General features: G+C 29.4%; 1 protein-coding gene and 1 long non-coding RNA gene across 3 annotated transcripts; one reads left to right on the top strand and one right to left on the bottom strand.

The window, feature by feature from the left end:
- Positions 1–261: 261 nt before the first annotated feature.
- On the bottom strand, positions 262–4,838 carry LOC148234247 (uncharacterized). The gene is made up of 2 exons (XR_015809994.1): positions 4,670–4,838; positions 262–1,293 (listed from the first exon to the last, which is right to left on the bottom strand). It is a non-coding gene; the product is annotated as an uncharacterized LOC148234247 (long non-coding RNA).
- A 1,444-nt stretch (positions 4,839–6,282) lies between these two features.
- On the top strand, positions 6,283–38,363 carry cu (NADP/NADPH phosphatase nocturnin). Of its 2 annotated transcripts, XM_088187648.1 has the most exons (8): positions 6,292–6,413; positions 18,553–18,809; positions 34,635–34,801; positions 34,871–34,930; positions 36,071–36,192; positions 36,261–36,467; positions 36,795–37,032; positions 37,137–38,363. In XM_088187648.1, the coding sequence occupies exons 2-8, from the start codon at positions 18,556–18,558 to the stop codon at positions 37,430–37,432; spliced, it is 1,344 nt and encodes a 447-aa protein (XP_088043774.1). In that variant the 5' UTR covers positions 6,292–6,413; positions 18,553–18,555; the 3' UTR covers positions 37,433–38,363. The 2 variants fall into 2 exon arrangements, with proteins under 2 accessions (XP_088043775.1, XP_088043774.1); XM_088187649.1 differs by lacking the exon at positions 18,553–18,809 and having other exon boundaries at positions 6,283–6,413.
- The last annotated feature ends 33,726 nt before the right edge of the window (positions 38,364–72,089 follow it).

Below are 72,089 nucleotides of genomic sequence, written 5' to 3' on the forward strand. Positions count from 1 at the left end.
ATTTTTAAAATATAAATAACTTTACAGATATATCATTTATATACAATGCATGTTATTGGTTTATAACTATTTTCATGTTTACAATTTGTTATTAGCTACAATTTTATATAAAAATAACGTTGGTGGTTCTAATTTAAGGAAAAAATCTAAAATAATTTATGTGTTCAGTATTTTCTGCAATTCATTATTATTTAAAACGTTCGTAAAATTATCAATTTTGTCAAGACTGTTGATTCAATTTATGATTTTGTTATTAAATAATTTTTCGAAATACTCTAAGCATAAAAAATATTATTAGCTGGGTTCTCAATTTTTCCGATAAATAACCTTTACCCATAAGATTTGAAATCAATATTGATTGGAAACCTTCAGCGATACTAACATGTATGTATGTGGTGAAAACTCGCTGTTAAGCAACATATTTTTGCGATAGTTTGTTGTAAAGCTATGATGAAATTTAACTTAACAATTTTGTTTGTTTATCGATTTTATACCTATTTTATTTTTTATGACAAAATGCTAATTGAAATACGTTATTTTACTTAGTAAAGTTTGTGTAAAGCACAAAACTGTTATTTTGTTACGAACTTTATTGTTTATTAAATAGCAAACTATAAACATTTTAAGTTTCTAATTGGATACATCTATATCTTTTGGTGTTTGCAACATATATCAGTGATTATTAGTTGAATGTTGAAGGAGGAACATTACATATTTTAACATCCATTGATTATGGTCAAACTACAATTGAATTACACTAGTGACGTTGTCACTCTTAATTATTCTTGCATGGGTTCAATCAATAACGAATGACATTACTAATTTATAATTTCTATGCTGATTTCTTGACAATAAACAATCTATGGACCCTTTTTTTTTAATAGTTTATTGCGAGCTATAAAAATATGTTACAGGATTATGGTTTATATCCATTTTCAAGTGTGTATTTATTTATAAATTAAAAATTTAAATCACACCAAACACGTGTGTAAGATTTGACATCTAGAAATGTTCATGAACCATTTCGTTTTGTTATAGTTTGGTGATCCCGCAATATTTTAAATGCCACATACACGCGTTGTATATTTAAAATATTGTTCACAATATAATGAACTTTGATGTAACGTATACATTAAACGAAAATAGGATCACACTTCACCTCCGTGCTTTTTTCCGTCATCAGTTTGACGCACATTACATATCGGAAAAATCCACATCTTGCGAGGCGAAGGCTTACAGGTCAACCACTGTATTATTTTGTATTGTTATATTTTCAGTGACGAAGGCCAAGATCTGAAAAAGACACAATGTTAAAAAGTCGCGAATAGCATAAAGGAATAGAAAATGTATTGAATAACAAGCAAAAATTCGTAACAAATTGTGCAAACCTCTAAAAATACTAAATTTATTAGACAGATTAACATTGTGTTTTAAAAAGTAATCTAAAATGTTAATATAATATTGGCTAATGGGTTTTGGTGGATTTCTTTGTGCTACTGTATGCAATGGTTATCTAATTTCTTAATTGCCCACCCAAATCCTCAAATCTTATGGCTCCAGACGTTTGTTTATGGGTTTTTTAAAGTCCCATACTTATTTCAACAATTCTCATAAACTTAAGGATTCAAAAAATGAACACTATAGAATATAATTGTGCAACACATAATGAACGTTTTCAGGTCATTATGAATTACTTTTGCTGATGTATGCATAAATGTATCCTATGCAGCAGTGCCTACTCAGGTAATGTCATGTTTAAAAGTTAGATACACCCATACCTCGCTTTACGGCCTAGATACGTTCCACGAAACTTGGCGGGAAAGCGAAAAGCCATATAAGGAATCAATTATTCTAATACAAATTCAATGGTATCGGTTCCAAATTTGTTCATGTTACATAAAATATGTGTATGTATACATACATATTTTTTTTTAAATGGCTTTAATCTGAAGACGATGAAGAAATGGTAACCTGCAGATCACTGTCATCATTTTTCGCTAGTAAGGATGGGCCTGGCTTAAAAAAGTGTCCAATGTTGTTTGTCTTGCCTTCTTGTCTATTTCGTTCTTCAGTGATTTATAACAGCTAATGGCCGAGTTAATTCCTCGAGAAACTTAAGCGCTATATTCGACGTCAGGATCGTTTTCAAGGAGGATGTTTATTCCTTGTTCGAAATAGAAAAATGCTTTCGACAATTTTTTTGATGTTAGCTGTTTGGATACAACAGGCTCTGTCTCTTCATCAAATGCCGGTTCTGCTTGCAACTGAATGAGTTCCTCATATAAAAGGGGTTCTCTATCAAGTAGATCAAGCACATCACGTTCATTCAAACTTTCAAAGCCGAGATCATGTGCTAGATCCAAAATGTTTTGCCTAATTTCAGGAAGGCAATTAACTTCTGCATCAGTACTTTTTACACAATCTGGCCATATTTTTTTCCAAACATGGTTCATTGTTGTTAATTTTAATTACTTCCATGATTCACTGATGCTGTCAACAGCATCCTTGATGTTATAGTTTTTCCAAAATGTTTTAATTGAAGATTTACCATCGGTTTCCCTTATAAGTTGTCGGAAAGTTCAGCGTAGGTAATATGCCTTAAAAGTGAATATTGCACCCTGATCCATTGGTTGGATCAGAGCTGTTGTATTTTTCGGAAGGTACTCAATCATGACATCTTCAGATAGTTCGGATAAATTAATAGGATGCCCTGGTGCATTATCCAAAATTAGCAAAGCCTTGTTGCTTAAGTTATTGTCTCGCAAATATTTTTTCACTTCTGTACAAGTGTTTTTTGAACCAATCCTCAAATGTAGCTTTAGTCATCCAAGCTTTCTTGTTGGATCTCCATATGACGGGTAATTGATTTTTATTTAGTCCTTTAAGAGGCCTTGGATTTTCGGACAATTATATTAAAAGTGGTTTTAGCTAAAAATCACCGCGGCATTTGCACCAAGTAGCAAAGTTGATCGTTCTTTAGACACCTTATAACCAGACGCAGATTTTTCGGTTTTTGAAATATACGTGCGATCAGGCATTCGCTTCCAATAAAGCCCTGTTTTGTCTACGTTAAACACTTGTTCAGGTTTATAACCTCCTCTTTCAATAATTCCCTTTAAAATGTTGGGATATTCCTTAGATGCGGCTTCATCGGCGCTAGCTGCTTCACTTTTCATTTTAAAAATATGCAAATTAAATCTATTTATAAATTTTTTTAAAAATTGACATCGAAAAGAAGTTTTTTTTGCCGTTATAGCGAAACATTTTAGGCCGTAAATCGAAAATGTGCTGTGCCATATAGCGAGGTATGGGTGTATATGTATATGTATTTAATAAATGCACATATCACTTATGTTTTACTTGACAAAATTAAATCCTATGTTTTCCTTAGACAAGGAGTTCGAAAAGATTGCAAAATTATCCAATAAGCTGATAAACAACCCGCTAACTTAAATAGGTGCAGTGTGTATAACGTGTGTATAACTGTACTTAATTAATTAATTTAACTTTTAAATTGTAAATATTCCTTATTTGAAGAAGTAAAGTAATTTTATTAACACTAGTAGTTCTTATTTGTTAAATTGGCAAATGGTAATCCACAGAACGGGTAGAATCTAGCTTTTTTGACCTGTGATTTTTAATGACAGGTTCTATAGTATCTATCCGGGAAAACCAAAGCTTATTGTGCTGCCATGTATGAAATGAATATTTGTACAACATAAAAAAATATTGCTTTATATTTTCCCTCGAATAGAGATCAGTGTATTTATGAAAACACACTGAGACGGAAAATTACAAGGTAACTTTTTTCGGCGTGCCTGTCATAAATCAAGAGTTTCCAACCAGACGATCACCAAGAAAAATTTGGTCGATTCCAATTACAATTGTGAAAATAAATTTGCAGCCATGGATGAAAAAATATTCCGGTCGTAGAACAAATTTGGTTTTGCTAGATTCGTTCTTATTTGTTATTGAAACAGTTAAATGGGCAAAGTAAAGGACCCTTTTTTATGATCCCGTTGTTTATTTTTTGACAACGGTTCTTAGGTAATTTTGCTAGTTTTTGAAAACATGTCAATGAATTTCTTGGAAGTTTTAAACATCGGCTTTATTACATTACACTTTGACATTGCTAAAGACACAGTATGTGTTTCAGTGATAAACTACAGTAGATAGGGAACGTGTACTCGGGGACTAGAAAATACAAAATGGGATACATATGTTTTTTCTTACGGATATGTACAAAATGACCAAAAGTAAAGTTTAAAGAAAAAAATAAAATAAAATCACTAACTTGTACAATTTTTTGCAATAGATAGGTAAGAATGCATATACTAGTGGTATTGAGTGTGGGGATTAAACGTTTTTAGGTGATCAGAATTTGAAAATATCAAAGCAGGACAACAAAAAAAGCGCAATGCAGAAATTCTTGTTTGAGGACAATCCACTTAAAGGGAGAATGTCTGGCTACCTTAGTAAAATAAAATTCAAACGATTTTTTAAAAATTATTAGCTATTTTTTTACTTTGAATTCTTAAAAAAGTGTACTGGTTACATATTACGACATGGTAGGTCGGTTGACCAAAAAGCAGTACTATACCGGTAAATCCAGGTCATCTTAGTTTATTACCAATTGTTCTTTTTAAGATTATATAAATGGAGCGCTTACTCATTATCTTTGCGCACAATCATCACTGTTTTATCACAACAAAGTTGCAAATGAGTCTTTGTGATGAGGAAGAATGTATAAACAACCGCGCTAGCTCAAAGACGACATCCTTGAACTGCCGGCCATCTGTCAAATACAATCGGCGGCGGCCATAACTCATACTTTTCTGGACAGGTCGATGAACGGAAAATAATTTAATAATTATATTTATATATACTATACTGGTAAATATATATATTAATATATTGTAATTAAATATTAAGAACCTCTCACTGTTCTATATTAACAAAACGGGCTTCAAAAACATCTGTTTGAATTTTCCTTGAAAGCAAATACGAAATTTAATTTTGCCTTGCAATATTAATTTGATTGCAAATACAAAAAATAACACTAAATAACACACGACGACACTGATAAACAGTTAATTACGATTTTTGACCTAATTTTTGGGGAATAAACACGCGCACGGCGATAAAAAACCAAGTTCTAAATTTTAAAGTGTATTTATGTTAGAAATCGATGCTAGCTGCTTTTGTAGCTGATAGAACATTTTTTCATCGTATATAATTTGCAAATATGTGTTGGATTAAAAAAATATTTAATTTTTAAATGAAATATCATTTTTTATTTGCGATTATAAGATTTCATTAATAATATTTTTGTATTACATTAAAAAGTTTATTAAATACTTCAATAACTGGTCCCAATAATTAATTCATATTTATAATCTAGAAAGGTAAAATGATCTAAAAAACAATTTTTAATTAGGCGGCATTCATAAATTATGTCACAGGTTATTCTGTAAAATTTTAACCTACCTCGCTCACTATATCATACGACCTATTTTCATAGACTGTCACAGCTCGACTGATTTCCACCTCCTGAACCTGGAACATATTTTATTAAAGCTGCTTTAGCAGATAATTTTTAAGGGCACACATATTATATTAAACAATAAACAAACGACCTACTAATTAATAGGAAAAAAATAAAAAAAACGATTGTTCTCCTTGCAATAAAACATAAAAACTGCATTTTTACTGATAGGTTTCGTTTATATATAAAATGCACGATTTTACGGCCAATATTTGAATTTTGCTTATTAGACTATTTAATAAATACTGTGATTTCCTGTAACATTTTGATTTCCTAAGGTCTTACCATGATATTGTTAGATATAAATAGAGTTTTGTATACATTATTTAAAATATCACTAAATTTTAGGATAGACTTAAAAAATGCAAAATTGTTCTCATTACGTGTATAATTATTTCCTAAAGTTTTAAAATTAGCGTAATTCAAAGTGGGGGTTGAATTTAGAGTTCCGTTAGTATCAGACCAATATCACTAATTTTAGAAGCATGTCACCCGTGGTGGCTAAAAGTTTGCTTACCTCTTATTTAAAAGAATGATGTAGACCTAGATTTCAGTAAATACAAATAAATAAATTTTATGAAAAAACATTTTTAAGTATTTTTCAAAGATTAATTAAAGCTTATTCTCTATATATTCTTTATCTTAACCACAAGTAAATCTCTTGGTTTTGTACTCTTTTTGCCAAAAAATATTTAATAAAAAATCGTCTTGATTTTTTAAAAATAGCAACACTGAGGTCCAAATGTCATATTTCGTGGTTACTTGAAGAGGCTGACATTTCAAAAGTTTTATCAATCTATAATATCAACATGGCTGTAGAAAATTTTAAATATATCGCTGCGCAGTTACTTAGTGCGATATTCTCAAGGTATTTATCAGTTTACTAGTAACTTTTGAATTGTTTTTTTCGTAGAAAATAATTGCTGATTATAACGATCCTAGTTGAGCCTTAATACATTTTACGATTTTAATATTCGTGTCTACCTTGCAAATTCGTTTTATTAAAAGATAATATATCAAGCACGTTCAATAAATGATTATAATTAAGACATATACTAGTGTATAATTATAACTAGCATTTTGTAGACATTGTGCAAAGGTTACGTTTATTTTTATAATAAATTCTGGGAGGCGTTTGCTGATTAATCATATACAGCTTGTATAAATGGTTAATATATCCATTACTTATTTTTTGCCCATATTACAATTCTAAAGTTTAGCAAATTTGTCTTATATTAGAAATTTTGCTTAAAAAATATATAGTAATATAAATTACTATACAAACTTAACAATGTTTCCCATAAAAAAATATTTTTAACATTTATTCATCATTAATATGGTGAAAATAAAAGAAATACTATTCTAAATCCTATTATAATTTTTAAATAGTTGGTAAAGTTCGCTGATATCATTTTTGTACATAATAATTTTATGTTAGAACTAAGGTAACCTTATTTTTATTTTCATTTTTAACGTGTTAACAAAAAAATTGGGGTCAAAAACTAATTCGATATATATAATTTTTACTTTAGTCAAACGATAGTCATTCGAATATTATGATTTAACCCCATCAGAATAACCAAATAAACAATTGACAACTGAAATGAATCTTCTCAGTCAAATCCTAGTTAAGATACTCAAAATATTTACATTGTGCAGCATGATGCAGATTGTTTTTTTAAGATATTAATATTCAGCCTATGAGTTTTAAAATAATATTTTTGTGAAATTCTAAAAATTTCGCACTTCCTGTTTCTTTTAAAGAAAGAAGTGTAAATTTAAATAATTAAGAATTCTGATTTCGGTGTGAAAAATATGTCTCTTGCTTTTACGAGTAATTTGTCAACTTCTTAATTACAACTTTATTTTATACATATACTATATTCTCAATGAGCTGAAATAACTTATTATCAGATAATTTTTAAACCTAATATGTATGACCAAGTTCGATTCGAATTAATCGTCTCAATAATTATCCGTGAGATGAGGAAAATCTAAATAAATCTAATATGTGATGATCGATCAGAATTATAATTATATAATAATCACTAGCTCTGATCTTCCAGATACGATACAAATTGAAAAAAACGAAGGTTGATATGGGATTCGAGTCTTTCGGGTAGTAGTCACTGACTATACCACTGGTCTAATTTTAACTGTAAAGCACGATTTTATCTCTTACGGAGACAAAATAAACTAAAATATTTTTTTTTAGATTTTTGGATAACTTAAAAAATATCAACGTAAACGTTAGATATACTATTTAAAATACCCTTAACATTTAGGCCAGCCTCGACTGCAACTTAAATATTCCCATTTCTGAGTATAAAAACATAAAAAATACACGTTATTTTTATTGAAATGAAATTAAAAAGCATAGGTGCAAAATTTATTGTGAAAAGTTTATAATTTTTATATTATACTGTTATTAAAAACACTGTCCTAAAGTGCTCGCCAATTATAAAGTACCTGCGCTGAAGAAGACATTCAGTGGTCTGACAAAGATTGAAAGAAACCATGGCGTCAGGTTAAATAAATAAGAACTGCGCTGTTCCCTTTGCTTTACCTTCGTGGCTTAAAACTGTTCCAATCCTTGATGACTGGCGAATGGAGTGAGTTTCTCTGAAGCTCTCAGGTACGCGTCATAAGCCAACGAGTACTTTTTCGAATGACTTTTGCACCTATTAGTTTTTCTTAACAAAATAACGATGGGTTCCTTATTTATGATCATGAGTCTTCTAATGACTTAAAATATTACAAATTGCGACACATGTAATCTATAATACCAATAAAAAAAATCTTTAACAAAAATTAAAATAAATTCTGTAAGCGAAACCTAACAGATTTATAAATAAAAATAATGTATAGATTTGTATAACTATAAAATAATTTTACTTCTGCAGCATGTCTTGTGTTTTTATAAGATTGAAATTGTACAAAATCTCTTAGTAAGTCACAGAAACAGATGGGTTCATCATCACTGTCGTCGTTTTCGCATGTTTGTCTTTTTGATTTAACGACTTCAAAAAATTCATCCACGCAGTCTTAATTTTTATAGTAACATTACAATATGTATTTATTGTCCCAATTAAATGGAATTGTGTTCTAAATAAATTACTGTTAGTTCCTTTATTTGATTTCTGTTTCTTGAGATTTGGTCCAAATAAGTGGCTGCCCTAATTAATCGGTGACTCCATTAATTAGGTGGAATCGTCTGTATTATGAATTCCATAAAATTTGCCTTAATGTTAAAAAAAAATAATAATCTGTGCGGGAAATGTTAATTTATATAATAAAATATAGTAATATGTGAATTTAGATTTCTAAATGGCGTAGTTCTTGTATCGACCAATTCGTTAACTATTTATTTATTTGTCCTAAATCGTTAAATATTTATTTATTTGTCGTTCTAGTACTTAATAAAATTTTGAGCAACTACAAAACTTTTAACGGTTGTTGGTAAATTAGTTTTTGCAATGACTCAATTTTTCTTCGTTTACAATAAATGGAGGTCTTTATTGGGGTTAAATTTTCAGGTAAATGTCACACGTATACATTTTTTGATCTGACTAGTAAGTAGTATTCTCTCCAAAATCCATATTGATAAATTTGTGTTTTCTGTTGCGTTGTTTCAAATCGAACTCGTACAAAAACGATTAATAAATATTTTGTTGACACAAAAAATAAGCAACAACATTTACTACAAATCAGAAAAAAAACAACCTTGTAAGTTATAAATATCAATCTTGTTTTATTCGAATTATTAAATTGGCAACTTCATACAGAATATCATAACAATACGCGACCCAATAGGTCGCGAAAATGCTCGTACATGAACCGCCGATACAATCAATATATTATTTGCGAAGCGGATATTCAACATGTATTTGGATCATCTGCTTCATTGTGATTCTGCGTCTTTTCTTCTGATTCCGGGACCTTTGGCCACCTTTGTCCCCGTGTAACTTTTAGTTTTGTTAAAATACAATCATATTAACAAAACCGAATAAGTCGTAGTTTTGTGTTTTTGACATTATGTAAATGTTTATTATATCTTAAGGAACGGAAATGAGAACGAGGTTATTTAGATGAAGTAAGCTGCGATTGTTAAACGGGAGGTTTATAGCTCTATTAGAGTTATTGTTAATATTATTTGCAACTAAATGTTATAATAAACATTTTCTTCGAATGCTAGAGATGTATTGCTAAAGTATAAGATAAAACCATGTGATTAAACTAGTAAATGCAGAAATGACACAATGGGTTTTATTATGAAGACACTGGATTAGTTTTAATGTATGAAATACTTAAATTCTGCCCTTCGTATAAATACATATATTGTTAAAAAGTGAATAGTAAATTACGCGTATTGATTACAAAAGAATTGACTATTCATATTGGAAACATTGCTGTCTATCGCTGTAAGTTCAATGAAATATTTTCCTTTTCGTGGAACTTTAATCAGAAACCTAATGACAAATGCTTTTGTCTTCTTTTGAGGATTTGGCGAAAATCTGACTGCACTGCTAAAGCCTTACTTCTCCACCGTTTCCTGCATTTTACAGATATCCCAAATTTCATTCGAAGTGAGGAATTTTCAGCCTCTTTCTCCTATGTAGCCTAGTGTTGTTGCTCGCGATGCAGATCTATTAGTTCTTCGGGGGTCAGGTCTTGGCCATGTTTGTCCACCAACTTTGGAATATCGTCATCATTCACCTCTCGTTATTCACCAAGGAAACAATTAGTAACTCCCGTTCATGAAAAAACCCGACAAAGCAATTGGGCCACTCTTTTCTCAAAGCAGAATTGCGGGTTCTCTTGGTAATCCGACTCCTTGCTTTATCGATGAGGCAGCTCACGTGATAATGATTTTCCCAAAAGTCTCTGAGGGTAGGATTTGTTCCTCTTGTTACGTCAAAGTATTTTGAAGTTGGATCCGACCTACTGATCAGTTGGCTGGAATAATGGAGTGGTGTTGGAAGAAAGGAACTTGGTCTTAATGAACTCGATTTTCTATAGTAAGTGGTCTTCAAGGTCTGGAGGATGAGCAGATGTATTATCCATAATCAACAAGACTGAGAGGCAAATTCTTTTCCAAAAGGTAGTTGCTGGGGAGAAAGTGGCTCAATACGTACTGCTCGAATTGCAAGATATCGCTCGTTCAGCAATGCAAAATTAATTTAAAAAATTTGCTCGTATTTCGAAATACTCGTAAACCAAGCTTCTTGCATTTCGCAGTTCCACTGTATTTGCATTTATATATTCTCCCCCCCCCCCCCCTTTAATCATGTAGTTCCGTCAGTGTTATAACGGTACAGGTTGATATCTTGTTTGTTTTCTGTTCAGTTTTGCCAGGGTAAGACAATACATGACACATTATATGTTTACATCTTATTTTTATACATTTACATATATCAAACGAAGACCACAATTTAAATATTTTACGATTATTTTCATTTTGTATCATGAATATGATAAATATTGATTCTTGACTTCACATACAACATCAATATGTTTATAATATTATTCTTATAATAATGCCTCTAGCACATTTTGTAGTAATTAAAATTATATTCGCCAGATTTTTTAATAATTAAGAACGATTTGTATCGTATTTTTTATTTACATTTTTTTCCTTTACTAAAATATGAATGTATATAGTACATTTTGTTTTAGCTCTTCATTCTTGTCGTTTTTTAAATTGCTGTGTTTATGTTTTTTATTATTATTTTTTACCATTATTATAAATCTTGTACTTTGATATATGCAAAAATAAATAGTGCCAAACAGTGGTATGATATGCAAACGAAGATCACATGCGAAAATGAGTTTCATGTACTCGATTCTTTGTTGATTCATAAACATGTGTTAATTATTTTGTAGTAATAAAAAATTACAAAATGTATACAATAACGTTTGCATTTAACCTTTAACAAATTGTTAATAATTTTTATTACAGTGGTTAGCTATAAAAGTATTGATTATTTCATAAAATGAAAGGTTTCTTTCATATTACGTCTTGAAATTCATTAATTAAGTAATACTTATTTATGCTTTAATAAATTACAGTTTTATAATTGATTATAACTTAGAAGAGACTTTACGCCACACTATTGAGTGCATGTTTGATGTAATCGGATCATCTTTCTTATCCCTAGATATTTAAAAAGTAATCGTATCTTTTTCATGCAATGCAATTTTAGAAAAATATATGCCAGTTGATAGTTATGATTATAATATTTTATTAATTTCATGTAAATTATTAATTATAAATATAGTAAGATACCTTTTTAGTTTGGTTCTAATGCTATCTGTGTGTCGATTGACCCGTCATATTTTACATACGGAGCTTTTGAAATTTAGATTTCTTCTTAGCAGGGCTGTCCATTAAAAACATTAAAAAATCTGTATTATTTTTTATTTTAATAAGATTATGGTTTTTATCGCATTTGTACTGATGAACATTTTGTTTAGCACGAGATACTACCGACCGCAAATTGGTCATCTGGTCAATCGTCATCGCGCACTGACCACCTATGCACATTTTTTAAATTTATTGTTAATAATACACTAGGTAATGAATCGAAAATCTTAATTTTTGATATAATTTATATATGTTACCGAAGTGTCTTTTTTAAAATATACTTCTTATTACTTGGTATTCATCGCATCTAGATAATTTAACTCATTTCATTTTATATTATTTAAGTCTATATGCTTGCGATTCTATTGTATTATTGTTTATATATAATTTTAATTAATTTCAACACCCATTTTATCGCATTGTAGGAAAGAATTGATTTTACTTAGAGCTTGTGAAATTTCATTCCAAAATATGTTCTAAAAAATGTGTTTTTTTTTCATGTCATTGCTTACAGCTTGCAACAAAGTTTTTGTAAAATATTCTGTAATTGTTAGCCACAGTAGCTGCTGACTAAAGTTTAAGATCAATGACTGATGATTTTAATGTTGAAGCAGCAAAGAAATTATACAAATTTAAATTATTTCGTAGCTTCCAAACAATTTTTCAGTGCTCTAGGGCTGCAGCCACATAAGCCCGATAGTCCATTGGTTATACGCCATTTGACTCAAGAGATGTAAAATATTTGTTTGGTTTTTGTATCATATATATATCTGAATGTTTTCTAGTATGTTTTGAACTACATAACTTTGTGACCAGATAACGTTTTCTGGTTGAAACATTTTTTGAGCGACTGCTCTCTTGCACATTAAATAGCTAACTGGCTTCTCCTTGTCTCATATATTATTACTGCAAAATGTCCAATATATATTCAATTCCTTGATTGCTCAATAAAGGAACGATGAGTAAGAAGGCGAGTGAGACCAGGAAATACTAAACAACCCTGTCTGACTTAATTTTTTTCGGCTAAATGTAATCAATATAAAAACTGCTATCTAGTCTGTTCATTACACCTGACATATGTGGTTTTGTATTTAAGACCTTGGCATTGGCGTTCGGGCCGGAGTGTCTTAAAATCAATCTTTGGCAAGGTTGAGGACTGAGACCTGGAGTGAGGTTATAATTTAACCATCTTGACGGCCTTTTCCGAATGTTTCAAACGATCATGTCTTCAGTCGCCATCTCAATTTTAACTGGTACGCAACGTCTCGCGAAACTTTTGACGAGTGTAATTATTAATTTTATTATCATTTTATATCACCTCTGTCCAAAGCTTTTATTATTAATAACAATTAACCATTTACGACGTTTACTGTAATTTGAATATACAATTTACTGACAATGCTTTTACCAATGTAATTTTTATATGTCATGGCATATATAAATAATTTAATTGTCGAAGGTTTCTATACTTATAGTAAGATATAAATTGTTTCGCAAGCCACTTAAAGTCTACATCTAATCCAGGGGTCCCCAAAAAATACATAGCGAATTTAAATTTTAAAATGTATGGCGAGCCAGATAAAAATATTATTATTGGAATCATATATGTATGTATGTACATTTATGTAAAGTTTACATTAATACAAACTGATAAGTATTTTGCCAATGATCTTTATTATACAGAAATTTGTGTTTACGGTTTTTAAATCTTTGAATTAATTTTACTGTAGCTTAAGAAACCCCGATCTACAGACTCAAATGTAAACAAAAATGGATAAAGGTGCAACATTCTTGATATCATATTAAAAGCTACGCTAAGAAATTACATTTTGCTTCGATCTTTTAGTTGTGAAGGTGAATTATTTTCGTGCATGTTCTCAATATGGCAAAATAGAATTAGTAGAAGCTCAAAAATAAGTGCAGTCTGACACTGTGATATAAATCAACTGATCAGTGACTGGTGTTTATTCTCGAGAATTTCTAAAGAATAATCCCAAATCAAGAATTTCTCTAGAATTTTTATTGAGCATGTTTTTGTTAAATATTAAATTTGTAAGAATATTTTTAAATGTTTTACAACCGCTGTATTTTTTATACTGCTGCATAGAAACGTGTTGGTCTGTACCATGTGCTTGAAAATACGCAACAAACCGCTCCGCGTGAGAATCTACAGATTGTAAAATTATAAAGAGGCTTTGCAACACAAGATTTGCCTGTTGGAAAACTTATTTCTCGTTTTTTCAGTAATCTAAAAAGGTTTATTTATCTTTATTTTGTTAAAAATATGAAAAATGTACAGTAGCTGTTATTGACAATTTTCCTCATGATTCGGGTATAAATTCATTCGTAACTGTTCTGTAAAGTTCTGTAAACAATTGATGATTCTAGTCCAGTATAATATAAAGATATACACTGTATTATTATAATTCTCGAGAAATCTTGAGAAAATCGAGAAGTGAAAATGAGAATTCTTATATCTCGAGAAATAAAATACATCGCGAAATCGTAATGCATACTCGTTACTGAAAGAGTAATTCGCAGATTTCGTCTGAAGGGATGATGCATTCTTAAAATAACTAGCGTTTAGAAATATATATTAAATAAACACGATTCTATTTATTTTTATTAAAACAGACAATGCAGTCATTTTAATTGTAACTTATTAGCATTAATATTTTATGTTGATTTAACACACATTTTTTCATTTATGAAAGTAGTGGTTTTGGACACTGATTAGATTGTGATAGTAGATTACTTCTCTGTTGATTTTTATAACACATTAATATATAAACAACTATGAAAGTAGTCGTAAAAGAAAACAGTCAAGCTTATCCTTTTTTAATAAACGAATTTTTAAATAGAAAAATGTTAAAAAACATAATAATAATTTGGCATAAACCTTTCTTTCGTATATAAAATGTAATATACAATAAACAAATTGACTCTAGATTCTTCTGCGAAAAGTGAATAAATGTGCGCAAACTTATTTTATTTATATTGATATTTTAGGCAAGAGAAGCTTGGCAAATTTATTGATTAATGGCATATTTAAGCTTTTTGATAAGGGTCGATATTGAGGCAATCATGGGAACACATTAAAAACGGCAATGAATAAAGATTTTATTTCTTAGAACTTTAAAATCCTGAGAATTGACACTTTTGGATTTTTTTTTATAAAAATATAATAATCTTTTATTATATAATTTCTGGTACACATATTCCTTAATTATGTTCATGTATACGTGTGCATTCATAAAAAAATGATGTGTACATATCGTATATATATACTATTATTGTATTTGAGTGGCAAAAATATTTTAAAAATAAATGCAAAGTGGTCTTTTGCATTCGTTATATCTTTCTCATTATGATTTAAGCTGTAAATAATTAATTACACTTTTTTACTTTTCTTATCAAATTTTATTTGATGAAGAAGCGTCTACGATTTTTCTTATCACACTTTATTAGATAAGAAAAGATGCAGCAACAATTTTTTGCCTACATAAATCAATTATATTTTAGAGTCCTCAGTATGATTAGGATCATTCAAATTATAAATTTAATTACACGAGAACTTCTTAAACATTCTTTAGAATTACAATATACATTTGTTTTTATATTATTTGTAAACATAAATATAAAGTTTTAAATTTATGTTAATTTCAATTTCTGATAAATTAACGGTTTATCATTGATTTTTTTTGTTCACCCTGTGTATATTATATTAAAATAATACATAAAAAACACGTATACAATTATTTGATTTAATAATGTAAAGATATATTCAATGGAAGTGATTCACAATCCCTAATTGCATCACACAATATGTCAATCATCACACATTGGCGTTGATGGTGGGGGTAACCGTATGGAAGGTGATGGTGGGGGTGATGAATATATAGCGCGGTTAATAACGGTAAAAAAGTTAGTGGTTGCTCTCATCTGGAGGAAAGGCGACGACCTCTAAAGCTCTCGAAGAAAAGCCACACAGTTGCATTTCTCAGTCAAAGCTTAAAATCGCACTCAATTTTTGATTAAAGGTATACATTTTTATTATACTATACTCCCATACTTTGTTTATTAAATGATAATTTTTAATTGAATATGATACTTTAATACACCTACCCCTCTTTTTCATATTATAATCATTGGTTTTTATTAAGACGTTTTTGCTAGAATATCTTCAACTGATCAGTCGCTGTTTTGGAACTAAAAAAATTGCTCCCCATAAAAGTCCAAGACGAATTTATTCCATTCTTCTCTTAATTCTGACGCTAAAGAAGCGACAGTGCAAGCTTTGAATGAGCCTATTGTGCTAACGAATATCTATTTCGCGTTATATTACAAGTCTTCAAATAGAACAAACAAGCTAAAAGCTTATTATTTTTTATTAATTTTAATGGTACTCGAACATTCTTTCCCACGCCTATATTTAAAATCTCTCAACTGTTGCCCTCCAGTAGTTTATGTTTTTTTAAAGTACATACACGTAGAAAATCTATGGTGACTTTGACATGGCAGTACTGATTTTTTATTGACTGTATCTAGCTATCGATTCGATTTATCTACAGCCTCCGTTGTTTTTCAGCATTTGAGGTTTCAAACTAGCTAAAAAGACTTCAACAAAACTATCTTGATTCTTCCAGAATTTCTTTTACGCGTTCAGTACTTTCTGGCTTAAGTACATCCCAGGACAGACATGGATATGACAAATGTGTACAAGCCTCGCGTTAAACGCTTAATCAATTTTTATTCGATCGTCCGACGTGATTTTTTAGTAAGAAGTATTCAGGAAATATATATTATACATAAAATAATGTTGAAGAAAAAAAGTTCATCATTTTTTTAAATGGCAAAGTGAATCATTGATCATATTGTTCATTCATATGTATGTAACGAAAATATAATAAACATACTTTTATAATACATCGCTTATATGTTGATTTTTTAAAGAATATTTAATACCTTAATATAATTTTTGCGTTATATGAGTTACATATTATTATCACACCGTTTGCGGTTTATTATGCATACAAAGTAATTTTTATTATATTAATTTAACATCGTCATAAATGCACATACTCACGCATTGTCGCTCTAGAGTCATCTTAGAATAATAATGCATTGCCCTTTAACATTATTGTTGAAAACTATCTAAAAGGGGCGTCTCACGATAACTAAGATCTTTATGCTTAAAGTTAATAATTTACCACAATTCTGTACAAAATCGTACTATTATTAATCTTAATTATTTAAAAGAAGAGAAATACCAGATAAATAAGCATTTTCTGGAAAATATACTATTGAGATTTTACTGAGAACACTTTATTTGTGTGTTTTTTTTTATCTAAAAAGTAACACGTTTAATTATTTTCTTATATAACTGTATTCATATATGTTTTATAAATATTAAATAAATATAAATTGTGATTATTTTTAATTTTTATAAAATATTTTCTGTAAGCGCGGATCATTCTGATCGATACGTTATATATTTAGCTTCATCTTATGTATCAAATAATAATATAATTACAGTGATAACATACGATGCGAAACGAATTTAAAAATTAAACTTTTATCGTAGCTTTTACTTCATAAAATCGATTCGTTGACATTAGTACGTAAAATGTATCGGTTTTACTAGTTTATTTACATTTTGGTCGAAATATCCACTAGTTTATTATTTTAAGTATGTTCTCGATGCTCGAAAATATAAAACTAAGTAAAAATCATGATAACTGTATATTTCTAATAAATAATATGTTAAACTATTGTATATTGGTACCATGTTATTGCCATACATATTAGATTTGCTAGTGTTTTTTTTATGTCGAATATCTTTTTATTTAGAAATAAATAAAATCTAGTTTTATTTAATGAATCTATGGAGGAATAATGTAAGACATATTAAATAATGTACGCTCTTCATAAAAATATCGTCAAGAAATTGTTTATTAGCTTTTACTTAGCATTGATACTACAAAATGATTCACGTATATATTTGGCATTTTTTACCATTTCAATGATCATCCTCGTTATTTTTGTTATGAACTATAAAAATAGAACTCAATTTTAAATGTCTAGATATCCTGCAAATTATCCTGAAATTGAATTTTTATGTCAGTTGACACGATTTTGTTTTTGTTCTTTCATGAATGTACTACTGTTTACAACATTATTTTTTGTATTACACCAATACATTTAATTTGGGGAAGTAAATAAAAAATATAATTGTCTGCTTAGATCTGATATTTCGACTTTTTTTATAGTATATACCTTTATCTATACATGTATATATATGAACGCTTTGAAAAATAAAACCATATGTCTTCTCGGTATAAAGCAATTTTTAAGAATTGAAAATGTAAAATCAGCAAATATAAGCAAATTGGGTCGCATGTTAAAAAATTGATTCTGTTGGCATGTTTTATATATATGTATATATATATATATTATATATACACACACAGACACACATATATATATACATATATATCATAATTTTTTTTAGAATTCAGTTGTACTGAGTATACTATTTCCATTCTTCTCATTCATCATAATCATATACATATATGTATATATTGCGTGTTAAATATATTCATCGAGTTAGTGACAATATTGATTTTGTTACGGCAACTTCAAGAGGATGTCTGGCGTCGATCGGTATGTTTGCGGCGAGCCGAAGAAGTCCGAGGACGAGCTCAACCTGGAGGAAGAGATCGAAGAGCTGAAGCCTTACGTGAAGAAGATCAAAGAGGACCTAGCCGTAACCGAGGCCCTGGCACGCATCAGTTTGTTGACACCGGTCAGCGCTAGCACTAGACTGACTTTCAAGAGAATGCAGATGGTCAACGCTGAGGAGTTCATGCCGCCGAGGATGGTCCTCATATATCTTGTGAGGTAGGACCGCATTATAAAAATATGCAAATTTGGAATTGCGTAATTAAATGACCCAAAACCCGGCGTTGATCATTATCCGAATATGCCGAAATAAACTGTATTTAACCAAATATATTATCCCTTAGGTTCTAAGGCTTAGAACATATTATTTAACCACCACATTATTGATGTATTATATATACATATTGATCGTCATAACTGATTCGCGATATAATAGAAAATTGCTATCAAATTTTACAAACTAAAATCAGAAAAAATCCAAAATATTTTATTTTTAAGATATAAATTTTAAACATAAAAAATAATGTATGTATAAAATGACTTATGTCATTATTGACCATAATATTCGACGTTGAGAGGAAAAAAACGTTTTAAAACAATTTATAAATCATTTCTCATAAATTTTTTTCTGCAAAAAAAACATACATATATAAATTTGATACAGTTTAGCACATTAAAAAATATATTATTAATACTATAAATTTAGTATAAATTAATTAAGGGCCTAAAAATCATAAATTTAATAGCCGCTCAATAATTATTTTATATGAAAAAGTTCAAAATCCGCCCAATTGATTGTGATGCATGAGAATAATATAGATCAAAATCAGAAAATATGTTATTATATAATTATATAGATCTACTTTTTATTATTATTTTTACGTGTTTTTAATACAAAAAAATTAAAAAATCTATGGTTAAACCTTTAACAAAATAATACGCATATAACTCGCGATTAACTTCAAGCGTTATAAAAGATTTTATTATATACATATGTATATGTATATTTTGGTCGATTTTTCAAAATTTCCTGTTTTTCTTAATGCTGCAGATTAATTTCGTGGTAATTAATTAAGGTTACGATTGGTCGATCATGTTATATTAATATACAATACAACGTATTTTGATGTGCTAATAATATTTAATGCTTCACCGCAAGATGGCATTACAAAATTTAATGTTCCATTAAAACAGTATCCTAAAAAATTATTCTCATCGTGGAATACTATTTTTCTCAATATATTTTAATAATGCGATTTAGAAGTTTATACATTACCTTTAATCAAAAAATATGATACATTTACTTCAATGGTCTCTTCCCAATAAAATACATTTTTATAAATTAATATCGCTTAGTTTACTTATATATTTAAGTGGAAAAAAAAGTAAAAATAAATATGGAAGATTCAATATCAAATTGATTATTTTTGCGCATGTAAGTTGTGGATTGAAATATACAAATGATCAAGCTTTTGCCTCTCAATTCGTTATAAAGAGTGATATAACTTCAGCTTCCGATTTTTTTTAAATAACCCCAAATTTAGATGTTTTTTTAATAATTGAACATTTAATGTATATTATTAAATATTAAAAATAATAGCAATTAAATGACATTTTGCGGTAGCCAATCCTTTCTCGGCTATAATTTGGGAGATGTTGGTTTTATGTTTCGGGTTTGTCGGAGTAGACATGACTCTTCGTGTAACCTCACAAAAAGTGAGACCTAATGACACCGCCTGGCCACAATGCGTACCAAACAGATTGGGCATGTAATGGTTTTTCGTGAATCACATGCGACAATTTTGCTTATTAACATACATAGAGTGGAAATGTTCCTCATCAGAGAAAAAGATTTTCTCTGAAACAATAAGCATTAACTTTTGCTTAAATTCCTCGTTGTCTCTGAACTCCAGTTATTTTTTAATCTGATTTAAAAAAGCACAAAAGCTGCGAACGCCGACGAATCGACAATTCCGGGTCTTACAGCAGCAATATTCTCAGTTAAACAGGCGCCATGATGATGCACAGGCCTAATCCTATCTCCAACGCTTCCAGTCTTATCAATTTTTTTCACTCTGTTGCGAATTGTTCGCTCAGTTGAACGATGAAATTTACCATAATCGTTATTTCTGTAAAACAATTGAACAATTTTAATGCATTGAGTGTTTTTTGCAAACTAACATTTGACACTTTGAACACGCGTGATTATTGAAAGCTTTCTGATTTACAGTGCTGCCAACATTGGAAACTTGAATTGGATCTATTGGTAATTTTTCGAGGGAATTTGCTAGTATCTGAAATGTTGAGGTGTTTTAGCTTCATTAATGATATATTAGTCAGCGTTTATTTTTAAAATGTTTTACTTAAATATATTATTTTATTTATATTATTTAAATTCGAGGATTCATCGCGATGAAAACTTACGATTTAATATTTCGACAGTAATACTCAATTACTTTTCTCAAAATTTTCGTTACTGAAAGTTCTCATCGCGACGGATGCTGGAAATTAATTAATATTAATATTCGCGAACCGTTTTAGAAATGTATTGTTTTATTTATTTTTCCATGTTTGAAAGCTAAATAAATCATAAATAAATTTCGGAAAAACTTGAGATTTGATCTAATAAAGCATAATGACTAGTATTTTTTTTGGTGCAACTTTGTCCCGCGGGCTGCTCATTCATTAAATACACGGAAGGATAATTAAAATAAGGATTTTAAAAAATATATTTTTCGAGCTGCTAATGCTGCATGCGACTACTTGTATTAAAAAAATAATCTAACATCATTTTAGAGTTTGAACCTCTTATACGTTGCGAACGTCGTGTTTATAATATCAATAAACAAATACTTAAATAATATATTCGCTCATTATACATTGCATAATAAAGCTTTGGCGTAATTCTCATACAGTTTTAGCATTGTTTCAAACTTTGTTGTTCTTCACTGACATTGAATCTTTGTAAATTGCATATTATCATCACAGTATGTCAGGAGCGGAAGATGACATTCGTTAGATTCGATGTGAAAAGTATATATTATTATATATAATATAATAATATTATATATACCTTAACAAGCGATTATTGTAGTCTGTAATTTTACAATTGCTTATGACGTAAATTAATACATGTTCATTTTATTTACACAAGTGCAAGGATATATACTATCTTAATTTTTAATATTAAATGTTCGTTCATTTTTAATTAAACATCTAATTTTAAGATTTATGGTGTATTTGGCGACCCAGTGAAAACTTATTAAACAACACAGAAAAAACATTTGCTTAAAATGTATAAATTAATATAAAAAAAGACAATGTTCCCTAAATTAATATATTTTTAAATCACATAATACACTTACCTACGGAGATTTTAATATTAATTCTTGAAAAAAATGGAAGGTTTGGGGTTTCCCACAAAATGATTAAATTTTCTAGATGTTCTTAAAATCGTCGTCAAAATGTTTAATATATGTTACAAAAGTCGCCTAAATACATTGCCACGTCAGGTCTTTAAGATTCTAAACTCGATTCATTATTGTTTCTTTTGCTTATTAATGATATTAATAAAGTTATTCGTAATTCCAAATTCTTACTTTATGATGACGATTTAAAAATATTCTTAAAATATATTTCATTAACTAAAAAACTTAAATTTGTAGTTGAAAATCTATTTGCGTTTTTATCCGCTAATAAATTACCATTTAGCATAAAAAATATCATTCCATGACATATTCTAAAGCAAAAACACAACTTTAATTAAATTATAAAGTGAATAACAATGTGCTTCATCGCAAGTAGTCAAACATGCTTCTTTGGTTTAGTTGTTAAATAATGCAATCGACTCGCTTTAAATAAGAAAAATGGTTTCGCAGATACTTGTACATGAGAGAATATAAATATTATCCGTTTTCATTTCCAACAAAATTACTACAATATATACTGGGATATGATTCATTCAAGTCGCGTCGACGAGTGTGAAAGCACTTATTATATAAACAATCTGGAAATTCTGAAAAAACTTCGTTTTTGTGTGCCATATAATTACCATCGCTTGAAATTTATTAATTAATTTTACCATTGCAATAATTATGAAAAAAACATATACACAGAAATAGATTGGCCATAGATGTTTTGTAAAAACATGTTCTGTCTAATATTATGTCCTTATATTTTATTATGGACAATGCATTTTCAAGCAGTTTTTGAATTATGCTGTTAAGGTTAAAATATTTTATTTGTCAATAATCTAGTTAATAGAGAATTTAAAAAGATATAGAAATAAAACAAAATAATTTAATTTCTTGGGTAAATATGAATTAATTGGAATTTAAGATAATAATTCTTAGGTATCGGGACATCAAGATACCCGGTATTATTTCCCGTACCCTAATGCAGACATTGAAAAGATACAGCTTTTTTTCGAGGGCTACTTGTCTTTACTACACGCATATTGTAGCATACAGAATGAATTTTTGTCTTAAGTAACTGCTAAGCGATCATTATATCTTATATAAAAGTAACGATTAACATTTTCTATATTGAAAAAGTAAGAAATATATAGTAAGTTATAATATTTGGTAAACTCTGAGAGTAAAAAATATTGTTAGAATGCCAATACATTTGTGAGGATATAAACACACAATTATTATGAAATATATCAATTATATTCTAAAAAAATATTTTCGAAAAAATCAAAACGAAAAATATATATAATTTGAATCTCAAAAGTTGAGGGTTCAATACCCTGTTAGCGTTGTAATTTAATAGTAAATTTACATGATGGAAATGAAGATACATTCATAATATTACCGGTAGCGAAACCTTGATCTTAAGGTTATTGCTCAATGAGATTAAAATCGCAACAATGGCGATGTTGCGTACATGTGCCAAAATTCATGTATACCTAAATGAAGACTTCGTTTGAAAAATTAACGATTACCATGTAAATTTTTTTATATTTCTTCATTTATTAGGACAAATTTATAACGGGTTTATTTTTATTTATTATTACTTTTTAAATATAATATATTTTTTATACATTTCTGGATCATTCTTTTTATAATATCAGGAACAGTAAGGTCTTTGGAATTTAAAGGCCAAAGATTTATATGATAATTTCTTGATCAGCTACATTCATTTTCTTCATTAAATAAATGTGTGAGTAATAAATAAGCAACTCTTTGCTGTACATATCTTATATTTAAACATCCGGTCATTGTTATATAACAAATGTATATTGCTAGTGATTCAACATTTTATAGAAAGCAACTAGGACTGTAAATTTAATATTAAAAGAAAATAAACTTAAATGTAATAATAATTTAATTATTATAAATCGGTTTCATATATGTAAATGTAACATTTTAAGTCTAATTCGAGTAGATGATTCATGTATCTAGTAAATTAAGTTGTACTAAATAGGTTGCTTAAAACTCGAATTATTTCAATGGTAAAATATTTTTGGGTCCTCTGTCCAAGCCCTCCAGCCACTTTATTTAAATCGCAAATTGTATACCGCAATATCCAGATTCCACATTTTTCGTTCTAAACGCAGTAATATATCCTCGTCTCTTTTAGTTATGGTAACCCATAGGTTAACACTGGACGAATAAGTGTTATATATAATAACAGTTTTGCTATTCAGGTAAACATTTTCGATTTTATATACTTAAGACCTAATAGTATCTATTTTATTTATTATTTCTACTGTAACATTGTTTGTATCTATATCTAGAGACCCCAGATATGTGAACTGTTTATCTATATTAATCGGTTGCAGATATTTTACTTCCATACATTTAGTTTTCTTGGTGTTGAACTGAAGGCTCATCTCAGTTGCTACTTTATCCAGTTTAGGTAATCGCTTCTATAATTCTTCTATAATATCAATACCATCTGCATATCTCAACTTTTTGAATATGGTACCTTTAGTCTCGAAATCCGAGTCTCTTATATATTTTTCCAGTGCTAAATTTAAGAGGAAACATGAAAGAATTTTTATAGGGATCAGTCTGGCTGTTCTTCCTGTAGTTTTCGTAATCGGGTTTGTTTGGGCGGACAGATGATTAGCCTGTCGCACCCTAATACCCTGGTAGGGTTATTATTATTTTATTTTTTATCTTTAAAATTAGCAATGCTAATATTTTTAAATTTCTTAGACGTCCATTCTGCACGAATGTACTGCTCAAGTCAAGTCGCTCGGCTTAGTTGCCTATGTTTTCGAGTCGCCGTCGATTAGTCTAGTACATGCCCTTGTTTATTTTCAGGGGTTTTCTTCCCTTATGTGGGTTGTTCCTGCTTTTAGGCGCAGGAACCACAGATTGATCAGGCAGGCATTAATCGACATTTTATAGGGGTACAATGTCCAGATCATTGTACATCACCGACACATTTAGCCAATCATTTGCGCCCCTAATTTTATACATTTGTGTGTTTATATGCACTTTGATATTTTACGGTGGAAATTCTTATGAGATTAAATGGAGATAAAACTGATTTGAGGAAGGTAAACATTGTTATATATTATCGTGTACGCGTGTTGTTAGATATGACAACAAAAAGATGTTTTTTATTTTATAACATTAAAAAAAATCTCACGAAACTCCTCAGATTTGATTTGATTTGATCGATTCATTTTTTAGTGTTGTTGTCTATGGCCGAATGAAATCTGATAAATCACAGATCAACGTATTTTGAAGGATAGAAAAGTGGCAAAGGTGATGTGACGAGTTTGATGAACAAAAGTGCTGAAACTGTATTGGTCTTGAATGAAGCTCTTATTGTAGTAATAGTTGTGAAAATCCGTTCGCTTGAAAAAATTGGGGTACAATTTAGAGCGTATACCAAACGCAATATTTTTCAGGATGTCTTTTCGAAAATGTATTCGCGAAATCCATGAATCATTTCTCTTTCGTTTATGGTAGTATAATTGACATGTTCCTAAATTCCATCTCTGCAAATGTCAACTGAAATCAAAGTGCAAACTCAATATTTTTTCTATCTAGCATCCTTTTCTAAATTTACTTTTTCAACGTGAATAAAATTCTTTCGAATCAATACGATGATTATTTTTTGAAAAAAATCGTGGTGTAAAATGTACAGTAGCTGCAGCATATTTTTAATAGAGTCCAAAATCAAAAACGTCATTTGAGGAGGACAAGTGGAGGCATTTGGCCCCCCTTGAATTTTGTCGAAAAACTGCATGTCATTTAATGAAATTGAAATATTAAAAAAAAATGATCACTGACAAGGGGGAGGGAATTTGCCCTCCCCCTTGAATAATTTATACATTTTTTAAAGGCAGTGCTTCTTAAGTAATTTATACTGTCTTTCAAAAGGCATTTGACAAAGTTTGTCACAAACTTTCTTTTCGTAAATTAAAAAGTCTGTTTTTATGAATTATTTGTTCCAATTAGGGTTCCCCGCTTTTCATTATATTTATTAATGATATACATGCGCCCATAGTTAACTCAAATTATATTTATAGTTTTAACTAGAAATGCTTTTGTTCAGAAGTGACGTTCGAGCAGGGATAGATATTTAATACGCATCGCCAAAGTTTGCGATAAGGCGTCGAGGATACTCGCCTTCTTTACTTGTATTTGTATTTGTAAATAGTTAATGTAACTCTCTTTTTTTGTAATGTTATTAACATAGCTGCAATCATTCGTATTATTCCAGCGTTAAAACTGATATTTAGGGTGATACATTTACTATGATATGCGGTTGTTGCCCGTAACGTATAATATAGTCACAAACACCTGTATGCTCATGCTCACTCCCCACTACCTCTTGGGCGTGTGTATGTATGTATGTTATTTTTTAGATTATTTAATTTGATATTGTCTCGAAATAGTATTTGCGTTCTCGAAAACCTTGGCCTCGGCCTGGGTCTGAAAATGTATCGTGACAACTAGGACCTTCGTCCTCTTCCGGCGCACGCCACTGACCCCATTGCATCGAACTGTCAAGGTGGGGCAGATTCTGTCTGGGTTTGGATATAAAGAAGTCTTCTGACTGACATTCGTCACCCGAATCGATCTAAAAAACGTTTCTAATAACATGAATGAATCTATTCTTTTAAAGCAACGGTATATTTTCTCTTAATTTATAAGGATTAAAAATAAAATAACATTGTATCACAGGCTTTACATAGTATTATTATTAATTGTCATTGAAGCACGTTTAAAATATTATCTATGTTATATTTTCACTAAAGTTTTAGTGAAGTCAATACCCAAATACGTTTTCACCGGTAGGGAAATATTTCTGCGAAAATAAAAATACTGTTCGGCGCTAGTAAAATTATAGGACTGTGAAAATTCGCGTATTAGATCATCCGTTTGTGAACAAATGAGCGTTCAGAGCACTAAGGATGAGCTCGACATCTGAGCAAAAATATTTTGTCACTACAACTAATAACAAACACATTGTTATTGCCGAAATTACAGAAATTACTTTATCTCTTTTAATGTTAAATTTCTTTTGCACTTTTAAATTTTAAAAGTCTTTTGCACTTTTAAATTTTATAAATAAATCATAATATTTTAAGGATATTGTTTTTGAAGTGTGTGGTATTGGATAAAAATCAATGATCAATTAGCTTTTTATTAGACTAGAAAGTTCATTTTCCACCACAATTATAAAAGCGATTAAAAATGGCCAGTTTAATTTATGAAAATAACTTATAATTCGATTTTAACAATTAAAATATGGGATCCATTTGTTCTGCTTCTATTATTTTATATATATACTATTTCCCAATGTAAACGTTGCATACTTTAAATAGTTATCGCCCCATTATTTTCTCAACAGCGCTTCGTATTTTTTTATTATCAATATCCGAGGGTCTTCCTAAACACAATGCATCTATAAGTTACTCATCACCGAAGTATTTTATTGTGCTGTTTCTTAGTGTATCGGATTCAAATGGTGCGCAGTTCTTAAGATATGCTTTTGTAACCTTAGATCCAAGTTATAACTCATCATTCTCGAATTACACTCGATTCAATCGATATTTTGAAAAGATGAAAAATTATAATTTAAAAGACAATTCCATGACAAAGTAATCCGATTAAATGCCGCACATTTATGTTGTATGATATACATAGTGTATAAACACACGTGCCAGACAGTGTCAACAAGTTGCGATAAGTCATTGAATCAAACTTGAACTTGAAAACGGCACAATCTTATTTTGGCCATCTGATATTTTACTAATTAATTAATCTATACAATATATTTTAAACATTTCGATAGGTACGTAGTATCGTTAGCGATGCATACTTTTTAAGCAGAATATCCCATTAATTTAATGTACATTATCACAAATATTTTAGAATAAACCAAACCAGTATCGACATATGCATTTGTAATCAACTGTTTGAAGCAGATTCAAAACAAAAAAAAAATATTGAGAAAATAGCATTTATTTATATAAATATATAAATATCAAGACAAGGCATTATACAATGGAACCAACCTCGATCATAATAAACGAGAATAAGAGAAAGAGTACCTTTCTGATTTATCTATTTAATTAATAAGATTATTCCATTTCGTTAATAAATTAAAATTCAATTTTTTATAGCATATACTCTTATACAATAGATTTCTTCCTCGTTGCATTTACAAATTTTGTAGTCTTAAAGATCTGGTTGATTTAGTTGATTTATTATAGTGTAAGTAATTATAATCTAATGTATTTTTTTAAATTTTTATGTATTGCGACCATCGAGGTGGATTTAACTTAAAATTTTGCGATAGTGAACCAAGAGATACATACGAGTATTTTAGGAAACTACTAAAATAAACTAGAGTTCAACTAAGAAAGGCTTTCAACAATAAATCGCGAAATAATGCATAATTTATACAATCTGCAAGTTGAACAAAAGAGAGTCTTAAGAAAGTAGTTGTGACTGGTTGTGTTGAGAGGAAAAGATCAAAAGGAGGTTCTCTCAAAAATATGTACTGTCCATATTGATCGATATGCATAGAAACGTATTTTAAATAACAGGCGATTGAGAATAATAAACCGATCGTAGATAAAACACGCTGTAGTTAATGAGAGCGCCGCAATTCCCCTTTCGTACGAATGAATCTCTCTTCCCTTATATTATATATAAAGGACGTTATTTACGATATTTTTCGGTTATAAAGTTTACTTAGAGGTGGTCGATCGATAATCGCCAAGTATTTTTTCAAATCCACTTGCCCGGCGGAATTCTTTCCAAGTTCAGGTGAAGGTGTTTTGAGCCTTTGAGGAGGGATGGAGATTTTGTATGCACATTAAAGTTTATCAAAACGCGTCGAGGATCAGTGGCGTAGCTAGGGTATGTGCCGCCCAGGGCGATCCTTAAAATTGCCGCCCCCTCCCATACATTTTTTGTAGGGTCATAAAATCAGCATTTCTTAAAATAATAAATTGGTTATTATTAAGCTCTTGTTATTCGTAAATGTATATAAGTAACCAATAAGAACCACAGTAGACGATCCCATCGCGAATATGCCGCCCCCAAGCAAGTGCCGCCCGGGGCGGCCCGCCCCCTCCGCCCCCCCATAGCTCCGCCACTGTCGAGGATGCTCGGTTTCATTGTGCGGAGTGCGTGCCACTTTAATAATTTATTATTTTATACGTTACGCTAGTTCGTAGCATCCTTGAATATGACTCCATTGTCTAGAATTCCAGAGAATCATAGTACTCCTTACTGTTGGAGAAAATTCAGAGAAAATTGTGGGAGTACAAGTACAAGTATAAGTCGTATCCGTATTTATATTCTAATGCTTTTTTGCTATGATCGTTGGGATACAATTCATTACATTCTCTGCGTAGCGTCTACTCAATGAAGCACTTGTTAAGGGGTGGTGCCGACAATCTATTGATGCTTGACGACTTTCAGTTGCAAGCTTTAGAGTGCCCTATACAGTCGCGATCGCGTCCATTATTCTAGCTCGTCGTGCGAACGTTCCTCTTAAATGAGACATCCAGCTTCTCAACGAGCTTGCCAAACACAATAATGTTTTTGGCAACATCTATGAAGAGCTAGTAAATTATAAAGGATGGTAATCACCTATTTTAGGTGTGCACCATAATTTTTTCTTCTTCAAATATTTAATGGTATAATTATTTATTGTAAATGGTTATCAGAACGCATCGTGAAATTTATCTATACTCTATTTGGGTTAACACAGTCAGTTCTAAAGCTATCCATTTCATTATCTTATATATAATTGTTCTAAGCCGCCGTCGTCGCTTCCGGACGCGCATAACTTTCAATGAAACATTCTCCGTTCAATTCTATACTCTGTAAATCGTATCGCTTTGTATTAACAGTGTGTAACAATACACGTAAACAAAGGAAATATATTTAATTATAATAATAAATAATATTAAAAATTAAAATTGAATTTGTTCCGATTGATTTTCGAGCCGCCGGTAATGCGTTCTGTTGTTTCGACCAATCAAAAATAAGCATTCAAATATTCAAATAGCTTCGACCAATGAAAAATAAGCATTCAAATTCAAATAGACAGTACCGTGACAACACTTTTAAATAATTATTATTTAATAATAAAATTTTGCTACGCGACAATAATTTTCATTAATTCGTCATTTGACTGAATAAAAATGAAATATATACATAATGTGTTGAGGATTAGAAGAATACATTGATTAAACAAGATAAACAATCATAAAATAATCTTCGTAATGAAATTTTCAAATTTTGAATTCCCGGCGACGGGCTCCGAGGCCTAAAAGTGAGTTTTTGCTTTTATAAATAATCGGATTGCAAATTAACTAGGTGTGTTATAACTATGAAAATTAAATATATACATAATGTGCTTAGGATAAGAAGAATACATTGATTAAATTAGATAAACAATCATAAAACAATCTTTGTAATGAAATCTTCAAATTTTGAAATCCCGTCGCCGGGCTCCGAGGCCGGAAAGTGAGTTTTTCTTTTATATTACATAAACATTATCATTGCTTTCCGATTTAATACACATATACGTTAGATTTTAAGAATTTTAAATTAACCAGTTATGTTTTAAACATGAACGTGTAATATATCCTTAGTATGCGAGGATTGAAAGTTAATGTCGATCAAATCGGCGCTGTCGGACAGCTTATAAATGTGTAGTTTCTTGGATGTTATCTAATAAACGACATTTTACAATGATTATAAATATGTGATTGCATACCTGGAATAATCGATAGCCAAAATATCTAAGAGTGGGTTATTTTTAATTCCGATGTGGCAAAATAGGTACAATTTTTGTTCTGTGCCATCATTCCTCTTTCTGAATAGCCAAATTTAAGATATTCAGTTACATCAAACTTATGTAGTATGTTCTTTATAAAAAGATAATACTTGCTGACAGTGACTTCAACATGAGAAGATTAACTCTTTGTTTATATATACCAATTCTACGTTGTAGCCATATAGGCCATCAAATTGTTCCATCATTGCTTCTGAAAAATAATTAAAAAACAATAAGACTCCTATCAAGAGTAAACATTGAACACATTATTACTACTAATATAATCCATAAATTAAATTTAAACGACAACCAAAGAACACAATTGATGGATGTACTGTAGAGGATTAAACACGTAGATTGGCATCTTTTCATCTTCTACAAAATTGTCACAATATGTCATATATTTTTTATTATTACTAGCATTGTAATATGTTTAATTAACTTCGGTATGTATACCTTTAATTGCCAAATCACCGCTGTTTGTCTTTTAATATTAGATCCTGGAAAGTCAATAGTAATTTTGTTTGAATAACCGTGTTATATTATTCATTTATAACTAAACACTTACTGGCACACCCGCAATTTATAGTTTTGTCTATAATTTCAAATGCTGCATCACTTGAATCATCTTCAATTGTCACTTTGTAACAAAAATGCCGCGATTATAACATATTTCTTGCCAGATGTGACAGAAGAACTGTCAAAGCAAATTTGGGAAGTCCCGCGCTTGAGAACGAACTAAATTGATTTTAACGAGCGAAATTGATTTTAACGAGCGAAATTTATTTTAACGATTTAAATTGTATAAATTTATTAAAATATGTATAAAAATCATCAAATACAAAAAAAAATGTTTTTTAAAATATTTTTTTAGTTTATAGATTTAAAATATATTATAAATAATGTGGATATGTATTAACTTCTCTATACAGAAAAAATATGTACCTAAATTTTGGCGAACGTTGGCAATTTAAAGTTTGAGTTTTTAGAGAATTCTTAAAACTTTGCTTTAAAAAATATTTTAAACAAAAAGGGGCAAAGTTTCAAAATAAGTACTATTCATTACCAACCAACTACTAAGCGCACAGTATTGCAAAAATCCATATTACTGACGCCTTTGAAACTAAACTACACAAAAATGTATAACACTAATTAAAATATTTTTTAAATTAAAAGTTTCAGAATAAAATTTCCAGATTTATTCAAAATATTTTTTTCAACATTAAAAATATTTTTTATTTTATTATGGATTTTAAATATTAATACTTTTTTATAGATTTTAAATATCATTAGTTTATTATTAATTTTAAATATAGTGAAAACTTTTTACACTCATTAATTATTAAAATATATAATGCTAAAATATATAATTCTTTCTCATTAGTAAATGTAATTAAAAACTGACTTTTATATTTACACATAAAACATAGAAATATTTTTTTAAATTATAAAGTAACTTATGATGTCACCAAAAAACTTTTTTATTACGAAAATTTAAATTTATGATATAATTGTGTTATGCAGCGTTAAAACTGGCACCCAAACACATAAAATACGCTAAAACACAATCAATGACTTATAATCACTCACATTGCACTAACTATATATGATCGATTGTGTTGTAGCGTTAGTAAGGTGTAACAAAATATTTTTTCATATCAGTAATATTTTTGAGCGGATGTGTAACCGATGCTATTTATTATTATTATTATTTATTAAACTGTAAACCTACTTTTAAATGATACAAAATGTTACGTTTTAATATTATTTTTTATGTTGAAAACATTTTGATATTTTTTGTTTTAATAATATTTAGTAAAGTTACAAACCTATTTTAAAAAATATTACAACGAAATCTCTTTGTAACGAATACCGAAATAACAAAATTCCCAGTATAACGAATCTTTAATTTGTCCCCGAAAAACTTGCATACAAAATGTTTTCATTATAACGAAGACTGATCTCAGTATAACGAAATATTTTGATCCGAATTTAAGAATGACGTTGCAACTTTACACAATATTTCTCCAAATTCAGTTCGTTCTTGACGTGGTGTGTGACAGATGTGTTCAAAAGCGACATTACAGGTGTTTCGCTGACCCTCAAACTTTTTTTATAAAACATTTTTTTCACAAATTTTATTGTTTCATACAGTATCCTTAAAAATGGGCAAAAAACTATCTGTCAACCTTATAAGAGGTTATTTTGATGTTGTAGTAATGTGATAATTAAAAATAAAATATATCATCTTCCTTACGTTCAATATAACGAATTTTCAGTATACCAAAATTTATTCATTGGTTCCGTGAGCTTCGCTGTATTGAAATTTCATAGTACAATTTTTAATTTATTATTATCTAGCCAAGTTTTAAACCTATTCATAAATGATATACAATATTTAGATTTATCATTAAATATCTAAGTTTCAATATAACGATAAAATCTAACGTTGTAAACCTAATAAATAATATAAAATGTTTTCTTCTGGAAATATTTAGTCAAGTTGTAAACCTATTTTCAAATGAATTGAAAATGTTAAGTACTTTTTTATAGATTGAACTATTTTGTCTATCATTGAAAATCCTAAATAGTAATGTCCAATTTGAACCATTAAATTTTAAAAAATATTAAAAAAAATCAGAACGAAGCAAAAATTATATTTAAAACCCAAAAAGTTGAGGTTCCGGTATTCGCACACTCGCTAGCTATCGGTACCTCACGATAGTGAGGTACCGACAGCTAGTTATTCATAATTGAGAAAGAGATGGCAAGTTTAGGTTTACGCTTCTACTATTATTATAGATATACTTATCATTACTCTAATTGATTGATAAATATAAAAAATATAGTAATGGTTTTAATTTCTATAAATTTGTTCAAAGTATAAACTATACATCTTTTCATACCTAGCTTTTATCTGCAGTAATGTGAAATCGAAAACATTTTTTAATTTAAAAATGCTGTCAAGATTGTCTAGCAAAATCAATTTTAACATACCGATAGTTTATTAACTTTTTAGTATTTTGATTTAAAACACCAGCTTGTATGCAACGTGATGATATCAATCGTTTATGTATAAATGTACCTGTGAGCCTAATGTGTTAAGCAGATTGTTTCAAACTGTGTCCTTTTAATATTGTTACTTTATTGTCAGTTAATTTTGCCTTTCGTCGATTGTTCAATGAATGCAATTTTAAAAACCAGATAATTTGTCTTTGTATATGTTTGTAAATATGCATTAATTAAATAAAAATCATAACAATGATTACAGATTTTTTTCCTGCGCATAATTCAAGGCATTGTAAGCCTTGTATAATCATTTAATGCACAAATATCTCTTGTATGGCTACTGAATAATGAAGGAAAAAAATAATATTCGTGAATATAAAAGATTTACCATATATTTATATAGAAGTGAATAAAAATATTATCAATTTTTATCTTCCGTTATGTTGAGATATGATTCTTTGGAGTCGCGCCATCGTGTACACGTTACCAATTTTTGTTCTAATAATTCGTCTATATTTTGTATTTTATCATTATTTTTAAAACAAAATAATGTAGTACAGATTTTTTCCCGATTAAAAATTTAAAGACAGTTATCAAGTTTATATTCAAGGTTAAAAAAATAATAATGTTTAAATACAGTACTTTACTTTTATGTTTTTATTTGAGTCGTTATACTGGCAAACTTAATATTGTTTTATCAATACTGATGTTGTGACTACGGTGTATTCATTCTAACCTAAACATCATGTTTGTTTCTTTCTGCAGAATGGGAAGCTTCCAATCAAATCCAAAAATCATGAATTCTGATAGCCAAGACGACAGCTTTATCATATCACCGGAGATCACTCGTGAAAAACTAATTGAAATGTGTCAAAACAAGAGAAACTCGAGCGTACCGCTTACCAGCAGGATATTTGACTTCATAAAAAGAGGTAAATCATCAACATCTAAATAAATAAATATAAATTTACGCTTTTAAATACTTTACTTTAACGTTTCAGATGTTGTGAGAAAAAATAGTGGAAACTTGCGTGTGCTTCAATGGAATATTCTGTCACAAAGTAAGAATTAATAGTTATATTTTATTGTAAACCGTGTAGAACAGTACATGTTCAAATTAAAAAAGTTTAGATGAAACTGAAAATCTGTAACAATTAATAAAAACAACTGTAAATAATTAACGTCATCATTGGCACTGTAGTATCGGATTAGCCATTTTCTTCAAGAACATCCCCTCTGACCTTGACAAAAGCAGATAATTTTTAATTGTATATAGATTATTCGTAATATATAATTAAATTAAAAATATATTATGTATCCTAATCCAAAATATTTGTTTTTAATATATTATACATATAAATTAAGCCAAGTTTAAAACCATTAATAAAATATAAATTATTTCACTTGTCACTAAGTTTCCACATAGATCTGGGTGTATATTATATAAATAGCTATCTAAACTTTTATTTTTTTTTAATTATTAAAATTACTTTATTCTAACTTTGTTAGGTTATGTCACTAAAATTATTATTTTCCTTAAAAAATAAAAAAAATCGTTTTCAAATTCCAATATTTTTAAAACTCTGAATAACATGGTTTTCTGAATTAAAAAAAGGAAAATTCAATTATAATTGTAAAAAAAATTCGTTTATTTATTATAAATATTGTTACAAAAAATATAACAAGAAAAAATATTAAGCAATTGGTTAACTCTATATACAATTGATTGATATCAAAAACAAAACTTAATTTACTGAAATTTTATTCGGTGTTCCTCTTTAGAAAATATGATTTTAGAAAACAAAAAACATACACTGATCGATTATTTAGTGATTACCTAATTTTGGTAACGTAATTTCCTTTAACACTGATTAACTCCTTCGAAACATTCATCGCCGGGATCTGTTTGTATACAAAGATTCTGATATATTCTGGATAATGTTTTCACTTTTTGAAGCAAGTGAAAACAAAGTAATTCTATTTTGGATTTTTTAGGTTAGTTACCAAACATGTGAAAGCACCAATATTATTTAAAGTTAAAATAATATACTTTTTAAATGTTATAAACCATTTGATCATGATTTCTAAGCTATTCCATCTCGTTTGGCAGTCAAGAATTAGACTTTTCTTTTACTTTTTTTGTTTCACATATTTCTGAAGAAAGCTATTTCTGCAACATTTGCAACATTTTTTAATTTCAGCTTTAGGGTTGCAATGCGATTCTTTTGTGAAGTGCCCGAAGGAAGCATTAGCGTGGGATTATCGCAAATATCACATCATTGAAGAGATTGTCAGATGTGATCCAGATGTGGTATGCTTACAGGTCTGTATCGCTTTTTAAGACATCTTTACTAATCTTTCATTATGTTAACATGCGTGTTATATTCACAGGAGGTGGATCATTTTTCTTTCATTAATAAAGTTTTGCATACTCAAGGGTTTGAAGGACATTTCTATGAAAAGCCTGATTCTCCATGTATATACATTCAAGGAAATAATGGACCAGATGGTTGTGCCATCTTTTATAAGAAAGACAAATATGAATGTCTTGCTGTTCACAGCAGAGTATTAGAAGTATGGAAAGTAAAGAGTAATCAAGTAAGCATATTTATTATATACATTCTAAAATTCTAGAAAGATATTTACTCACTTTGTGCGTAATAAGTACTTAATATTCACATGCAGTCTTTGGTTAAAGAATATGTAGACCTGAAGAAAAGTTTTTTTTTCAATAGATACTCTCATTTCTAGTAATAGTACACCCGAACAATCTCATATCAGAAGCTTTTTGTAATCATTGAAGCAGAGCACTATATATAGTGCTTTTCTTATCTAATTTGTCATAAAAGTTCTGAAGCAACATTTTCACAGTCTGTAGCTTTGTTAGATTTAGATAGTGATGACTTATAAGAATATTTTTTAAAGGTGGTGATTATGGCGATTCTCCGATGCAAAAATACTGGAAGGGAAGTATGCGTAGTGGGAACGCATCTAAAGGCGAAAAAGGGAGCACTTTTGATGCACCTGCGAAATGAGCAGGCCCGAGATTTGTTGGCATTTGTATCCGAACTGAGCCAAGGACGACCTGTAGTAATCTGCGGAGATTTCAATGGAGAACCCAACGAGATGTTTTATAAAAGTGTACTATCTAACAGAGATATAAGTATGTTTTCAATAGTAATAATAAACAATTAAATTCAAAACTTTTTAATCTTCTTACTTCTCGATGTATTGTATAATTATTAATAGTGTGAATAACAATTTCAGAACTATCTTCGTCTTATGCGAAGTTCAACAAACTATCCGCCGGTGTTGATCCTTCTGATATCTTTGATGATGATGCGTTTGAAAGTCAATACACTACTTGGAAGATACGCGAAAACGGTGAAGAGTGTCATACCATCGATTACATCTTTTACAGCGATCAGTTTTTGAACATCGAAGGTGTCCTAAAAATACCGACTTCTTCCGAAATCGGAGAAAACAGAGTGCCATCATTCAGTTATCCTTCGGATCATTTTGCATTGGTTTCGGATTTTTCATTCGGCCATTCTTTTTTGTAAACGGGTGTCTCAAGAAAATGTTTTTTAATTTAAAAAATGTCAATATCAACATACATATACATATGTATGTAATAAACATATGTACATAAATGTATGTACATATGTTGTAAATGTTACTGAAATAATTTTTTTTCAATACATTTGATAAAACTTTGCAACTTTTATAGTAGATAAAAAATAATATTTTAAATAAATAATATCTATCTTTATAATAATATTCTGAATAAAAAATATATTTTTATAGATTTTAAATTTTAATTAATAGTTCACTTATTCTAAGATTAGATGGTTTCACCTGAGACATTATGTATATTATTTATATATACAGTTTGTTAACGGGGTAGCATAGTCATCATTAATCAAATATATAATTTAAAGGTCATTTATATTTAATTTATAATTACTAGAGTTTTATTTTTGTAGAATTTTACTATATGAACTTGATTAAGTGAGATATGCATTCTTATCATGTTCATATTTTATGTATTACTTCTTCAGTATTATTTATTTCTTATCTAAAAGATTCCTTCGCATGTTAATTTTTTTATTTTTTTTCTTGTCTTGAGGCATTATGAGGATTGTTATTATTATTTTTATTAACATATGCATAAAATTTTAAAATATATGCCAGCTGCAGGCTTAAAAAATTAAGAAACGCTTTTCATTATTTTATATATACAAATATAATCTAGCTTTCTAAGTTTAGATTTTAGTAAAATAGGTGCTTCTCTCGATGTATATGATGTAAGCAATTTTGAATGCGTTTAATTGATTTATATTTAATTCATCATTTGCCAGCATTTAATATTATTTAATGTTTGCTACATTTTTATATTGTTTATGTTCATGTGTTTTGCTTTTGCGTTTATATACTTTTAGCAATTGCGTCAGATTTGCTTCATCATATTTTTTTATTGTTAAAAATGTTATTGCGATATGAAAAAATATTTTAAAATGTTTTGTACATAAAATTATAAATTTTATATATTTTTGCTTTCGAATAATAAAAATATTTTATTAAAATGTGTTTTTAATTTATTTGTTTACGTTCCTTTTTAAATCACTTTTATGTTTACTTTTAAACTAAAATGCTAATAAAAGATATGAGATAGAAAAACGCCTGGAACTAAAATAGTATAAAAAAAGAGCAACTGAAAGTTAATCTGACTAAAAGTAAAACATTAAAAGTAGTATAGTTTAACTTAACACATGACCTAACCAACACTTAAGATGTAAAAAATATGAAAATTAATTCGTAGGTCGTACATATTAGGTGTAAAAATATCTAATAATGAGCTACTACACCTCATAGAGAAATCATATATGTGTAAAATAAAATATAGTTGTAATTAAGAAATTGGCGAATTACTCGTAAATGCAAGATATGTATTTTTCATACTGGAATCAAAATCCAGAAAAGTATTTAATATTTCTCACTTCGATGAAATTCCATTGCGGAAAACTATGATGGTTTAAAAATTAAATAAAAGCAAATTATTGCAATGTTTTTAATTATATAGGAAATATCTTTTAACTTCGCAACTCTTCTGAAAAGTGTTTCAGCGCAATCCATATGTTTCTTACGCGCATATTGTTATATTTGCAATGCTCAAATACGTAAGCAAATATTTTTTTTTTCCTAAATGTATAAATAGATAAATACACAACAGAGCAAACGTTTCAAGATATCGTAAAGAAAAAACATGTAAAGATATATTAAATTAAGTTAAAGTAAAATACATATTAAATTAATCTATAAAAAATGTATCTATAGACATATAAAATCCAAAATATCTCAAATAGCTGTTATTAAAATGTTATATTTATCATTATTATAATGAATATTGAGGAGATATTCAATATTAATAATTAAATCATTATTAAAGTAGCCCCTCATAAATGACTCAATAATTTGTACGCAATGAACCTGCATTGAAATTAAATAACTTACTTAAAAAACTTACATTTCTTAAACTTTGTGAGTGATATTCATATCAGTAATCGCCTTGTGATTGATCGATTTGTGACCAATTTTTGTATGAGCAATTGTTGTATGAGCAATTGTGTGAGAAGTTGCCTTGCGAGCAATGCTTGTGTGTGCAATAGTCCACGTGAGCAATTTTACTGTGATCGATGTTCGTGTGAGTTGCCATGTGGGATCGAAAGCTTTCGTGATATCCAAATCTAATTAAGCTTTGTACAATATTTAAAACGATATTTATGTAAGAGTAAAATATCAATAAGCAGCCAAATTGCTAAAAATTATGTATATAATAACTTCAAACGAAGCTTTATGAGAGCAGAAAAATGAATAATACGTGACATTTTTTCATAAGAGCTTGTTGCGGAGTTATGTATTATGTTTTTAAAAATAAAGTTAAGACTAATTAAAGTAATTATAGCAAGTGCAAAGCTTTTTACAGTTGTTTTAGCGTTTAAAACACGATTAGGAGACCACAAATCCCAACATAGTCCAGTCAAATAAGGGTTTCACCTCGGAATGAAAGATAACAAGCTGAAATTTTGCACAGACCTTTGTTTTGGCGTTCTAAGGATAGGGTGAAAAGTCTCATAAGATATCGTGTCTGCTAATCAAGATATTAAAGGGCAAAGGTCATAAAAATCGTTTTTTTGCAAATATCTCGCCTCCTTTGCGTTGCATGTCATTAGATGTTTTACAAAACTTATAGAAAATAAAATTTTATACAAGTTTGCTTTAAATTATTTCTTCGTATGGTTAATGGTTTTCGAGATATAGCGCGGGGAGTGGGAAGCGCGCATCCGTTTATAGGATAACGCTATGTGAACTACGGAGCCAGAGCTACCTGCACATTTTTCCACAGTTTCATAGGAAACATCGCAAATTGTTATCTGCTGAATGAACCCATCTAAAGCATTATAACTTTCAATCTCCATATCTTCAAAAATCATCATCGATAATGCAAAAATGAATAGCGTATGGCCTCTGATACTTCTTGCAAAAGCGTGACCATCCAACATTTTGTCGACAGAATTCGAAGCATAAATTGTACTGAGAGCTTCCTTGATTCAGCTTCCATTCATTATATACCCTATGCATCCAATAAAAGACAAGCATATGAAAGCCTCCTAGTTTCACAACTACTCTGGACAAGTCTGAGTTAGCATCTGAGCTGCTACGATTTCACGTGCTTTTATGTACAACGGCTGATCAAAAGTTATTAAGCATGTTTTTTGTTCATGTTTCTTGGCAGTGTTTGTAGTACATTGTAATGTGTTGTAAATTGTGTCCATATTACTCGCAGGATGATGAATAAAAGTAAGAAACAGAATCCGAGAAGTGTTTTTGTAAGTTGTTCAATAAATCCATTCCATCCTGGCAACGGTGAGATATTTTTCCACTTTCCGTACATCCACAACAAATCAACTACATTAAATATTTGTTCGGTTAGTTCTTCTACGTCATTAAAATTTTGAACTTGAATCTCTTGCTCAATCCGGGTACGACATGATTTTCATACACTAGAAGGGGTATATGTGATCGTGCTGCTAACTCCTTTGCACTTGGTTTTGTTGTAAATTTCTTTATGCGGTCATCAGATATAACTTCAGATTTTGAAGTTATTATTTTTATCATTCCCATTATATGAACAGTATTATAGCCATCAAGAGTATAAATATTTTCCTGCATTATCCGCTGCATACTGTACTAAGGCACTTGACTCTGATGGTTGATTACGAGGCTGTGTGTGATAAACAGCTGAAATTTAACATTTTACAGTATCACTATATGAAGCGAAAAAACCTAAGCTTGACAAAACATCCAAAAGTATTTTTGGACCGTTTTCGTATGAAAGTCATTATAGCATGACTTATAGCTGTGTATTTCGTTTTAAAATGCCCCGTCTTTCCTTTTCTGTTCTTTATAATAACTTCTTGCAGAAAATGTAATAAAGTTTTCGGAATTTCTTCATTAATATTTTACTCGGGGGCGGATAGGACTTGGTCTCAACAAAAGAAGATCGAATATCTTCTCTAATAATCGCCGCAGCAGCTTCCACTACGCGCAAGTGTTCTTCTTCCGAAGTGCCTTTTTTATTTTCATACCAAGCTATGGATAAAATTTAAGCTTGAGCATCGCGAAAAGAAAAAATAGGGAATGATCCAATCTTCGTTGTAATTATAATGTCAGCTTAATATTTTTCTCTTAATTTGGAAATGATCTTCTTATCATCTGGTACATACTCCGTAAGGACATCTCTCAACTCTTTCAATTTTTTCGCACAAATTTCTAGTCGAGCAATATTTCATTCATAATTCCTAATAATACAATAAAAAAAGTAATAAAATTATGGTTCAAACGACTTGCCGAGACCACTTTTTTCACGATTGCTTACTTTTTCAAAGCTTATACCAAGTTAAGCAGGTAGAAATACTCGCTGGATTCTATAAACGGATGTACGCCTCCCACTCTTCGCGCTATATCTCAAAAACGGTTAAGGATACAAAACAAATATTATAACCAAACTTATAGAAAATTTTATGCTTTACAAGTTTTGTAATGAATCTAATGACGTGCGAAGCATAAAATGCGAGATATTTGCAAAAAAAACAAATTTTGTGACCTTTGACCTTTGATATCTTGATTAGCAGACACGATATTTTATGAGACTTTTCACCCTGTCCTTAGAACATCAAAACGAAGGTCTGTGCAAAATTTCAGCTTGATATCTTTCATTCCGAGGTTTAGCCTTTATTTCGCCTTATTTGACTGGACTAAACAATATTTTTTTATTTGAATACAAATCTGTACCTTTCATTATTATTTTAGGGCACAAAACACGTGTTTGAGGGTTGAAAATACAATACCAGAAGACCACAAATATCATCAATTATTGCAATATGTACTGTATTATACTGCTTATTATGCTCGTTTAAGGAGTTTAAGACACAAATCGCAAAAATTCACAATAATTTCATTTATTAGAAAAATATGTATCTCTATATAAATATTTTAGGGTACAAAATATGTCTTTGGGGTCTTAAATACGAATTTTAGACATCGAATATGATAAGGTATCGTTTTAGAGTTTAAAAAACAAGTAAAAGAACGCGAAAATTCACAATTTTTTCACTTATTAAAAAAATATATGTAGATCTATATAAATATTTTAGGGTACAAAAAACGTCTCTTAGGGTTTGAATCAAGACTTTTAGACCTTAAATATCATAAGGTATTGTACTAAATAGAGTCATGTGCAGCTTTTTATAGTTGTTTTAACGTTTTAAACACGACTAGAAAATCGCAAATCCCAACAATAATTTTTTATCGGAATAAAAAATCTGCACCTTTCATTATTATTTTAGGGCACAAAAAAAGGGTTATAATAAGTTAAATCAAAATATATTCTTAGTACAATTATTGATTATAATTAAAAGCTTACACGTGTTTTAGACCCAATATAACGTATTTTGTGACCTTAAATATTTAATATTCGCTGAATATTTTATAACATAGTGAAATTATTGTTGATTTTTTAGTGTCCTTTAACGTGTTTTAGACCGAAAAACGACCGTCTTTTACACGTGTTTAAGGTCCAAAATAACGTATTTTGTGACCCTAAATATTACCAATAAGCTAAATATTATTTTTTATTAAGAAAAAATATTTCTAGTCATTTAGTTCTTTCTTACATTTAGATTCAATAACAACCATTAAGCTAGAAATATTTTATCTAAGTACAAGAAGTGATGATATTAAAGGTATATAATACGTGTTAAGGACCCTAAAAAGTGTGTTTTTTGACCTCAAATATCGATAATAAGCTTAATATTTTTGTCATAAAGGAGCAAAAATAATGTTCTAATTCACTTATTGTAATTGTTTTTATTATTTTCATTTGTTGTCTATTAATTAAATATTTGAATGAATACATTATTTGTATATTTATAACACCTCCCCCGTTAAGAGTAAACATACGAGTGGCGTTTTGTTTACGAAAAATATAATACATGTCTAAGAATAACTTTGATTTAGGCGTACACTTCTTAAGAGAGTGATTCCTGTGATGACTGATTAGTTGATTCTTGAAACATATCATTAAATTATAACAATTATTATTACTGGTCAATCTGTGCCACAATTCGAGTTATCCATTTTGTTGTAATGTATAAAATTTAGAATTGTAGGTGAATGTATGAGTTGTGTGTGTGTGGTAAGTTATTTCATTGTGAAAACATATATATATATATATATATATATATATATATATATATATATATATATATATATATATATATATATATATATATATATATATATATATATATATATATATATATATATATATATATATATATATATATATATATATATATATATATATATATATATATATATATTGCAGCTGTCATTAGCCTACAGTTGTTTAAATATCTTGATAACGTATATTGAACGCGACTGTCGGAAATCGCTAAATATTTTTGATTAAAGTTTTCGATAGTTATCGTAATAATTAGTATTAGATCTTGCAGGAGCGAAAGAATCCTGCTCTTGTCTTTTAGAGATTTTATCAATTTTATAGAATTTTATGATTTATTGAATATTTTATCAATGAAATTGTTTGGATTTCAGTTACTATTTAATTGATCACTTCGAGTCATATATTACTCGGATTATTTTAAATGGTTCATCTCGAGGTTTAGATTACTCGGACTACTTAAAATGGTTCATCTCGAAGTTTGATTACTCGGACTACTTTTGAATGGTTCATCTCGAGGTTTGAATACTCGGACTACTTAAAATGGTTCATCTCGAAGTTTGATTACTCGGACTACTTTTGAATGGTTCATCTCGAGGTTTGAATACTCGGACTACTTAAAATGGTTCATCTCGAAGTTTGATAACTCGGACTACTTGGAATGGTTCATCTCGAAGTTTGATAACTCGGACTACTTGGAATGGTTCATCTCGAAGTTTGATAACTCGGACTACTTAAAATTTATACATGAAATATATATATATAGTAATAAAAAGAGAATATCATCCTTAACTTCGTAGGTTCTGAATGAATTTGAATCGTTAATGAGCTATTTTTACTCTATCCGTATGGACTTTAATTATTTTGTTTTTTATTTTAATTGTAATATTTAATGGGTTGTTTACTTTTACAACTTCGTATGGTCCATTAAAATTGGGTGATAACTTTTTTGATCTATTTAATCTTGTTGCGTTATTGGTTAGATATACTTGATCGCCTACTTTAAATGTTCGTAACCTTTTGTCAATGTTAAAATTTTCTTTTGTTTTTGCCTTTGCTTTAATTAAATTTTCTCTAGCCATTTCTCGCGATTTACATAATTTTAATTTTAAATTATCGGCGAAGGAATCATAAGTATATTTAAATTCAGTTTTGGTTAAGGTTGACGGCAAGTTTGGTGAATTACCAAAGATTAATTCGAATGGTGTGAACTTCGTTGCAGTGTGTGGAGTAGTATTATAACTGAATATAGCGAAGGGAATCCAAAGATCCCAATCTGTTTGTTCTGGAGAAATATAATGCTTGAGATAGTCCTTAAGGGTACTATGACTTCTCTCTAAAGCTCCATTGGATTCTGGGTGATATGCTGAAGTTTGGATTTGCCGTATTTTAAATAATTTTGAGACTTCTTTTAGAATATTGGAAGTAAATTCTTTACCTTGGTCGGTAAGAATTGAATTTGTAACGCCGTATTGGCATATGAAATTGCTAGTAAATGTCCTTGCGATTGTTTCGGCTTCATGATTTGGTATTGGATATGCTTGTGTATACTTTGTCAAATCGTCTTGTAGTGTTAGGATATATTTATTGCCATCCTCGGTTAGGGGTAATGGTCCTACTATGTCTAATGCGATTTTTTCAAATGCACGTTCGCTAGTTGTGGTTATTTCAATGGGTTGCTTAATCTTTTGACGGTATACTTTGTTTGACTGACAAGATTCGCATTGTTTCACATAATTTGCGATGTCTTTGTGCATATTTTGCCATTTAAATTTAAACTTTATTTTATTTAGCATCCTATTATAACCTGCATATCCTCCTATAATAGAGTCATGATATTCTTTTAAGATTTCATGGATTTGATCATGTTTGGGTACAATTATTTTATTTCAACAAATAGTTATTGTGACTTTTGAATTTCTAAATATGTAATTAATCATTAGTTTTATTTTTTGCCATTTTAATTGGTCTAATCCTGAACCTAGGTGAGGTATTGAAATTGAATTAATATCGTTTTTTCTTAATAAATTTTGTAAATTTTGTAATGTTCTAAAGATATCCTTATAAGAGGGTTTTTCCCAAAAGTTTCGTTTGGTAATTAAATGAAATACTTTAAAATTTCCTTTGTCTGAGATTAAAATATCTCCTACTGTTCTGGAAACATTAAAAAGTTCGTCGTAGTTTTCTATTTGTTCTTTAATTTCGGCTGCTATTCCTTTTGACATTTCTAAGTCAGCTGATATACAGTGACCCAGATTGTCTTTCTGGTCGAAGAGACTTTGGCTTATTTCTTTTAAGTTAAGATGTGAATCGGTCGATGAATTTTGAAACTTGAGAAAGTTATCGTACGATTCAAATATTTCGTCATTGGGAATACTGATTTCTTTATCTCTGTTGGGTATCTGGTTATCTTTTGTTTTATTAAGAAATACTAATTTGTTAGCTATCGGATCTATATTTATTCGTGATAATGCATCAGCATTGCAATTTCGTTTTCCTTTTTTGTATGAAATAGTATAATCAAATTCTTCAAGTTTGAGACGCCATCTTACAAGTCGTGAACTTGGATCTTTGCAGTTCATTAACCAGACTAATGGGCGATGATCGGTAATTATTTGGAAAGTTCGTCCGTATAGATATGGACGAAAATGTTGACATGCCCATACTATTGCGAGTAATTCCTTTTCAGTCGTGGAATAATTTATTTCTGCTTTGTTGAGTGTGCGAGAAGCATAAGCTATCGGAAGATCTTTGGTTAGGGTTCCTTGAGATAGGATTGCCCCTATAGCAGAATTTGAAGCGTCAGTTGTCAGGGTGAAAGGAATTGTAAAGCCGGGATATTGCAATATAGGTTCGTTAATTAATGCGTTTTTAAGTGTCTCAAAAGCGTCTTCTTGTTCGTTTGTCCATTTAAATAATACGTCCTTTTTTAATAAGATAGTTAGTTTTTGTGAGACTTTAGAAAAGTTGAGAATAAATTTTCGATAGTATCCTACTAATCCTAGGAATGATTTGATATCTTTAACGTTTTGCGGTTTAGGATAATTCTTTATACAAGATATTTTAGAAGGATCAGGCTTGACGCCGTTTTGAGTAATGACGTGTCCTAAATATGCTACCTCATGGCGCATAAACTCGCATTTATCTGCTTGTAGTTTTAAATTATGTTTATCTAGTCGTTTAAAGATTTCGCGAAGTTTGTTCGTATGGTCAGTTATAGAATTTGCGAAAATCACGATATCATCCAGATACACAAAACATTTAATGCCTTGCAATCCAGTTAGTACACTGTTCATTAATCGTTGAAAAGTCGCTGGTGCGTTTTTTAATCCAAAAGGCACACGTGAAAATTGATAATGACCCGTTGGGGTTGAAAATGCCGTTTTATCTGAATCTTTGTCATTCATTGGAATTTGGTGAAATCCTGAAGCGAGATCTAGGGTTGTGAAGTATTTTGAATGTCCTAGCTGATCTAGTATTTCACTTATGTTGGGTAAGGGGAATGCGTCACCTACAGTTACGTTATTTAATTTGCGGTAGTCTATCACGATCCGCCATTTTTTAGTTCCAGAAGCATCCATTTTCTTGGGGACTACCCATAGTGGAGCTGACCATGGAGAAGATGAGGGTTTTATAATATTTTGGTCTAACATCTCTGTAATTTGTTTGTCAACTTCTTTTTTATGTACCTCGGGGTATCGGTATGACTTAGTGTAGATGGGGATTTGCGATGTTATCGGTATCTCGTGGGAAATCGTGTTTGTTTTGGATAATGGATCATCTTTTAAATGAAATATACGATTAAATTCAGAACATAGTGATATAATAGAATGGGATTCCTCTTTATTAAGATGTGCGACTCGAAGTTGTTGCACTACTCTATCGTTACGTGTTATATCTATTTTGTCACTTTTTTGAAAATAAAGGAAACTTTTAGTTTCGTCGAATGGTTCTAGAATTATGGTAGTTTTTTTCAGCTTTACTTCTTTATCACTACAATTAAGTATTGTAGCATAAGCTTGGGATTTTTTATTTACAGAAGTAATGGCTCGCGACAAATAAACATCAGGGAGTAATTCTGTTTCAGGCAAGATTCCTGTTTTTATTTCCGGACTTAAGACATTTAATAAAACTATTGTTTCAGTTCTAGGGTTTAACGTAACTTGTTTATCAGAATAATGGTGTAGAATATTTAGTCTCTTATCTCTAACGAGTAGGTAATTATTTTCGTAATCTATTATTGCCTTGTTTGATTTTAAGAAATCGTTTCCTAATATTCCGTCCAAGGGAATGTTTGTTTGATTAGGTGCGATAATATGAGATTTATGACGAATTATATATTCATCGAAAGGGAAAGTCAGTTTGATAACTCCTAATGTTTTTGTTGGGTTATCAGAATTATCTATACCACGAAGGGTTACTTTTATTGATTCGTCGACTATATCTTCATTTTCTAATGAGTTTAATTTTACGATTGATATATCCGCTCCGGTATCGATAAGAAATTTAAGAGGTCTATCTGCTTGATAACAATCTAAAGTTACAAAAGCGGTTGTATTTTTCAATGTTAATATTCTGCCTTCAATGTTTTTTATATTCCGGGACACGGCAGCTGTCTCGGAATTCCTGGAGTTTAAATGATCGCGACAGTGGCGTAGCTATGGGGGGGCGGAGGGGGCGGGCCGCCCCGGGCGGCCCTTGCTTGGGGGCGGCATATTCGCGATGAGATCGTCTAGTGTGGTTCTTAACCTTAAATGCACTAAAACATATATAAATTCACGAATAACAAGAGCTTAATAATAACCAATTTATTATTTATAAAAATGCTGATTTTATGACTCTGCAAAAAATGTATGGGGGGGGGGGCGGCAATTTTCAGGATCGCCCTGGGTGGCACATACCCTAGCTACGCCACTGGATCGCGACTTTGATTAGATTGATTTTTACCGTATTTTTCATTGTTATATATTCTAATTCTACATTCGTCAATCGCGTGGTTATTCCTTTTACAATAACGACAGAATTTTGATGGATTTTTACTCGCGCTAAATTGGTTTATTTTTCGTTCCTCTTTGATATTTATGTTATTGTAGTTATTTTGGTATCTTGGAAATCGGTTATTATTATTTCGAAATGTAGAAGCATTATGTCCGCGTCGTTTGCAAATGTTACATATTAAGGGTGAACTGATATGCATTTCTCTGAATGCGGTTAGAAACTTTTCTTCTTCTAATGCTGTATTAGAAGCTTCTGAAAGAGTTTTAGGTTTCGTAAGTCTAACAGGAGTTGAGAGTTCCGGATTTAATCCGAATATGAAAGTATTTAAGGCATTATCTTCTATTTGTTTAATACGTCCAAATATTTCCTTTTTATCTCTAACTGAAAGCCTTATCGATCCTATTAAATTATTTGTACAGATTTCTACTTTTTGGATGAACTTTATGACTGGTTCTCCTGGTTTTTGTTTACAATTTCTAAGTTCGTATTCTAGTTGTGATGAATGTTTATTTTCTCCGAACGAGGAGATTAAAAACTCTTTAAATTCTTCGTAAGAATCATATTGAAAATTCGCTATGGAATATTTAGCTTTGCCTGTGACATTATGAATTATGTATTTTGGTAAAATTGGTTTTAGTTCTAAGGAACAGAGGTTTATCGCTGTGTCACAGTCGTTAATAAAAGGATAGAGATCTTTTTGACTTCCATCGTATGTAGGTACGAATTTCATAAGTGTATCGAGAGAGAGATTGATCGATCCATTTTTGGAGTTGTTAGTAACTATTGGAGATGTTGGAATAGACATTTTTGATTATGTGGTTATGTATGTGTGTTATGTGTAGTTTAATATGAGATCAGAATGTATCGGTATGTAAATAATTTGGACAACCCGAAAATATGGCAAAGATAGACTCACAGTACTACGACGTTCTTGAACATCTTGTCCGGTGTGATGAGATCTTGCTGGATTCAGGGGTAGAACTTCCTTCGTCGTTGCGTTCGCTCAATCAGGGAATCTTCCGTCTGCCGAGTCTGCTGCTGTCGCGGCTTTTGCTCGTGCGGAATGTAGTCTTCTGAGGGGCTGTGCTGGTATGAAGGTCTTCGTTTTCTGAGTCTGCTGCTGTCGCGGCTCTTGCTCGAACGAGGTTTCTTCTGGGAAGTTGTTGATTCTCTCTACGTATTTCGTTTGAAATCGAAGGCTGCTCGTCTCGGGAGTTTCCTTCACGCAGATGTCCGTATGGCTGCTTTACTCGTCTTGGTATGGAAATCGAAGATTTTACGTCTTCTATCAACTTGGTGGTGGACCCACAGGCGATGTTGATTTTCAGTAGTTTGATCTTCTTTGAGATTTCTTGACTTGACGATTTAAGTGAATTTTTGTTCGGGTCCCGGTTGAAAGACTATAAAGTCTAACTCCGTAGTTTCAGGAGCTGCATTTCTGTTGTTCCTTCTTCAGTTGGAGTGTCGGGATCCCACCCGCTGCCACCAATTTTATTTTTGTCATAAAGGAGCAAAAATAATGTTCTAATTCACTTATTGTAATTGTTTTTATTATTTTCATTTGTTGTCTATTAATTAAATATTTGAATGAATACATTATTTGTATATTTATAACATTTTTATACTTAGTGAAATATTCATGCATTTTTGAGGTATATTGTGCGTATTTTAGACCCAAATACGACCATTAAAAGCTGCAAATATATATTCTCAGTACATTTATTGATGATAATTAAGAGCTATAACACGTGTTTAAGACCCTATATAACGTATTTAGTAACCTTAAATATTTACACTACGCTGATTATTTTATTACATGGTGAAATTATTGTTAATTTTTTAGGGTTTTTTTACGTGTTTTAAACCAAAAAACGCCCATCAAAAGCCATAGATATTTATTTTTAGTACTATTTATGGTCTTTAGCACGTGTTTAAGGTCCAAAATTACATATTTTGTAACGCTATATATTAACCATAAGCTAAATATTATTTTTTATTAAGAAAAATTATTTCTAGTCATTTTCTTATTTCTTACGACATTTTTATTTTTTTTAGGTTAAGTCAAAATTTAAACGAGTTGAAAGTTTAAAATTTATAAATTTATATTTTTTTCCGATAGTACTTTAACCAGGCTTCCATATGCTGGAGAAAATGCAATGTTGCAAAAATCACCATTCGGTTTTTATGGCCACACCTTTAAACATTTATAGTTAATAATATTTTATAGCGTTATTTTTCAGCTGTTTTTTTCGGCGAACGCCAATTTTTGCTATATACAAACCTAAATTGCAAAATCTTTGAATTAGGTTTTGTTGCCAATTGTTTATTCTTGCAGAATTCGCCATTTTTAACGCTACATCTAGCACACGAACCGAGATACAGCTGAAAATGTAAGTGATTTTTTTCGCAAAATTACGATAAAATTATTTTATTTTTTTTATGTTAAGTCAAAATTTAAACGAGTTAAAAGTTGAAAATTTATGAATTTATATTTTTTACCGATAGAACTTTAACCAGGCTTCCATATGCGAAAAAATTGCAATGTTGCAAAAATCACCATTCGGTTTTTATGGCCACACCTTTAAACATTTATAGTTAATAATATTTTATAGCGTTATTTTTCAGCTGTTTTTTTCGGCGAACGCCAATTTTTGCTATATACAAACCTAAATTGCAAAATCTTTGAATTAGGTTTTGTTGCCAATTGTTTATTCTTGCAGAATTCGCCATTTTTAACGCTACATCTAGCACACGAACCGAGATACAGCTGAAAATGTAAGTGATTTTTTTCGCAAAATTACGATAAAATTATTTTATTTTTTTTATGTTAAGTCAAAATTTAAACGAGTTAAAAGTTGAAAATTTATGAATTTATATTTTTTTCCGATAGAACTTTAACCAAGCTTCCATATGCGAAAAAATTGCAATGTTGCAAAAATCACCATTCGGTTTTTATGGCCACACCTTTAAACATTTATAGTTAATAATATTTTATAGCGTTATTTTTCAGCTGTTTTTTTCGGCGAACGCCAATTTTTGCTATATACATACCTAAATTGCAAAATCTTTGAATTAGGTTTTGTTGCCAATTGTTTATTCTTGCAGAATTCGCCATTTTTAACGCTACATCTAGCACACGAACCGAGATACAGCTGAAAATGTAAGTGATTTTTTTCGCAAAATTACGATAAAATTATTTTATTTTTTTTATGTTAAGTCAAAATTTAAACGAGTTAAAAGTTGAAAATTTATGAATTTATATTTTTTACCGATAGAACTTTAACCAGGCTTCCATATGCGAAAAAATTGCAATGTTGCAAAAATCACCATTCGGTTTTTATGGCCACACCTTTAAACATTTATAGTTAATAATATTTTATAGCGTTATTTTTCAGCTGTTTTTTTCGGCGAACGCCAATTTTTGCTATATACAAACCTAAATTGCAAAATCTTTGAATTAGGTTTTGTTGCCAATTGTTTATTCTTGCAGAATTCGCCATTTTTAACGCTACATCTAGCACACGAACCGAGATACAGCTGAAAATGTAAGTGATTTTTTTCGCAAAATTACGATAAAATTATTTTATTTTTTTTATGTTAAGTCAAAATTTAAACGAGTTAAAAGTTGAAAATTTATGAATTTATATTTTTTTCCGATAGAACTTTAACCAAGCTTCCATATGCGAAAAAATTGCAATGTTGCAAAAATCACCATTCGGTTTTTATGGCCACACCTTTAAACATTTATAGTTAATAATATTTTATAGCGTTATTTTTCAGCTGTTTTTTTCGGCGAACGCCAATTTTTGCTATATACAAACCTAAATTGCAAAATCTTTGAATTAGGTTTTGTTGCCAATTGTTTATTCTTGCAGAATTCGCCATTTTTAACGCTACATCTAGCACACGAATTGAGATACAGCTGAAAATGTAAGTGATTTTTTTCGCAAAATTACGATAAAATTATTTTTTTTTTTTTATGTTAAGTCAAAATTTAAACGAGTTAAAAGTTGAAAATTTATGAATTTATATTTTTTACCGATAGAACTTTAACCAGGCTTCCATATGCGAAAAAATTGCAATGTTGCAAAAATCACCATTCGGTTTTTATGGCCACACCTTTAAACATTTATAGTTAATAATATTTTATAGCGTTATTTTTCAGCTGTTTTTTTCGGCGAACGCCAATTTTTGCTATATACAAACCTAAATTGCAAAATCTTTGAATTAGGTTTTGTTGCCAATTGTTTATTCTTGCAGAATTCGCCATTTTTAACGCTACATCTAGCACACGAACCGAGATACAGCTGAAAATGTAAGTGATTTTTTTCGCAAAATTACGATAAAATTATTTTATTTTTTTTATGTTAAGTCAAAATTTAAACGAGTTAAAAGTTGAAAATTTATGAATTTATATTTTTTACCGATAGAACTTTAACCAGGCTTCCATATGCGAAAAAATTGCAATGTTGCAAAAATCACCATTCGGTTTTTATGGCCACACCTTTAAACATTTATAGTTAATAATATTTTATAGCGTTATTTTTCAGCTGTTTTTTTCGGCGAACGCCAATTTTTGCTATATACAAACCTAAATTGCAAAATCTTTGAATTAGGTTTTGTTGCCAATTGTTTATTCTTGCAGAATTCGCCATTTTTAACGCTACATCTAGCACACGAACCGAGATACAGCTGAAAATGTAAGTGATTTTTTTCGCAAAATTACGATAAAATTATTTTATTTTTTTTATGTTAAGTCAAAATTTAAACGAGTTAAAAGTTGAAAATTTATGAATTTATATTTTTTTCCGATAGAACTTTAACCAAGCTTCCATATGCGAAAAAATTGCAATGTTGCAAAAATCACCATTCGGTTTTTATGGCCACACCTTTAAACATTTATAGTTAATAATATTTTATAGCGTTATTTTTCAGCTGTTTTTTTCGGCGAACGCCAATTTTTGCTATATACAAACCTAAATTGCAAAATCTTTGAATTAGGTTTTGTTGCCAATTGTTTATTCTTGCAGAATTCGCCATTTTTAACGCTACATCTAGCACACGAATTGAGATACAGCTGAAAATGTAAGTGATTTTTTTCGCAAAATTACGATAAAATTATTTTTTTTTTTTTATGTTAAGTCAAAATTTAAACGAGTTAAAAGTTGAAAATTTATGAATTTATATTTTTTACCGATAGAACTTTAACCAGGCTTCCATATGCGAAAAAATTGCAATGTTGCAAAAATCACCATTCGGTTTTTATGGCCACACCTTTAAACATTTATAGTTAATAATATTTTATAGCGTTATTTTTCAGCTGTTTTTTTCGGCGAACGCCAATTTTTGCTATATACAAACCTAAATTGCAAAATCTTTGAATTAGGTTTTGTTGCCAATTGTTTATTCTTGCAGAATTCGCCATTTTTAACGCTACATCTAGCACACGAACCGAGATACAGCTGAAAATGTAAGTGATTTTTTTCGCAAAATTACGATAAAATTATTTTATTTTTTTTATGTTAAGTCAAAATTTAAACGAGTTAAAAGTTGAAAATTTATGAATTTATATTTTTTTCCGATAGAACTTTAACCAGGCTTCCATATGCGAAAAAATTGCAATGTTGCAAAAATCACCATTCGGTTTTTATGGCCACACCTTTAAACATTTATAGTTAATATTATTTTATAGCGTTATTTTTCAGCTGTTTTTTTCGGCGAACGCCAATTTTTGCTATATACAAACCTAAATTGCAAAATCTTTGAATTAGGTTTTGTTGCCAATTGTTTATTCTTGCAGAATTCGCCATTTTTAACGCTACATCTAGCACACGAACCGAGATACAGCTGAAAATGTAAGTAATTTTTTTCGCAAAATTACGATAAAATTATTTTATTTTTTTTATGTTAAGTCAAAATTTAAACGAGTTAAAAGTTGAAAATTTATAAATTTATATTTTTTACCGATAGAACTTTAACCAGGCTTCCATATGCGAAAAAATTGCAATGTTGCAAAAATCACCATTCGGTTTTTATGGCCACACCTTTAAACATTTATAGTTAATAATATTTTATAGCGTTATTTTTCAGCTGTTTTTTTCGGCGAACGCCAATTTTTGCTATATACAAACCTAAATTGCAAAATCTTTGAATTAGGTTTTGTTGCCAATTGTTTATTCTTGCAGAATTCGCCATTTTTAACGCTACATCTAGCACACGAACCGAGATACAGCTGAAAATGTAAGTGATTTTTTTCGCAAAATTACGATAAAATTATTTTATTTTTTTTATGTTAAGTCAAAATTTAAACGAGTTAAAAGTTGAAAATTTATGAATTTATATTTTTTACCGATAGAACTTTAACCAGGCTTCCATATGCGAAAAAATTGCAATGTTGCAAAAATCACCATTCGGTTTTTATGGCCACACCTTTAAACATTTATAGTTAATAATATTTTATAGCGTTATTTTTCAGCTGTTTTTTTCGGCGAACGCCAATTTTTGCTATATACAAACCTAAATTGCAAAATCTTTAAATTAGGTTTTGTTGCCAATTGTTTATTCTTGCAGAATTCGCCATTTTTAACGCTACATCTAGCACACGAACCGAGATACAGCTGAAAATGTAAGTGATTTTTTTCGCAAAATTACGATAAAATTATTTTATTTTTTTTATGTTAAGTCAAAATTTAAACGAGTTAAAAGTTGAAAATTTATGAATTTATATTTTTTTCCGATAGAACTTTAACCAAGCTTCCATATGCGAAAAAATTGCAATGTTGCAAAAATCACCATTCGGTTTTTATGGCCACACCTTTAAACATTTATAGTTAATAATATTTTATAGCGTTATTTTTCAGCTGTTTTTTTCGGCGAACGCCAATTTTTGCTATATACAAACCTAAATTGCAAAATCTTTGAATTAGGTTTTGTTGCCAATTGTTTATTCTTGCAGAATTCGCCATTTTTAACGCTACATCTAGCACACGAACCGAGATACAGCTGAAAATGTAAGTGATTTTTTTCGCAAAATTACGATAAAATTATTTTATTTTTTTTATGTTAAGTCAAAATTTAAACGAGTTAAAAGTTGAAAATTTATGAATTTATATTTTTTTCCGATAGAACTTTAACCAGGCTTCCATATGCGAAAAAATTGCAATGTTGCAAAAATCACCATTCGGTTTTTATGGCCACACCTTTAAACATTTATAGTTAATATTATTTTATAGCGTTATTTTTCAGCTGTTTTTTTCGGCGAACGCCAATTTTTGCTATATACAAACCTAAATTGCAAAATCTTTGAATTAGGTTTTGTTGCCAATTGTTTATTCTTGCAGAATTCGCCATTTTTAACGCTACATCTAGCACACGAACCGAGATACAGCTGAAAATGTAAGTGATTTTTTTCGCAAAATTACGATAAAATTATTTTATTTTTTTTATGTTAAGTCAAAATTTAAACGAGTTAAAAGTTGAAAATTTATAAATTTATATTTTTTACCGATAGAACTTTAACCAGGCTTCCATATGCGAAAAAATTGCAATGTTGCAAAAATCACCATTCGGTTTTTATGGCCACACCTTTAAACATTTATAGTTAATAATATTTTATAGCGTTATTTTTCAGCTGTTTTTTTCGGCGAACGCCAATTTTTGCTATATACAAACCTAAATTGCAAAATCTTTGAATTAGGTTTTGTTGCCAATTGTTTATTCTTGCAGAATTCGCCATTTTTAACGCTACATCTAGCACACGAACCGAGATACAGCTGAAAATGTAAGTGATTTTTTTCGCAAAATTACGATAAAATTATTTTATTTTTTTTATGTTAAGTCAAAATTTAAACGAGTTAAAAGTTGAAAATTTATGAATTTATATTTTTTACCGATAGAACTTTAACCAGGCTTCCATATGCGAAAAAATTGCAATGTTGCAAAAATCACCATTCGGTTTTTATGGCCACACCTTTAAACATTTATAGTTAATAATATTTTATAGCGTTATTTTTCAGCTGTTTTTTTCGGCGAACGCCAATTTTTGCTATATACAAACCTAAATTGCAAAATCTTTGAATTAGGTTTTGTTGCCAATTGTTTATTCTTGCAGAATTCGCCATTTTTAACGCTACATCTAGCACACGAACCGAGATACAGCTGAAAATGTAAGTGATTTTTTTCGCAAAATTACGATAAAATTATTTTATTTTTTTTATGTTAAGTCAAAATTTAAACGAGTTAAAAGTTGAAAATTTATGAATTTATATTTTTTACCGATAGAACTTTAACCAGGCTTCCATATGCGAAAAAATTGCAATGTTGCAAAAATCACCATTCGGTTTTTATGGCCACACCTTTAAACATTTATAGTTAATAATATTTGATAGCGTTATTTTTCAGCTGTTTTTTTCGGCGAACGCCAATTTTTGCTATATACAAACCTAAATTGCAAAATCTTTGAATTAGGTTTTGTTGCCAATTGTTTATTCTTGCAGAATTCGCCATTTTTAACGCTACATCTAGCACACGAACCGAGATACAGCTGAAAATGTAAGTGATTTTTTTCGCAAAATTACGATAAAATTATTTTATTTTTTTTATGTTAAGTCAAAATTTAAACGAGTTAAAAGTTGAAAATTTATGAATTTATATTTTTTTCCGATAGAACTTTAACCAGGCTTCCATATGCGAAAAAATTGCAATGTTGCAAAAATCACCATTCGGTTTTTATGGCCACACCTTTAAACATTTATAGTTAATAATATTTTATAGCGTTATTTTTCAGCTGTTTTTTTCGGCGAACGCCAATTTTTGCTATATACAAACCTAAATTGCAAAATCTTTGAATTAGGTTTTGTTGCCAATTGTTTATTCTTGCAGAATTCGCCATTTTTAACGCTACATCTAGCACACGAACCGAGATACAGCTGAAAATGTAAGTGATTTTTTTCGCAAAATTACGATAAAATTATTTTATTTTTTTTATGTTAAGTCAAAATTTAAACGAGTTAAAAGTTGAAAATTTATGAATTTATATTTTTTTCCGATAGAACTTTAACCAGGCTTCCATATGCGAAAAAATTGCAATGTTGCAAAAATCACCATTCGGTTTTTATGGCCACACCTTTAAACATTTATAGTTAATAATATTTTATAGCGTTATTTTTCAGCTGTTTTTTTCGGCGAACGCCAATTTTTGCTATATACAAACCTAAATTGCAAAATCTTTCAATTAGGTTTTGTTGCCAATTGTTTATTCTTGCAGAATTCGCCATTTTTAACGCTACATCTAGCACACGAACCGAGATACAGCTGAAAATGTAAGTGATTTTTTTCGCAAAATTACGATAAAATTATTTTATTTTTTTTATGTTAAGTCAAAATTTAAACGAGTTAAAAGTTGAAAATTTATGAATTTATATTTTTTTCCGATAGAACTTTAACCAGGCTTCCATATGCGAAAAAATTGCAATGTTGCAAAAATCACCATTCGGTTTTTATGGCCACACCTTTAAACATTTATAGTTAATAATATTTTATAGCGTTATTTTTCAGCTGTTTTTTTCGGCGAACGCCAATTTTTGCTATATACAAACCTAAATTGCAAAATCTTTGAATTAGGTTTTGTTGCCAATTGTTTATTCTTGCAGAATTCGCCATTTTTAACGCTACATCTAGCACACGAACCGAGATACAGCTGAAAATGTAAGTGATTTTTTTCGCAAAATTACGATAAAATTATTTTATTTTTTTTATGTTAAGTCAAAATTTAAACGAGTTAAAAGTTGAAAATTTATGAATTTATATTTTTTTCCGATAGAACTTTAACCAGGCTTCCATATGCGAAAATATTGCAATGTTGCAAAAATCACCATTCGGTTTTTATGGCCACACCTTTAAACATTTATAGTTAATAATATTTTATAGCGTTATTTTTCAGCTGTTTTTTTCGGCGAACGCCAATTTTTGCTATATACAAACCTAAATTGCAAAATCTTTGAATTAGGTTTTGTTGCCAATTGTTTATTCTTGCAGAATTCGCCATTTTTAACGCTACATCTAGCACACGAACCGAGATACAGCTGAAAATGTAAGTGATTTTTTTCGCAAAATTACGATAAAATTATTTTATTTTTTTTATGTTAAGTCAAAATTTAAACGAGTTAAAAGTTGAAAATTTATGAATTTATATTTTTTTCCGATAGAACTTTAACCAGGCTTCCATATGCGAAAATATTGCAATGTTGCAAAAATCACCATTCGGTTTTTATGGCCACACCTTTAAACATTTATAGTTAATAATATTTTATAGCGTTATTTTTCAGCTGTTTTTTTCGGCGAACGCCAATTTTTGCTATATACAAACCTAAATTGCAAAATCTTTGAATTAGGTTTTGTTGCCAATTGTTTATTCTTGCAGAATTCGCCATTTTTAACGCTACATCTAGCACACGAACCGAGATACAGCTGAAAATGTAAGTGATTTTTTTCGCAAAATTACGATAAAATTATTTTATTTTTTTTATGTTAAGTCAAAATTTAAACGAGTTAAAAGTTGAAAATTTATGAATTTATATTTTTTTCCGATAGAACTTTAACCAGGCTTCCATATGCGAAAAAATTGCAATGTTGCAAAAATCACCATTCGGTTTTTATGGCCACACCTTTAAACATTTATAGTTAATAATATTTTATAGCGTTATTTTTCAGCTGTTTTTTTCGGCGAACGCCAATTTTTGCTATATACAAACCTAAATTGCAAAATCTTTGAATTAGGTTTTGTTGCCAATTGTTTATTCTTGCAGAATTCGCCATTTTTAACGCTACATCTAGCACACGAACCGAGATACAGCTGAAAATGTAAGTGATTTTTTTCGCAAAATTACGATAAAATTATTTTATTTTTTTTATGTTAAGTCAAAATTTAAACGAGTTAAAAGTTGAAAATTTATGAATTTATATTTTTTTCCGATAGAACTTTAACCAGGCTTCCATATGCGAAAATATTGCAATGTTGCAAAAATCACCATTCGGTTTTTATGGCCACACCTTTAAACATTTATAGTTAATAATATTTTATAGCGTTATTTTTCAGCTGTTTTTTTCGGCGAACGCCAATTTTTGCTATATACAAACCTAAATTGCAAAATCTTTGAATTAGGTTTTGTTGCCAATTGTTTATTCTTGCAGAATTCGCCATTTTTAACGCTACATCTAGCACACGAACCGAGATACAGCTGAAAATGTAAGTGATTTTTTTCGCAAAATTACGATAAAATTATTTTATTTTTTTTATGTTAAGTCAAAATTTAAACGAGTTAAAAGTTGAAAATTTATGAATTTATATTTTTTTCCGATAGAACTTTAACCAGGCTTCCATATGCGAAAATATTGCAATGTTGCAAAAATCACCATTCGGTTTTTATGGCCACACCTTTAAACATTTATAGTTAATAATATTTTATAGCGTTATTTTTCAGCTGTTTTTTTCGGCGAACGCCAATTTTTGCTATATACAAACCTAAATTGCAAAATCTTTGAATTAGGTTTTGTTGCCAATTGTTTATTCTTGCAGAATTCGCCATTTTTAACGCTACATCTAGCACACGAACCGAGATACAGCTGAAAATGTAAGTGATTTTTTTCGCAAAATTACGATAAAATTATTTTATTTTTTTTATGTTAAGTCAAAATTTAAACGAGTTAAAAGTTGAAAATTTATGAATTTATATTTTTTTCCGATAGAACTTTAACCAGGCTTCCATATGCGAAAATATTGCAATGTTGCAAAAATCACCATTCGGTTTTTATGGCCACACCTTTAAACATTTATAGTTAATAATATTTTATAGCGTTATTTTTCAGCTGTTTTTTTCGGCGAACGCCAATTTTTGCTATATACAAACCTAAATTGCAAAATCTTTGAATTAGGTTTTGTTGCCAATTGTTTATTCTTGCAGAATTCGCCATTTTTAACGCTACATCTAGCACACGAACCGAGATACAGCTGAAAATGTAAGTAATTTTTTTCGCAAAATTACGATAAAATTATTTTATTTTTTTTATGTTAAGTCAAAATTTAAACGAGTTAAAAGTTGAAAATTTATAAATTTATATTTTTTACCGATAGAACTTTAACCAGGCTTCCATATGCGAAAAAATTGCAATGTTGCAAAAATCACCATTCGGTTTTTATGGCCACACCTTTAAACATTTATAGTTAATAATATTTTATAGCGTTATTTTTCAGCTGTTTTTTTCGGCGAACGCCAATTTTTGCTATATACAAACCTAAATTGCAAAATCTTTGAATTAGGTTTTGTTGCCAATTGTTTATTCTTGCAGAATTCGCCATTTTTAACGCTACATCTAGCACACGAACCGAGATACAGCTGAAAATGTAAGTGATTTTTTTCGCAAAATTACGATAAAATTATTTTATTTTTTTTATGTTAAGTCAAAATTTAAACGAGTTAAAAGTTGAAAATTTATGAATTTATATTTTTTACCGATAGAACTTTAACCAGGCTTCCATATGCGAAAAAATTGCAATGTTGCAAAAATCACCATTCGGTTTTTATGGCCACACCTTTAAACATTTATAGTTAATAATATTTTATAGCGTTATTTTTCAGCTGTTTTTTTCGGCGAACGCCAATTTTTGCTATATACAAACCTAAATTGCAAAATCTTTAAATTAGGTTTTGTTGCCAATTGTTTATTCTTGCAGAATTCGCCATTTTTAACGCTACATCTAGCACACGAACCGAGATACAGCTGAAAATGTAAGTGATTTTTTTCGCAAAATTACGATAAAATTATTTTATTTTTTTTATGTTAAGTCAAAATTTAAACGAGTTAAAAGTTGAAAATTTATGAATTTATATTTTTTTCCGATAGAACTTTAACCAAGCTTCCATATGCGAAAAAATTGCAATGTTGCAAAAATCACCATTCGGTTTTTATGGCCACACCTTTAAACATTTATAGTTAATAATATTTTATAGCGTTATTTTTCAGCTGTTTTTTTCGGCGAACGCCAATTTTTGCTATATACAAACCTAAATTGCAAAATCTTTGAATTAGGTTTTGTTGCCAATTGTTTATTCTTGCAGAATTCGCCATTTTTAACGCTACATCTAGCACACGAATTGAGATACAGCTGAAAATGTAAGTGATTTTTTTCGCAAAATTACGATAAAATTATTTTATTTTTTTTATGTTAAGTCAAAATTTAAACGAGTTAAAAGTTGAAAATTTATGAATTTATATTTTTTACCGATAGAACTTTAACCAGGCTTCCATATGCGAAAAAATTGCAATGTTGCAAAAATCACCATTCGGTTTTTATGGCCACACCTTTAAACATTTATAGTTAATAATATTTTATAGCGTTATTTTTCAGCTGTTTTTTTCGGCGAACGCCAATTTTTGCTATATACAAACCTAAATTGCAAAATCTTTGAATTAGGTTTTGTTGCCAATTGTTTATTCTTGCAGAATTCGCCATTTTTAACGCTACATCTAGCACACGAACCGAGATACAGCTGAAAATGTAAGTGATTTTTTTCGCAAAATTACGATAAAATTATTTTATTTTTTTTATGTTAAGTCAAAATTTAAACGAGTTAAAAGTTGAAAATTTATGAATTTATATTTTTTTCCGATAGAACTTTAACCAGGCTTCCATATGCGAAAAAATTGCAATGTTGCAAAAATCACCATTCGGTTTTTATGGCCACACCTTTAAACATTTATAGTTAATATTATTTTATAGCGTTATTTTTCAGCTGTTTTTTTCGGCGAACGCCAATTTTTGCTATATACAAACCTAAATTGCAAAATCTTTGAATTAGGTTTTGTTGCCAATTGTTTATTCTTGCAGAATTCGCCATTTTTAACGCTACATCTAGCACACGAACCGAGATACAGCTGAAAATGTAAGTGATTTTTTTCGCAAAATTACGATAAAATTATTTTATTTTTTTTATGTTAAGTCAAAATTTAAACGAGTTAAAAGTTGAAAATTTATAAATTTATATTTTTTACCGATAGAACTTTAACCAGGCTTCCATATGCGAAAAAATTGCAATGTTGCAAAAATCACCATTCGGTTTTTATGGCCACACCTTTAAACATTTATAGTTAATAATATTTTATAGCGTTATTTTTCAGCTGTTTTTTTCGGCGAACGCCAATTTTTGCTATATACAAACCTAAATTGCAAAATCTTTGAATTAGGTTTTGTTGCCAATTGTTTATTCTTGCAGAATTCGCCATTTTTAACGCTACATCTAGCACACGAACCGAGATACAGCTGAAAATGTAAGTGATTTTTTTCGCAAAATTACGATAAAATTATTTTATTTTTTTTATGTTAAGTCAAAATTTAAACGAGTTAAAAGTTGAAAATTTATGAATTTATATTTTTTACCGATAGAACTTTAACCAGGCTTCCATATGCGAAAAAATTGCAATGTTGCAAAAATCACCATTCGGTTTTTATGGCCACACCTTTAAACATTTATAGTTAATAATATTTTATAGCGTTATTTTTCAGCTGTTTTTTTCGGCGAACGCCAATTTTTGCTATATACAAACCTAAATTGCAAAATCTTTGAATTAGGTTTTGTTGCCAATTGTTTATTCTTGCAGAATTCGCCATTTTTAACGCTACATCTAGCACACGAACCGAGATACAGCTGAAAATGTAAGTGATTTTTTTCGCAAAATTACGATAAAATTATTTTATTTTTTTTATGTTAAGTCAAAATTTAAACGAGTTAAAAGTTGAAAATTTATGAATTTATATTTTTTACCGATAGAACTTTAACCAGGCTTCCATATGCGAAAAAATTGCAATGTTGCAAAAATCACCATTCGGTTTTTATGGCCACACCTTTAAACATTTATAGTTAATAATATTTGATAGCGTTATTTTTCAGCTGTTTTTTTCGGCGAACGCCAATTTTTGCTATATACAAACCTAAATTGCAAAATCTTTGAATTAGGTTTTGTTGCCAATTGTTTATTCTTGCAGAATTCGCCATTTTTAACGCTACATCTAGCACACGAACCGAGATACAGCTGAAAATGTAAGTGATTTTTTTCGCAAAATTACGATAAAATTATTTTATTTTTTTTATGTTAAGTCAAAATTTAAACGAGTTAAAAGTTGAAAATTTATGAATTTATATTTTTTTCCGATAGAACTTTAACCAGGCTTCCATATGCGAAAAAATTGCAATGTTGCAAAAATCACCATTCGGTTTTTATGGCCACACCTTTAAACATTTATAGTTAATAATATTTTATAGCGTTATTTTTCAGCTGTTTTTTTCGGCGAACGCCAATTTTTGCTATATACAAACCTAAATTGCAAAATCTTTGAATTAGGTTTTGTTGCCAATTGTTTATTCTTGCAGAATTCGCCATTTTTAACGCTACATCTAGCACACGAACCGAGATACAGCTGAAAATGTAAGTGATTTTTTTCGCAAAATTACGATAAAATTATTTTATTTTTTTTATGTTAAGTCAAAATTTAAACGAGTTAAAAGTTGAAAATTTATGAATTTATATTTTTTTCCGATAGAACTTTAACCAGGCTTCCATATGCGAAAAAATTGCAATGTTGCAAAAATCACCATTCGGTTTTTATGGCCACACCTTTAAACATTTATAGTTAATAATATTTTATAGCGTTATTTTTCAGCTGTTTTTTTCGGCGAACGCCAATTTTTGCTATATACAAACCTAAATTGCAAAATCTTTCAATTAGGTTTTGTTGCCAATTGTTTATTCTTGCAGAATTCGCCATTTTTAACGCTACATCTAGCACACGAACCGAGATACAGCTGAAAATGTAAGTGATTTTTTTCGCAAAATTACGATAAAATTATTTTATTTTTTTTATGTTAAGTCAAAATTTAAACGAGTTAAAAGTTGAAAATTTATGAATTTATATTTTTTTCCGATAGAACTTTAACCAGGCTTCCATATGCGAAAAAATTGCAATGTTGCAAAAATCACCATTCGGTTTTTATGGCCACACCTTTAAACATTTATAGTTAATAATATTTTATAGCGTTATTTTTCAGCTGTTTTTTTCGGCGAACGCCAATTTTTGCTATATACAAACCTAAATTGCAAAATCTTTGAATTAGGTTTTGTTGCCAATTGTTTATTCTTGCAGAATTCGCCATTTTTAACGCTACATCTAGCACACGAACCGAGATACAGCTGAAAATGTAAGTGATTTTTTTCGCAAAATTACGATAAAATTATTTTATTTTTTTTATGTTAAGTCAAAATTTAAACGAGTTAAAAGTTGAAAATTTATGAATTTATATTTTTTTCCGATAGAACTTTAACCAGGCTTCCATATGCGAAAATATTGCAATGTTGCAAAAATCACCATTCGGTTTTTATGGCCACACCTTTAAACATTTATAGTTAATAATATTTTATAGCGTTATTTTTCAGCTGTTTTTTTCGGCGAACGCCAATTTTTGCTATATACAAACCTAAATTGCAAAATCTTTGAATTAGGTTTTGTTGCCAATTGTTTATTCTTGCAGAATTCGCCATTTTTAACGCTACATCTAGCACACGAACCGAGATACAGCTGAAAATGTAAGTGATTTTTTTCGCAAAATTACGATAAAATTATTTTATTTTTTTTATGTTAAGTCAAAATTTAAACGAGTTAAAAGTTGAAAATTTATGAATTTATATTTTTTTCCGATAGAACTTTAACCAGGCTTCCATATGCGAAAATATTGCAATGTTGCAAAAATCACCATTCGGTTTTTATGGCCACACCTTTAAACATTTATAGTTAATAATATTTTATAGCGTTATTTTTCAGCTGTTTTTTTCGGCGAACGCCAATTTTTGCTATATACAAACCTAAATTGCAAAATCTTTGAATTAGGTTTTGTTGCCAATTGTTTATTCTTGCAGAATTCGCCATTTTTAACGCTACATCTAGCACACGAACCGAGATACAGCTGAAAATGTAAGTGATTTTTTTCGCAAAATTACGATAAAATTATTTTATTTTTTTTATGTTAAGTCAAAATTTAAACGAGTTAAAAGTTGAAAATTTATGAATTTATATTTTTTTCCGATAGAACTTTAACCAGGCTTCCATATGCGAAAAAATTGCAATGTTGCAAAAATCACCATTCGGTTTTTATGGCCACACCTTTAAACATTTATAGTTAATAATATTTTATAGCGTTATTTTTCAGCTGTTTTTTTCGGCGAACGCCAATTTTTGCTATATACAAACCTAAATTGCAAAATCTTTGAATTAGGTTTTGTTGCCAATTGTTTATTCTTGCAGAATTCGCCATTTTTAACGCTACATCTAGCACACGAACCGAGATACAGCTGAAAATGTAAGTGATTTTTTTCGCAAAATTACGATAAAATTATTTTATTTTTTTTATGTTAAGTCAAAATTTAAACGAGTTAAAAGTTGAAAATTTATGAATTTATATTTTTTTCCGATAGAACTTTAACCAGGCTTCCATATGCGAAAATATTGCAATGTTGCAAAAATCACCATTCGGTTTTTATGGCCACACCTTTAAACATTTATAGTTAATAATATTTTATAGCGTTATTTTTCAGCTGTTTTTTTCGGCGAACGCCAATTTTTGCTATATACAAACCTAAATTGCAAAATCTTTGAATTAGGTTTTGTTGCCAATTGTTTATTCTTGCAGAATTCGCCATTTTTAACGCTACATCTAGCACACGAACCGAGATACAGCTGAAAATGTAAGTGATTTTTTTCGCAAAATTACGATAAAATTATTTTATTTTTTTTATGTTAAGTCAAAATTTAAACGAGTTAAAAGTTGAAAATTTATGAATTTATATTTTTTTCCGATAGAACTTTAACCAGGCTTCCATATGCGAAAATATTGCAATGTTGCAAAAATCACCATTCGGTTTTTATGGCCACACCTTTAAACATTTATAGTTAATAATATTTTATAGCGTTATTTTTCAGCTGTTTTTTTCGGCGAACGCCAATTTTTGCTATATACAAACCTAAATTGCAAAATCTTTGAATTAGGTTTTGTTGCCAATTGTTTATTCTTGCAGAATTCGCCATTTTTAACGCTACATCTAGCACACGAACCGAGATACAGCTGAAAATGTAAGTGATTTTTTTCGCAAAATTACGATAAAATTATTTTATTTTTTTTATGTTAAGTCAAAATTTAAACGAGTTAAAAGTTGAAAATTTATGAATTTATATTTTTTTCCGATAGAACTTTAACCAGGCTTCCATATGCGAAAATATTGCAATGTTGCAAAAATCACCATTCGGTTTTTATGGCCACACCTTTAAACATTTATAGTTAATAATATTTTATAGCGTTATTTTTCAGCTGTTTTTTTCGGCGAACGCCAATTTTTGCTATATACAAACCTAAATTGCAAAATCTTTGAATTAGGTTTTGTTGCCAATTGTTTATTCTTGCAGAATTCGCCATTTTTAACGCTACATCTAGCACACGAACCGAGATACAGCTGAAAATGTAAGTGATTTTTTTCGCAAAATTACGATAAAATTATTTTATTTTTTTTATGTTAAGTCAAAATTTAAACGAGTTAAAAGTTGAAAATTTATGAATTTATATTTTTTACCGATAGAACTTTAACCAGGCTTCCATATGCGAAAAAATTGCAATGTTGCAAAAATCACCATTCGGTTTTTATGGCCACACCTTTAAACATTTATAGTTAATAATATTTTATAGCGTTATTTTTCAGCTGTTTTTTTCGGCGAACGCCAATTTTTGCTATATACAAACCTAAATTGCAAAATCTTTGAATTAGGTTTTGTTGCCAATTGTTTATTCTTGCAGAATTCGCCATTTTTAACGCTACATCTAGCACACGAACCGAGATACAGCTGAAAATGTAAGTGATTTTTTTCGCAAAATTACGATAAAATTATTTTATTTTTTTTATGTTAAGTCAAAATTTAAACGAGTTAAAAGTTGAAAATTTATGAATTTATATTTTTTTCCGATAGAACTTTAACCAGGCTTCCATATGCGAAAATATTGCAATGTTGCAAAAATCACCATTCGGTTTTTATGGCCACACCTTTAAACATTTATAGTTAATAATATTTTATAGCGTTATTTTTCAGCTGTTTTTTTCGGCGAACGCCAATTTTTGCTATATACAAACCTAAATTGCAAAATCTTTGAATTAGGTTTTGTTGCCAATTGTTTATTCTTGCAGAATTCGCCATTTTTAACGCTACATCTAGCACACGAACCGAGATACAGCTGAAAATGTAAGTGATTTTTTTCGCAAAATTACGATAAAATTATTTTATTTTTTTTATGTTAAGTCAAAATTTAAACGAGTTAAAAGTTGAAAATTTATGAATTTATATTTTTTTCCGATAGAACTTTAACCAGGCTTCCATATGCGAAAAAATTGCAATGTTGCAAAAATCACCATTCGGTTTTTATGGCCACACCTTTAAACATTTATAGTTAATAATATTTTATAGCGTTATTTTTCAGCTGTTTTTTTCGGCGAACGCCAATTTTTGCTATATACAAACCTAAATTGCAAAATCTTTGAATTAGGTTTTGTTGCCAATTGTTTATTCTTGCAGAATTCGCCATTTTTAACGCTACATCTAGCACACGAACCGAGATACAGCTGAAAATGTAAGTGATTTTTTTCGCAAAATTACGATAAAATTATTTTATTTTTTTTATGTTAAGTCAAAATTTAAACGAGTTAAAAGTTGAAAATTTATGAATTTATATTTTTTACCGATAGAACTTTAACCAGGCTTCCATATGCGAAAAAATTGCAATGTTGCAAAAATCACCATTCGGTTTTTATGGCCACACCTTTAAACATTTATAGTTAATAATATTTTATAGCGTTATTTTTCAGCTGTTTTTTTCGGCGAACGCCAATTTTTGCTATATACAAACCTAAATTGCAAAATCTTTGAATTAGGTTTTGTTGCCAATTGTTTATTCTTGCAGAATTCGCCATTTTTAACGCTACATCTAGCACACGAACCGAGATACAGCTGAAAATGTAAGTGATTTTTTTCGCAAAATTACGATAAAATTATTTTATTTTTTTTATGTTAAGTCAAAATTTAAACGAGTTAAAAGTTGAAAATTTATGAATTTATATTTTTTACCGATAGAACTTTAACCAGGCTTCCATATGCGAAAAAATTGCAATGTTGCAAAAATCACCATTCGGTTTTTATGGCCACACCTTTAAACATTTATAGTTAATAATATTTTATAGCGTTATTTTTCAGCTGTTTTTTTCGGCGAACGCCAATTTTTGCTATATACAAACCTAAATTGCAAAATCTTTGAATTAGGTTTTGTTACCAATTGTTTATTCTTGCAGAATTCGCCATTTTTAACGCTACATCTAGCACACGAACCGAGATACAGCTGAAAATGTAAGTGATTTTTTTCGCAAAATTACGATAAAATTATTTTATTTTTTTTATGTTAAGTCAAAATTTAAACGAGTTAAAAGTTGAAAATTTATGAATTTATATTTTTTTCCGATAGAACTTTAACCAGGCTTCCATATGCGAAAAAATTGCAATGTTGCAAAAATCACCATTCGGTTTTTATGGCCACACCTTTAAACATTTATAGTTAATAATATTTTATAGCGTTATTTTTCAGCTGTTTTTTTCGGCGAACGCCAATTTTTGCTATATACAAACCTAAATTGCAAAATCTTTGAATTAGGTTTTGTTGCCAATTGTTTATTCTTGCAGAATTCGCCATTTTTAACGCTACATCTAGCACACGAACCGAGATACAGCTGAAAATGTAAGTGATTTTTTTCGCAAAATTACGATAAAATTATTTTATTTTTTTTATGTTAAGTCAAAATTTAAACGAGTTAAAAGTTGAAAATTTATGAATTTATATTTTTTTCCGATAGAACTTTAACCAGGCTTCCATATGCGAAAAAATTGCAATGTTGCAAAAATCACCATTCGGTTTTTATGGCCACACCTTTAAACATTTATAGTTAATAATATTTTATAGCGTTATTTTTCAGCTGTTTTTTTCGGCGAACGCCAATTTTTGCTATATACAAACCTAAATTGCAAAATCTTTGAATTAGGTTTTGTTGCCAATTGTTTATTCTTGCAGAATTCGCCATTTTTAACGCTACATCTAGCACACGAACCGAGATACAGCTGAAAATGTAAGTGATTTTTTTCGCAAAATTACGATAAAATTATTTTATTTTTTTTATGTTAAGTCAAAATTTAAACGAGTTAAAAGTTGAAAATTTATGAATTTATATTTTTTTCCGATAGAACTTTAACCAGGCTTCCATATGCGAAAAAATTGCAATGTTGCAAAAATCACCATTCGGTTTTTATGGCCACACCTTTAAACATTTATAGTTAATAATATTTTATAGCGTTATTTTTCAGCTGTTTTTTTCGGCGAACGCCAATTTTTGCTATATACAAACCTAAATTGCAAAATCTTTGAATTAGGTTTTGTTGCCAATTGTTTATTCTTGCAGAATTCGCCATTTTTAACGCTACATCTAGCACACGAACCGAGATACAGCTGAAAATGTAAGTGATTTTTTTCGCAAAATTACGATAAAATTATTTTATTTTTTTTATGTTAAGTCAAAATTTAAACGAGTTAAAAGTTGAAAATTTATGAATTTATATTTTTTTCCGATAGAACTTTAACCAGGCTTCCATATGCGAAAAAATTGCAATGTTGCAAAAATCACCATTCGGTTTTTATGGCCACACCTTTAAACATTTATAGTTAATAATATTTTATAGCGTTATTTTTCAGCTGTTTTTTTCGGCGAACGCCAATTTTTGCTATATACAAACCTAAATTGCAAAATCTTTGAATTAGGTTTTGTTGCCAATTGTTTATTCTTGCAGAATTCGCCATTTTTAACGCTACATCTAGCACACGAACCGAGATACAGCTGAAAATGTAAGTGATTTTTTTCGCAAAATTACGATAAAATTATTTTATTTTTTTTATGTTAAGTCAAAATTTAAACGAGTTAAAAGTTGAAAATTTATGAATTTATATTTTTTTCCGATAGAACTTTAACCAGGCTTCCATATGCGAAAATATTGCAATGTTGCAAAAATCACCATTCGGTTTTTATGGCCACACCTTTAAACATTTATAGTTAATAATATTTTATAGCGTTATTTTTCAGCTGTTTTTTTCGGCGAACGCCAATTTTTGCTATATACAAACCTAAATTGCAAAATCTTTGAATTAGGTTTTGTTGCCAATTGTTTATTCTTGCAGAATTCGCCATTTTTAACGCTACATCTAGCACACGAACCGAGATACAGCTGAAAATGTAAGTGATTTTTTTCGCAAAATTACGATAAAATTATTTTATTTTTTTTATGTTAAGTCAAAATTTAAACGAGTTAAAAGTTGAAAATTTATGAATTTATATTTTTTTCCGATAGAACTTTAACCAGGCTTCCATATGCGAAAAAATTGCAATGTTGCAAAAATCACCATTCGGTTTTTATGGCCACACCTTTAAACATTTATAGTTAATAATATTTTATAGCGTTATTTTTCAGCTGTTTTTTTCGGCGAACGCCAATTTTTGCTATATACAAACCTAAATTGCAAAATCTTTAATTTAGGTTTTGTTGCCAATTGTTTATTCTTGCAGAATTCGCCATTTTTAACGCTACATCTAGCACACGAACCGAGATACAGCTGAAAATGTAAGTGATTTTTTTCGCAAAATTACGATAAAATTATTTTATTTTTTTTATGTTAAGTCAAAATTTAAACGAGTTAAAAGTTGAAAATTTATGAATTTATATTTTTTTCCGATAGAACTTTAACCAGGCTTCCATATGCGAAAAAATTGCAATGTTGCAAAAATCACCATTCGGTTTTTATGGCCACACCTTTAAACATTTATAGTTAATAATATTTTATAGCGTTATTTTTCAGCTGTTTTTTTCGGCGAACGCCAATTTTTGCTATATACAAACCTAAATTGCAAAATCTTTGAATTAGGTTTTGTTGCCAATTGTTTATTCTTGCAGAATTCGCCATTTTTAACGCTACATCTAGCACACGAACCGAGATACAGCTGAAAATGTAAGTGATTTTTTTCGCAAAATTACGATAAAATTATTTTATTTTTTTTATGTTAAGTCAAAATTTAAACGAGTTAAAAGTTGAAAATTTATGAATTTATATTTTTTTCCGATAGAACTTTAACCAGGCTTCCATATGCGAAAAAATTGCAATGTTGCAAAAATCACCATTCGGTTTTTATGGCCACACCTTTAAACATTTATAGTTAATAATATTTTATAGCGTTATTTTTCAGCTGTT

This window comes from Plectrocnemia conspersa, unplaced genomic scaffold, assembly GCF_051122295.1.
Source record: "Plectrocnemia conspersa isolate PC_06_02 unplaced genomic scaffold, ASM5112229v1 ptg000006l, whole genome shotgun sequence".
NCBI classification, from domain to species: Eukaryota; Metazoa; Arthropoda; class Insecta; order Trichoptera; family Polycentropodidae; genus Plectrocnemia; species Plectrocnemia conspersa.

Coding starts and splice junctions, on each gene's coding strand:
- cu (XM_088187648.1), top strand. CDS start 18,556: ATGTCTGGCGTCGATCGGTATGTTTGCGGCGAGCCGAAGAAGTCCGAG. Junction 34,802..34,870: donor ATTTGACTTCATAAAAAGAG/GTAAATCATCAA, acceptor TTAACGTTTCAG/ATGTTGTGAGAAAAAATAGT. Junction 36,193..36,260: donor CAGATGTGGTATGCTTACAG/GTCTGTATCGCT, acceptor TTATATTCACAG/GAGGTGGATCATTTTTCTTT.